General features: G+C 52.6%; 3 protein-coding genes and 1 long non-coding RNA gene across 8 annotated transcripts in view; 2 read left to right on the plus strand and 2 right to left on the minus strand.

The window, feature by feature from the left end:
* The first annotated feature begins 21,599 nt into the window (after positions 1 to 21,599).
* Psmg3 (proteasome assembly chaperone 3) lies at positions 21,600 to 25,927 on the plus strand. Of its 2 annotated transcripts, none has more exons than XM_028859733.2 (3): positions 21,600 to 21,767; positions 22,786 to 23,010; positions 25,446 to 25,927. In XM_028859733.2, exons 2-3 carry the CDS (start codon positions 22,795 to 22,797, stop codon positions 25,596 to 25,598), a joined length of 369 nt encoding a protein of 122 aa, XP_028715566.1. In that variant the 5' UTR covers positions 21,600 to 21,767; positions 22,786 to 22,794; the 3' UTR covers positions 25,599 to 25,927. The 2 variants fall into 2 exon arrangements, with proteins under 2 accessions (XP_028715566.1, XP_037054338.1); XM_037198443.1 differs by having other exon boundaries at positions 21,606 to 21,683.
* Positions 25,928 to 29,322: 3,395 nt separating this feature from the next.
* LOC119086536 lies at positions 29,323 to 32,497 on the minus strand. The gene is made up of 2 exons (XR_005089852.1): positions 32,321 to 32,497; positions 29,323 to 31,719 (listed from the first exon to the last, which is right to left on the minus strand). It is a non-coding gene; the product is annotated as an uncharacterized LOC119086536 (long non-coding RNA).
* Positions 29,967 to 47,482, plus strand: Tmem184a (transmembrane protein 184A). Of its 4 annotated transcripts, none has more exons than XM_037198446.1 (9): positions 29,967 to 30,195; positions 36,694 to 36,921; positions 43,888 to 44,053; positions 44,350 to 44,440; positions 44,549 to 44,624; positions 44,705 to 44,796; positions 45,347 to 45,516; positions 46,026 to 46,220; positions 46,722 to 47,482. In XM_037198446.1, exons 2-9 carry the CDS (start codon positions 36,694 to 36,696, stop codon positions 46,979 to 46,981), a joined length of 1,278 nt encoding a protein of 425 aa, XP_037054341.1. In that variant the 5' UTR covers positions 29,967 to 30,195; the 3' UTR covers positions 46,982 to 47,482. The 4 variants fall into 4 exon arrangements, with proteins under 4 accessions (XP_037054341.1, XP_028715558.1, XP_037054340.1 ...); XM_028859725.2 differs by lacking the exon at positions 29,967 to 30,195 and adding an exon at positions 35,741 to 35,896; XM_037198445.1 differs by lacking the exon at positions 29,967 to 30,195 and adding an exon at positions 35,905 to 36,023.
* A 2,658-nt stretch (positions 47,483 to 50,140) lies between these two features.
* Positions 50,141 to 58,168, minus strand: part of Mafk (MAF bZIP transcription factor K) — a 12,391-nt gene continuing 4,363 nt past the window's right edge. The window contains exons 2-3 of the mRNA XM_028859723.2: positions 53,443 to 53,522; positions 50,141 to 52,587 (exon numbers count right to left, since the gene is read on the minus strand). Coding sequence (XP_028715556.1) covers positions 52,153 to 52,587; positions 53,443 to 53,478 — 471 coding nt within the window. The 5' untranslated portion in view covers positions 53,479 to 53,522 and the 3' untranslated portion in view covers positions 50,141 to 52,152. The remainder of the gene's footprint in view (positions 52,588 to 53,442; positions 53,523 to 58,168) is intronic.

Genomic DNA, 58,168 nt, shown 5'->3' on the forward strand with positions numbered 1-58,168 from the left:
GAAAGGATATGTAAAGCAGAGAATGATTATATGACCTAACCTGTCAATCAAAACAGAATGCTACCCAACGATGGCCCTTAGTAACCCGGTCTCCCACAGTTTAGGTCCCATAAAGAGGCACAGGCTGCACCCTGGGCCCCTGAGCACTCTGACTCATGGACTTGTCATTGCTGACCGTGTGGCCCTCCATAGCCTGTGCTACCACTTCACTCTGAATAAAAGTGTTTTGCTTCTTCTACAAACCTAGCTGAATCCTTATTCTGAATTCTTTGGCCAAGAGGCCAAGGACCTAGAAACACTCAGCCCAGACCCCAACCATCGGTGACAGGAGAAGTTAAGGAGAAGGCAGAGCTGAGACTGAAGGATGAGAAAGCCACGAAAAACCAAAGACAAGAAAGCTTAAGGCCTGGTTGTGAGATGCTGTCGGGAAGCTGCTGAGCCTTAAGGGCTCGGGGTCTAGACACCCTAGATCTGGGAAGCTGGGACTCCTGTGCCTGTAAGTGGGCATCGCAGTACCCAAGCCCACCTGCGATGCTGGCAGACACTGCTGCTGCTGCTGCCGTCAGTGTCTACTCCACTGAGGAACACAAGGAGCCTCTACCACAAACGCCAGCAGCCGTTAGTCTCCGGCTGCGAGAGCCGTACGCCTCTAGCGCTCAGAGCTTGGCGCTATGAGTCTCTAGATCTGATCTGTTAGCTCAGCATATAAGCCTTTGGTACTCAAGGTCCTGGGACTGTCCTCTATCCTACGTAAGCTTACCCTGCTTAGTTGTGATTTCCGGTTGGATGGAGCAAGACGTCCCAACCATATTGGTAACGTGAAGCTGGTGGTGGGTAGAGTGCTGGCTTACCGTATGCAAAGCCCTTGGTTCCATTCCCAGCACTGCACAGCCCAGGTATAGTGGCTGTCTTAGGGTTCCCATTGCTGTGAAGAGGCTCCATGACCACGGCAACTCTTATAAAGGAAAGCACTTAATTGGACTGACTTACAGTTCAGAAGTTTAGTCCATTGTCGTCATGGAAGGAAGCATGGCGGCATGCAGGCAGACATCGTGCTAGAGAAGGAGCTGAGAGTTCTACATCCAGATTGACAGGCAGAAGGAAGAAAGAATGAACCACTGGGCTTTGCTTGAATATCTGAGACATCAAAGCCAGTTCCCAGTCACACACTTCTTCCAAAAAGACTGCATCTACTCCAACAAGGCCATACCTCCTAATAGTGCCTCTCCCTACAGACCTTTGGGAGCCATTTTTATTCCAACCACCACTGTGGTGCATGCCAATAATCTCAGCATCCAGGAAGTAGAGGAAAGAGGATCAGAAGTTCAAGATCGCCATTGGCACTGTAGCAACTTTAAGGCCAGCTTGAGTTATATGAGATTCTTCTTTTTAAAATAATAATTATTATTGTGGGATATTATTTTAAGATGTATTACATTTGTTTATGCTGTGGAACATTTGTTTTAATGATGCAAAAATGTGTCACATTCTTTTATGTTGCTTTTGATTAACTCTGTGAAGCTGTGTTACTTTGCCTATCTAAAACACCTGATTGGTCTAATAAAGAGCTGAATGACCAATAGCAAGGCAGGGGAAATGATAGATGGGGCTGACAGACAGAATAAATAGAAGGAGAAAAAGAGAGAAAGGAAATCAAGGAACGAGAAAAGGATGTGAGGAAGACTCCAGGGGCCAGCCAACCAGTCACACAGCGAGACATGGAATAAGAAGGAAAGAAAAGATATACAGAAATAGAGAAAGGTAAAATCCTAGAGGAAAAAAGATAGACAGGATATTTAAAGTTAAGAAAAGCTAGCAAGAAACAAGCCAAGCAAAGGTCAGGCATTTATAAGAGAGAATAAGCCTCCATGTGTGGTTTATTTGGGAGTTGGGTGGTGAGCCCCCCAAAAAAGCAAAGAATAAAGACAAACAACAACAACAACAACAAATTATTATTATTATTATTATTATTATTATTATTATTATTATTATTATAAGAGATCCATCCATCCCAAACTTCCTTCCTCCTGCTGGGGAGGTCCAGATGCCATTCCCAAGCATAAATCCACCCCGATTTCCCAACAACCTCTCATCCAAGCCACTGATCTTTGGAGGCCCAATCTTCAAAAAGATGGAGGGATGCATGCAGATGGAAGAGGGTAGCTGCCTCCCCTACAGTGGTGGTGTGGCCTCTGCCCCACTACTCAATGGCCAACAGTTCTGCCGAGTGATTGAGGAGCCTAGAAACCATCATGTTTCAAGTGTGATCAGGGATGGCCTCCAAGCCACCCATCCCTAGACACCTTCTCTTCCCTTCCACTTCCTACCTCTCAGAGCAGGAGCAGGCCAGGGAGGGAAAGGCTTTTGGCATTGAAGTTCTGTGGGTGCCAGAGAGTTAGCAGTGAGCTGCGGAAACCCCAGGTGCGGCCTAACCTACAAATGCAAAATTATGGTAATGAGGAAGAAGGATATTTGATGAGGCAGAATCTTGGGGGAATTGGATTTTGGCTGACGTGCAAGGAAAAGGCAGGCTGGGGGAAGGTGGAGAATGTGAAAAGCCTGCAGGGAGGGCAGGTGTGGGAAGTTCCATGAGCGGATGTGGAAGTGTGCTGGCAGGGGAGGAAGTGCCACCCACAGCCCCAGAAGGACACTCACTGCCAGGCAGCTGGCCCCAGGGAGAAACAAAAAGAGCAGCAGCCTGGTCCTCACTCACCCATCCTGCAATAAATATGCACCTGCTGAATGCTCCCTGTAGCCTATATAACTGGGAAACGGCTGAGTGGCAGTCATTTCTCAGCATACAAGGAAGGGTCCCTGGGTTCCACCCACAGCGCTGCACTTTGAGAGCAACTTCAGGTTGCTCTAGGCTTCTGCATGGATCTTCAGATGCCAGGAGGCTGGGCAAGCTCCTGCAGGCTGAGGCCACACCCATACCGTACTGGAAGCCAGCATCCTTGGTGTCTGTGTGTGGGCATGAGAGCAAGGGCCCTACGACAGCTGTGACCCAGATGTTCCACCTGGGCCCTTCCTTGCCTGGCCTTCCAAGTGATGTCCCCTCCTCCCCCACGGCCCATAGGAAATCAGATCTCTGTTCATCATCCTCTTACAGCCTGGACTGTGTGGCGGCAGAGCAGGTGACCAGAGGGCAGTGTCACAGCTACAGCCTCCCTTGCCCATCTACCCATCCCAAGCTGGGAAGACACAGTGCTCAGGAAGGGAGGGGCCCAGACAGCTGAGGGTCTGAACCCCCCTGAGAGGGGTGTTCACACCCCACCACCCTGCGTGGGCCACCACCTCACTCTTCCATTTGCAGCAGCCTGGGGGTGAGCCCAGTTGCTTGCCTGAGCCCTAGCAGCCGGTTGGCTGTGAGTCACCTTCTCCGAGACACCAGTACCCATCCACGTGCAACCACGGGAGCTTGCCCAGCCACACCCAAAGGAAGGGCAGCAGGGCTTCCCATGCGCAGATGCAAATATAGAAGCTGCAAGTAACCTTCAGGCCTGAGGCCTTGCAAGACTCCTTGGGGCCCCGGCAGACCCACAGGCTAATAGAAACAGAAGCAGTAAAAGGAGCTAGAACTACCCAGCCCCAGCCTCACAAAGCCTCCAGCACCCCCGACACCTTCATGACAGCCGTCACCCCCAGAATAATGACCTCATACACTTTCACGACACTTAGCAAATTTGGGCACCAGAAAACACCCCAAGTCCAATTGAATTAGCCCCCACCTGTTCAGCTCAGCTAAATAAATTACCCCCAGCCCCAATGAGATTAAAAGGCCTGACATTTTAATGGCCTCCTTCAGTGGGAGATTCAAGGGGTTTAATGAGCTTAAGTTCCAGCCCTGTGTCTTTCTCCCTGGCTTCAGGCCTCTTGGGAGCCACAGTCCCTGGAGGTCTGCAAAGGGGAGCCAGATCAACCGCTGGTATAGGGAGGAGAGAGTAAAGGGGAGAGAGAAGAGGCGGGAGAGGGTTTGGAGACACTCCTGACGTCCTGTGCCCATGCTGGCTTCAGGAATGCCAGCCTTACAGACCTACACCCTACAGACACACGCCACCTTCATGCACGCCAGCCCCAGGGTCAAGAAACCCCAAACAGAGTCCTGCAAGGTCTAACTCTAGAGCTACATGGTCCCAGACTTTACTTCAGCCACGTGGGCACATGGGGGACAGAGAAGCTCCCCTGTGTGGGCACCAGCAAACAGTACAGGATCCTGAGGAAGGATGGAGACTAGAAATGTCACTTTTTAGCTGGGCGGCGGTGGCGCACTCTTTTAATCCCAGAACTCGGGAGGCAGAGGCAGGCAGATCTCTGTGAGTTCAAGGCCAGCCCAGTCTACAGAGTGAGATCCAGGACAGGCACCAACGCTACACAGAGAAACCCTGTCTCAAAACACCAAAAGAAAAGAAAAAAAAAGAAATGTCACTTTTTTAGACAGGATCTCACTATGTAGCCCTGATTGACTTGGAACTCACTCTGTAGACCAAGCTGGCCTCAAACTCACAGAGATCCACCTGCCTCTGCCTCCTGAGGGCTGGGATTAAAGGCGTGCACCACCACCGCGCGGCGCCGCCGCCGCCGCCACCGCCGCCCTGCTTTCCAGGTGTATTTTAATAGATTTATTAAAGGTATCGATTGATCGTCCCAGTTAGGTTCCCTCTGCTATTCCATTCTCTCCAGTGTCCCCGTGCCTGGAGGGGTGTAGGTCTGTAATGACAATCTCCACCCTGGAGGGGTGGAGAAAGGAGATCCCAGCGGGGTCACCTCTAAGCAGCTGCCTAGGATAAGGGACAGAAGAAACACGATGGCCCTAAGGCAGGATGGTGGGTGGGATGTGACGAAGGCCACCGGATACAGAGACACTGGCCGGGGGAGAAACAGCAGAGTACCAACCAGGAACTGACAGATAGCAGACCCCACCCGGCGGCGGCGGCGGGGGAGGGGGGGTGCAGGAACAATCACAGCCTTGTCCTGACCACAAGAGGCCAGAGTGAAGTAAAACGCGATGCAGGTCCTCAGTGAACTAGCTGGCTGTCACAGGCCCTGTGTAATGACTGAGGGACTGGACACTCATGGGCACTGTCCCAGTTCATCTAATGATAGTCTAGGGCCGGGTGTGCAGCTCAGTCGGTAGGGGGCTTGCCGTGTCCTCCGGAGGCTCTGGCTCCCATCCCCAGCAGCTCATACACGGAGAGCAGTGGCTCATGTCTGTCAGTTCAGCACTCGGGAGGTGGAGGCAGGGGGATCAGGAGTTCAAGGTCATCCTTGCTACATAGGAAAGTTAAGAACAGTCTATGCTACAAGAGACCTCTCCTTAAAATAAATAAATAGTGCTGAGTGATCATGGCGCACACCTTTAATCCCAGCACTTGGGAGGCAGAGACAGGCGGATGTCTGTGAGTTCGAGGCCAGCCTGGGCTACAGAGTGAGATCCAGGACAGCCAGAGTTACACAGAGAAATCTTGTATTGGAAAACAAATACATAGATAAATAATATAAATAAGTACATTTGTTTAAGACAATATTCTGGCAAATGAGGCTAGAAAACACAAAAGAGGGTGCTGGAGAGGTGGTCCAGTGCTTAAGAGCATTTGCTATTCTCTTAGAAGACCTAAGGTTTGGTTCCCAGCATCCATATGGTGGCTCATAGCCATCAGAAATTCAGTTCTGGGAGATCTAACATCCTCTTCTGCCCTCCTCGGGTAGTAGGTATACATGTGGGTCACAGACATACATGCAGGCAAAACATGCACACATATAAAATAAAATAAATATTAAAAACAACAACAACAACAAAGTAAGCTCGTGGGCCTCAGGATTGGCTGACTGCCGAAGTGACTCATGGATTGGATTTGGGGAGACGGCAGTGCAGGCCCACACCTCAGCTGTGTCCTAAGGCTGTGTGTGTGTCAACACTCATAGAGCTGTACCCCAAAAGAAATGCCTTTGTTCTGTGTAAATAATACCTTTATTTCGTTTTTAAAAAAAATAAACAGGCATGGTAGTGATACCAGTGATTTCAGGACTCAAGAAGCTGAGGCAGAGGATGGAGAGGTTGAGTCTAGCCTGAGCTATGGGAAGCGTAAGTCCAGCTTGGGCTCTATATTGAGTCCTTGTCTCAAAAAGCAAGAGACATGCTGGGTGGTTTAGAGCACTTCCTGTTCTCGCAGATGCCCCAAGTTCAGTTCCCAGTGCTCATGTTGGATGGCTCATGACTGCCTGTAACTCCAGCTCCAGGAGCTCTGATGCCCTCTTCTGGGCTCCTCAGGTGCCTGTATCCACATGACGTGCATTTACACAGACACACATGTCTTCACAGAAATAGTAAAACAAACCATCTTTTAAAGGAAGAAAGACAACCCCAGGCAAGAAGACCCCTTGTTCTGTGAGCCCTGGTGACTCATCTTCCTGCCCACCCACTGGTGGTGCACTCCAGACAGCTGAGCATCTCAGAGGACCCCAGCACCGTCCTGACACCTCACTTCCTCGGGACTGAACTTGCGGGGTCATGAAGGCCTTCGAAAGCCTCCCTCGAGGGCTGGAGAGAGATGGCTCATCCATTAAGAGCACTTTCTCCACCTCGGGAGGACCAAAGTTCAGTTGCCGGTACCCACATCAGGAAGCTCACTGACTCCACTCGCTCCGAGAAGCCTCTAATCCCAGCTCCAGGAGATCTGACGCCCTCTCCAGGCTTCCATTGGCATTTGCACACATGTGCAAACACACACATACAATTTAAAAAAAAAAAAAAAAAAAAAACTTTTAAAGAGAAGAAAGAAAGCCAGGTATGAAGGTGCATGCTTTTAATCCTAGCACTCCAGAGGCAGAGGCACGTGTGTGTTTTGAGTTTGGGGCTAAAAGAAGAAGAAGAGGAGAGAGAGAGAGGAGGAGGAGGAGGAGGAGGAGGAGGAGGAGGAAGAGGAAAAGGAAGAGGGGGAGGATAAAGAAGAAGAGGAGGAGGAGGAGAGAAAGAAGATGGGGAGGAAGGGGGAAGAAGATGGGGAGGAGGAGGAGTTGGGGTGAGGACAAACCTTTGGCTTTCTTCTCGCTCTGCAGCTGGAGACAAGGAAGTAGGAACCTGTGTGCCGGGTCTTGCTTCCCTTTCTTCCAGGGCTACCAGAGAAGTGAAAGACACATCTGAGACCTAGCGCTAATAATCACGAGTAAGTCAGTGTCCAGCGTGCACAAACCTTGTGTTTCTATTATGTTCCTGTCCCCAACGTGTGGTCTATTCCAGTATATGCCCCTTGCTTTTGAACGTCCGAGCCATTCTGTGTCATCCTACCTCTGTGTGTACAGGGGATTCTTTCTGGATGGTGACAGGCTAAGCCTAGGTCTACAGTGCACAGAATCCCTTCTAGCCTACACCATGGGCTCAGCGGGTGTCTGCGGCATATAATTGCCCACACTTTTGAGGGACACAGGTGACTGAATGTAGAGACATTAGATAAGAGAGAGAAAGAGAGGGAGTGGAGAGGGGCATAGACGGAGGGACAGAATTGCTTCCCATCCTCCTGGAAGACATAAAATTTCCTGGTGCACCCAGAGGAAGGAGTGGGATTCACAGCTTTCCAGGAGCGAGGAAGGAAGCGAGGGAGGAAGCCGGTTCTCAACGCACAAGGCCTGGGCGTGCGTGCTTCATTATTCTATGGCCTCTGCTGCCCCCTAGAGTTGATGTCTGGTAGTACATGCTCTCTATGAGGCTGGCGACCCTGCTGTATATCCTGGTACCCAGTTCTTGCCCACACAACCGTAGGTTCACCCCAGGGATTGTGAGTGGATCCCCAGGCTCCCAGGCTGTAAGGACCGCAGTATTTTTTCTTCCTAATTAATATAAATTAGTACCTGCATGATTGTGTGTGCCTTCGACCACAGCACTTGGGAAGCAGAGATAGGCGAATCTCTGTGTGTTCAAGGCCAGCCTGGTCTCCATAGCAAGTTCCAGTCCATCAAGCACTACATAGTAAGATCCTGTCTACAAAGTAAATTGAAGTAGTAGCTATCCTACAAAGACCAGAGGTATGGGGTCCCAGTTCAAGGTTGCCACCGCCACCACAGAACTGCTACTGCCCATCCTGCACGGCAGTGGATTGTGTTCTTGCAAACTGTGAGCCAAGATAAACACTTCCTGCTTTAAATACATTTTTCTGCGCTTAGTTTTGTGCTTTGTATTTGTCTGATTGACTTTGTGGTTTGAGACACACAGTCTCATGTAGCTCAGGCTGGCCTCAAACTTCCTATGTAGCCAAGGATGACCTTGAACTCCAGATTCACCCTGCTTCACCTCCTACATGCTGGGATCACAGGCCCGAAACACCACATCTGGTGAAACAAACACATAACACACTCGTGCGTAAACATGGAAATGCAGATTCTGATTTCTGCCCCCAACCCCGTGAACCCCAAATATCCTAGTAGTATGTCATGACTAGCCTTGTCCCCCAGGTAGGAGCCCTAACCCTCCAGGGCTCCTGGGCATCTTAATGCCTCTCCTCCTAGGGTGTTTTTCCTCCATCCTTTTCACCCTTTTAAGTTATTGCCTGTTGGTCTTGCGGGAGGTGGGCTGTCCTTGTTTTCACCCCACCCTGACAGAACCTGTGGCTCCTGGCTCAGCATCTGTCTGTTTAAACCCTGTAGGGAAGTGGCTGCACAAGGAAGCCCTTGGGTCAGTCCTTCTCACAGAATGAAGAGCCAAGCAAGCGTTTCTCTTCTGGGTGGATAAGTGGATGGGTAGGTGAATGAGTGGGTAGATGGATGGAAGATGGGTAGATAGGTGAGAGGTTGGATGGATGGATGGATGGATGGATGGATGGATGGATGGATGATGGATGGATGGGTGGTGGGGGTGGATGGGTGGGTGGTGGGTGGGGGGTGGTAGATGGATGGATGGATGGATGATGGATGGATGGATGGATGGGTGGGTGGGTGGGTGGGTGGATGGATGGATGGGTGGGTGGGTGAGTGGATGGATGGATGATGGATGGATGGATGGATGGATGGGTGGTGGGTGGATGGATGGATGGGTGGATGGAAGGATGATGGATGGATGGATGGATGGATGGGTGGATGGATGGGTGGATGGATGGGTGGGTGGATGGATGGGTGGATGGATGGGTGGGTGGGTGGGTGGGTGGATGGATGGATGATGGATGGATGGATGAATGGATGGGTGGGTGGGTGGATGGATGGATGGGTGGATGGATGGATGGTGGATGGATGGGTGAGTGGATGGATGGGTGGGTGATGGAAGGATGATGGGGTGGGTAGGTTAGTGACTTGAGCACTTTGCAAGGAAGCTCCTAGCAGTGCAATGCAGGAACAGCCATAGCAAAGAGACCTGTGGGGACTGAGGCATTGAGGGTGAGGGAATGTGGGCAGGATGCTGGTAGCATGTACTATGAGAGAGGGGGGGGGGAGGGAGGGAGGGAGGGAGGGAGGGAGGGAGGGAGAGGAGGAGGGAGGGAGGAAGGAGTCACACAGGAGTCAGTTAAAGCCTGGTTTCCAGCCTGGTCCTATTTGGGGGTGATGGAACATTTTGGAGGTCTTTGGGTCACTAGGGACATGTCTTTAAAGACTCTGGGACCCCAGTACCCCCTGCCTCTCTCCCACCCTCTGGCTAATGAGGTGAATGGCTTAGCTCTACCATATGCTCAGTCACTGCTCTTGTGAATGATGCAGGTGTGAGCACAGGCGAGCCAATGCTTCTTTGAGATCCTGTTGCTAGTGTGTGTGTGTGTGTGTGTGTGTGTGTGTGTGTGTTCATCTGTGTGCAAGTACACATGTCTGCACATGCATGTGGAGACTAGAGGTCAATCCCAGGCGTCATTCTTTAAGTGCCATCCACCTAGTTTTTTGAGACAGGGTTTCTCCCTTGGCCCGGTATTCACCAGTTCAGCTAGGCTGGCTGGCCAGTGAGTCCCGGAGATCTTCCTATCTCTGATTGCCCAGCACTGGAATTATAGACACACGCCTCCATGCCCAGCTCTTTCGTGTGGTTTCTAGAGTTAAATCAGGTCCTCAGACTTGCAAGGCAAGTACTTTGCCATCTGAGTTACTTTTCTGTTGCTGTGAGAAAACACTCTGAGAAAAGCAACTTAAGAGAGTAGGGGTTTATTCTGGCTTGTACAGTCCATCGTGGCTGGGAAGTCAAGGAGTCTGAAGCAGCTGGTCACACCGACTCCATAAGCAGGAGCCAGAAAGCCGTGAATGAGTGCATGATGCCGCTCAGCTCCCTTTCTCTACCTATACGGCCGAGAATGCCAGCCAGGGAACGGTGCCAACCAACGCTAGAAAAGCCTTCCCATCTCGATTAACACATCCAAGATAATCCTGCACAGGCATGCCCAGAGGCGCTGCTCCAAGATCATTCTGGAAGGCTGGAGACGGAGTGAGTTGGTAGAATGCTTATCTTTACCAGCGTTAGTTGTCTGAAGTGTATGCGTGAGACCCTAAGTTCTATCACCAGTACTGAAAAAAGAAAATGCCAAAGCGGGGTAGTGTAGCTAAGTGGTGGTGCGCTCGCCTTACGTCATGTGTGAGGCTCTGGGTTTCATTCCCAGCACTGAAAACAAAACCAAGCTGGCTATCGAACTGCTTTCCAGCTCGTCCGCCCTGCTCTGCATGGCCGCCAACAACAGCAGGCGCTCCGCACCCTGACTTGTCAGCACTTGGCGCTGTCGGCTTGGCTTTAGCATGGCGTTTGTTTTGCACAGGCAGGATTTAGCGGCAGCTGTGTCGCGGCGACTGCTGGGCTCTACTCAAGCTTGCGGGGCTGGCGACATTCGAATGTGGGAAAGCCTCCCCGACTCTTCGCAGAGCTGTAGACGTTCCGATGTGGGAAAGGCTTCCAAACATACAAAATGCAGGCATCGCTGTGGCCGGGTCCTTCTTCCACACAACCCCTGGGGTTCCGTTTGCTGGCTTCCCGGAAGTTTCGTGACCTGTGTGGAGCCTCCACTGCCGTCCTATGAACCTCTGCACCCGTCCAGTGGCACAGACGAGACGTCTCAGAGTCACACCCGACCATCCCACTTCACAACACCACTTTGCTCCTGAAGGCAAAAAAATAAAAAAATAAAAAAAATCAGCCCTGCAGTTGGAGCTGGTGTCCCAGCTCCTCAGCAAGCTGAGGCAGGAGGATGGCAAGCTCAAGACATACTTGAGCTATGCAGTGGATTCAGGGCCAGCCTGGGCAACTCACCCTGTCTCAAAACAGTAAAGAGGGGGCTGAAAATGTAGATCAGTGGTAGAGCTCCTGCCTAGAATTTCTCCAGTGAGGGGCTGGGTGCATGGTTCCACAATAGGTCACCTGCCTAGACTCCCCCAGCGAGGGTCTGGAGGGATGGATCAGTAATAATAGAGCGTTTACCCAGCTGGCCAAGTGTCTTGGTTCAGTCCCCGTTATGGTGTGTGGAGCTGCTGAGTAAACAAACATATAACTCCAAGGCTATGGCCTGGGGCAAGGAAGCGGGGGGGGGGGGGGGGTTGATGGTGGATACGCCACTCTTCTTTGCCCTGGAAGTTGCTTTCTGAGGCTCTAGAATAATTCTGTTCTCCTCTGAGGGCCTCTATTTCCTTATCTGTGAAATGAATCAAAGGCAAGATGGCTCAAGGTTTCTGCTACTATGATTGCCACAATTCTAAGCAAATGCTGAGCCTTTGAACCGTGACCCCAGCCCCACTTTGGGGGATCCTAGGCAGGTGATCTACCACTGAGCCGCACCCCAGCCCCTCACTGGGGGATTCTAGGCAGGTGCTCTACCACTGAGCCACACCCCAGCCCCTCACTGGGGGATTCTAGGCAGGTGCTCTACCACTGAGCCACACCCCAGCCCCTCACTGGGGGACTCTAGGCAGGTGTCCTACCACTGAGCCACACCCCAGCCCCTCCATATCTCCTGGAGGGAAAAAGCACATGCAGCAAGGCACTTAAATTTAGACTGACCATCTTGACAGAGGCAAAGAAGAGAGCAGGCTTCTTTGCCAGGGGAAATAACTAACTTCTTAATATATTGAAATAAAGACTTCCCGCAATTGCACGTGGGTCAAGCTTTCTTTCCTTAGAGGGCTAAACAAATAGTTCAAGATGTGAGGGGGTAATCTCCAATGTCCATGCTGAGGGTGGAGAGTCTCGGTCCAGGAGGGGAAAGATTGTCACATTTGAGCTTGTCTAGTTTAGGCACAAGCGAGGAGACATGCTAACTCAGTTCTGTGTCACTGTGGGATCTGGACTGACACCAGGGATGTCCGTTGTGGGATTTCCCTTCCTTGTAGATTTCGTTTGTTTGGTCTTAAACTGGACTGAGCTCCTGATCCTCCTGCCTCTGTCTCCTGAGTACTCGGATTACTATTTCATTCATGCTGGGGATAAACCCCAGAGCTTTGTGCATGCTAGACAAGCACTCAACTAACTTCTACCAGTACACACACACACACACACACACACACACACACACACACACACACCAGACTCACACATCATACACACCAGATAAATGAACCCCCAATGAAGCCCTGAGAGTCAGCCATCAGGAGACAGGCAAGGGCACTGATGAGGCAGAGTGTCAACTGCAGAGCTTAGGATGGGACTGTGGAGGGAGCGAGACATCCACCTACCCATCCACTTACCCATCCACCCATCTACCTACCCCATCCACCTACCCATTCACCTACCCATCCACCCATCCATCCATCCACCCATCCATCTACCCACTCATCCACCCATCCATCCATCAGCCCTCAGCTGCAGAGTGGCCGGAATAGGGAAGGCTCCAAAGGCAGGCAGTCACTCCCCCTGGCCTGACTCCTTTGTTACCTGTCTCCAATCCATCATCCCAGAACTTCTGGAGAATGGAGCTGTGTCTCTGAGGCTGCTTGAAGGCTTTCAAGCATGGGGCAGGATCTACAGAGGCAGGTTCATTACCCACACTGCCAAAACTTGTCTTTTAACGCCAGGCGGTGGTGGCGCATACCTTTAATCCCAGCACTTGGGAGGCAGAGGCAAGCAGATCTCTGTGAGTTCGAGGCCAGCCTGGTCTACAGCACAAGATCCAGGAAAGATACAAAGCTACACAGAGAAACCCTGTCTCGAGAAAAAAAAAAAAAAAAAAAAAAAGCCTTGTCTTTTTAATTATTTTTATTAATATGTTTGGTTTTTTTTTTTAGTGGTGTGTAAGTCTGGGTTCTCTAGAGGAACAGAATGACTTCTTAGTTTTATGTTAAAAAGAAACTTACCAGATTGGCTTATATGATACGGTCTAGGTGGTCTGCAATGGCAGTCTCACGCTGCAGAAGCTGAAAACTTGGTAACCACCTAGTCCATGCCCAGGCTGGATGTCTCAGGAGTCCCAGTCAGTGCTGAAGGCAGAGGATTCCTACAGAGGCGCTGGTCTTTGGTCCAAGCTGGAAGGCTAAAGAAGCTGGATTCTTAAGGCAGTAGCCTCAAGGTGCCAACAGAGCAGATGCACCTGCCAGCAGACATGAAGGTGAGCAGGCAAAAGACCAAAAGCTTTTTCTTCTCAGACTTCTTTATCTGAGCTGCCAATGGGAAGGTACCACCTGCAGGTCTGATGGGGTTTTCCATCTCAATTAAACGGATTGGTCCCTCACAAGTATGCTCAGTGGCTTGCATTTTGGCTGAGTCTGGATCCTCTCACAATGGATATGTAAATGTCCATTGCACAGAGTCTCACTAAGTAGCCCAGGCTATGTAGAATTCATGTTTCTCATATTTTGGCCTCTCAAGTTCCAGGAATCCAGGCATGCCTGCCTGTCAGACCCACCCTGCTTCTGCTTGCAAATGCTCATGAGTAGAAAGAGCAGAGAGCAAGCTGCTGACTCACCACGTGCATCCACATGTCCATGGCTTCTATCGACCTGAGAAGAGACAAAAACTCTAGCAAGTCTCTTGGGTGTGCCAGGTCCCCCAGAACAAAGCCTTTTGACAAATGGGCTGCCATTTGACAAAATCCTGCAAGGATTCACAAGAAGGAAGTGCAGACACAGGCCATGCTGCGAGAGACCTTTAGAGGTGTGGCCCTCAGTAAAGAAGGCAGATGAGAACCAACACAGGCTGTAGGAAGTCTTTGTGTGAACTGTCTAAAAAAGGTGAATGGCCGACTCTAAAGCGTGGAGGTCAGCTACCCTAACCTACGTGGTGAATTCCAGGCCAACTGTCTCAGAATAAAAGGTGAAAGGGGCCCAAGGAAGGACCCCTGAAGTTGTCCCCTGACCTCTCCATGCACGGTGCAAACATGGGCCAGCCCTGAGAAGAGTGGCCAGGATGCCGATGATGACACTCCAATAGGAAGGTAGTTGAGGGGCTGGCGAGATGGCTCAGGGGTTAAGAGCACTGGCTGCTCTTCCAGAGGACCTGGGTTCAATTCCTGGCACCCACGTGGTGGCTCACAACCATCTGTTATGGCATCTGATTCCCTCTTCTGGTGTGCATGAAAACATATACATACTCATATACATAAAATAAATATATATTGTTTTAAAAAAGAAGCTATTTGATTTGAATATTCAATGAGGAAATAGCACCCTTGAAAAATAAGTAAATAAATACAAAACCACCACGTTTCTCTTTACTGCAGAACTGAAAAATCCCCCACATCAGGAGGATCATGGTTGAACCACCATCCAGCTGGTTAGAAAGAAATTGTGACCCTTCAAATATGCAGATCAACTCTGGAATCTCTGTCAGTTAACACTGACTACATTCACAGGCCAAAATGTATTGAGTATTAGACAAGTTTGTGTATCTGGAGTTATGATTTTCAAGACAACTTTAATTTTTTAAATAATATTTTTAAGATTGATTTTAGCTGGGCGGTGGTGGCGCACTTTCTTTAATCCCAGTACTCGGGAGGCAGAGGCAGGTGGATCTCTGAGTTTGAGGCCAGCCTGGTCTACAGAGTAAGTTCCAGGACAGCCAAGGCTACACAGAGAAACCTTGTCTCAAAAAAACAAAAAACAAAAGGATTTATTTTTATTTATTTATGTGTATGTGTCTATGTGAGGGTGTGCACTGTGTATGTGTCTGTGTGAGGATGTGCACTGTGTGTGGGTCTGTGTGAGGGTGTGCACTGTGTATGTGTCTGTGTGAGGATGTGCACTGTGTGTGTGTCTGTGTGAGGGTGTGCACTGTGTATGTGTCTGTGTGAGGGTGTGCACTGTGTATGTGTCTATGTGAGGGTGTGCACTGTGTGTGTGTCTGTGTGAGGGTGTGCACTGTGTATGTGTCTATGTGAGGGTGTGCACTGTGTATGTGTCTATGTGAGGGTGTGCACTGTGTATGTGTCTGTGTGAGGGTGTGCACTGTGTATGTATCTGTGTGAGGATGTGCACTGTGTGTGTGTCTGTGTGAGGGTATGCACTGTGTATGTGTCTATGCGAGGGTGTGCACTGTGTGTGTGTCTGTGTGAGGGTGTGCACTGTGTATGTGTCTGTGTGAGGGTGTGCACTGTGTATGTGTCTGTGTGAGGGTGTGCACTGTGTATGTGTCTGTGTGAGGGTGTGCACTGTGTATGTGTCTGTGTGAGGGTGTGCACTGTGTGTGTGTCTGTGTGAGGGTGTGCACTGTGTATGTGTCTGTGTGAGGGTACACACTGTGTATCATGTCTATGTGAGGGTGTGCACTGTGTATGTGTCTGTGTGAGGGTGTGCACTGTGTATGTGTCTGTGTGAGGGTGTGCACTGTGTATGTGTCTGTGTGAGGGTGTGCACTGTGTGTGTGTCTGTGTGAGGGTGTGCACTGTGTATGTGTCTGTGTGAGGGTACACACTGTGTATCATGTCTATGTGAGGGTGTGCACTGTGTATGTGTCTGTGTGAGGGTATGCACTGTGTATGTGTCTGTGTGAGGGTACACACACTATGTATCATGTCTATGTGAGGGTGTGCACTGTGTATGTGTCTGTGTGAGGGTATGCACTGTGTGTGTGTCTGTGTGAGGGTATGCACTGTGTATGTGTCTCTGTGAGGGTACACACACTATGTGTCATGTCTATGTGAGGGTACACACTGTGTATCATGTCTGTGTGAGGGTACACACTGTGTATCATGTCTGTGTGAGGGTACACCCTGTGTATCATGTCTGTGTGAGGGTACACACTGTGTATGTGGGTGACTTGAGGGGCCAGGATGAGGCATGGGATGCCCTGGAGCTGGAATGGCAGGAGGTTGTAAGTCATGGGGTGTGGGTGCTGGAACACAGCCTGGTTTCCTGGAAGAGCAACAAGCTCTCCAGCGGCTGAGGTGTCTCTCCAGACCTCACAACAAGCTCTCAATCCATTTATTTCATTCTTGCTATTTTTGTACTTTTGATTTTTATGCATATGAGTGCTTTGCCCGCACGTGCATCTGTGCACCACATGCCGGCCTAGTGAAGGAAGGCACCAGAAGAGGACACTGGACCTCCTGGAACTGGACATGCAGGTGGTTGTTAGTGGCCTTGCAAGCTCTGCAATTCCAAGTCAGTTCCTCGGGAAGAGCAGGCAATGCTCTTTATGGTCGAGCCATCTCTCCAGCCACCTCAATTTTTTTTTGAGACGTGATCTAATGTATTCAAGGCTAGCCTTGAACTCACTATGTGGCCCAGGCTGTCTTTGAACTCCTTCCTGATCCTCCTGCTTTGACGCCCGCCCCAGCACTAGCATGACAGGCATGCACCACGGCACTCCATTTTACGAGGTGCTGGGGATCAAGCCTGGCCTATATGCATGCTAGGCAAGTGCTCCGTCAATAGAACCTCATCCCCAGCCTCTCAAATCAATGTTCTTGTCAGTCAGGGTCTCATTACATAGCCCAGGCTAACCTCAAAAATGCCATCTTCCTGCCTCAGCCTCCCAGGTGCTGAGTACAGGTATGCACTTCCACACTTGGCCTCGGTAACACTCTTACCCTCGCATTGGCACTGTTAATTCCATTGGTTCTTATTTGGCTTCTCTGTTGCTGTCATAAAGCAAGTGGAGGAAGGAAGAGGAATTCCCGCTCACAGTTCCAGAGGGATAGAGCCCACTGTAGGGAGGGGGCGTGGTCACAGGCAGGCAGGCAGGCGTGGTGGCAGAAGCAGGGGGCTGGCTGCTCACATTGCATGCAATACTCAGGAAGCAGAGCAGGGGAATTGGAGTCTGTCTATAAAGCCTCAAGGCCACCCTCGGTGACCCACTTCCTCCAGCCAGGCTCTGCCTCCTTAAGGCTCCACAACACCTCCTGAGCATAAAGGAGATAGTTCAGACTCAAACTACAATTGTCGTGTGTGTGTGTGTGTGTGTGTGTGTGTGTGTGTGTGTGTGTGTGTGTGTGTGTGTGAATGCCATAGGTGGGCATCAGACTCCCTGGAGCTGGAGTTACAGGTGGTTGCGAGCCACCCTCCGTTGGTGCTGGGACCCAAACTCACGAGAACAAGAGCATCAAATGCTCATAGTCGCCGAACCGTCTCTCCAGACTCAAAGACTGCTATTTTAAATGAATCTACTTAAGGGTCTTTCTTTCTAGTCCATCACCAGGGAGGCAGAGGCAGGTGGATCTCTGTGATGATTTCGAGGCCACCCTAGTCTACAAATCGAGAACCAGGACAGCCAGGGTTACACAGTAAGACGCTGTCTCGAAAATAAAATAAAAGGTGGGGAGCGTCTTTCTTTCCAGTGCAATAACCCCTCTAACACACACTGAAGAACAGCCAAACAAGAAATGAGATAACTCCATTTTATAAAATTATCTTTGTGTATGATGTGTGTCTCATGTGTATGATGGGGAGGGTCTCATGCTACAGCCCACATAGAAGTCAGAGGACAGCCTCGGGCATTGATCCTCACCTTCCATCTTGTTTGAGGCAGGGTCTCTCATTTGCTGCTACATACACCACACTAGCTGGCTCTTGAGCTTCCAGGGGTTTCCCTGTCTGCCCATCTCTCTCTAAACGCACTGGGATCACAAACACACATTACCACAGCGGGCTTTTACATGGGTTCCGAGGATTTGAACTCAGGTTCTCACGCTGGCACAGAGAGTGCTTTTCCCACTGAGCCCTGGTTGTGGGAGCCCCGCCCAGGCATCCATTTAAGCCATGGGGAGGTCCCCTCCCTGAAACAACAGCACGTCAGCCTAGCACAACCTTTCCCTGTTTTCCTGCTGACTTGATCAACAGATCAAGATCCAAACCAGCCCTAAGTCAACCCCTCACCGAGCTGCTTATGTGGCCAGAACGCTGTCCACCTTGCAAAGGTGATCACTGTGTTCCCGGGGTTTCCACGTGCTGGGGAGGCTGGGTTCCTGGACCTCGGTCTCTGAGAGAGAATGCATAACAAGGTGGATCAAAAGCTTTTGAAGATTTCTCTAGGCAGCAATTTTTGACGCCAGCAATTTGCTTTTGCGGTGTGTGGGCGGATGCATGTTTAAATTTAGAACCGACAAAAAGACTTTGCTGAGAAATCTATACGCTCCTTGCTTCTTGAGTATTAGTGCCATGAAACCCTAATCTTCCCCCTTCACGTGCCAACTGTGAGAATGCTCAGAAACGAGTTTCCTCTCGATCTGTGTCTATTCCCATCATGCTTTGTATGCATGCCTTTTCTTTTACACCACCAAGAAATCATTTTGGAAGCAAGCTTCATACGACTCGATGGAGCTTGGATAAGAAGTCATTAACTCAAGGAAGGAAGGAGTGAATTTATTGAGAAGAATGCCTGAGCTGTCTAAGGACTTTAGTGTGTAAGCAGAAGCGAGGCTTTTTTGGGGCCGTCAGCAGAGTGCCCAGAAAGGCTTCCGAAAGGGGTTTTGGGGGCTATCAGCATCTGGGAAAGGGTCTTGAGGCTGCAGTTTCTCCCAATATCTGCCCATGACTTTCCCAGTCAGTGAAACCTCCAGCAGGGAGACGGTGGAGCTTTCTGGTTTGGATGCAAAACTCACCCTGCAGTACACAGGCTTCCTCCTGTTTTCCCCTGAGCCTCAGGAGGGTCAGGGGTTTGAGGCATTAGCTGGGACCTGGTGAGGGTCAGTGGCCCAGGCTCACGTATCCTCTGAGTCTCAGCAAGGGTCAGGGAACAGGGTCAGGCATCAAGTTGAACATCAGGGAAGGTCGAGGTGGGGTCAGACCACGAATTTGCACGTTCTGTTCTCCAAGAGGGCTCCTGGTGTTTCAAAGATGAAATGATCTAGGTATACAACAACAAAGGAATACAACAACAAAGGCATGTAGCATACAAACAGAATGAGGTGGGCGAGGGAGATGACTGTCAGTGAAGTTCTTACCTTGCAAGCACAAAATCCAAAGTTCCATCCCCAGAGGCCATGTTTAAAAGCCTGGAGATCTGGTACAGCCTGCAACCCCAGCACTGGGGAGGTGGAGACAGGCATATCCCCAGGCCTGCTGGCAGCCAGTCTAGCCTAACTAGTGAGCTCTAGACCAGGGGAAACGAAAGCCTACCTACCTCAAGAAATAAGGTGTAGCGCCGGGCGGTGGTGGCGCACGCCTTTAATCCCAGCACTTGGGAGGCAGAGGCAGGTGGATCTCTGTGAGTTCGAGGCCAGCCTGGGCTACCAAGTGAGTTCCAGGAAAGGCGCAAAGCTACACAGAGCAACACTGTCTTGAAAAAAAAAAAAGGTAAGAAATAAGGTGTAGCCAGATGTGGTGGCACACACCTTTAACCTCAGCAGAGGCAGGTGAATCTCTGAGTTTGACACTAGCCCTGTTCTACATAATGAGTTCCAGGCCAGCCAAGGCTACACAGTGAGAACCTGTCTCAGAAGAAGAGGGAGAAGGAGGAGGAGGAGGAGGAGGAGGAGGAGGAGGAGGAGGAGGAGAAAAGGAAGAAAGGAAGGAAGGAAGGAAGGAAGGAAGGAAGGAAGAGGGAGGAAGAAAGGAAGGACAGAAACAAAAAGCCCCAGGAGTCTGTGCAAACTAAGCAATCATTCACCAATTTAACTAAATCCCAGCCCCCATTTAATCTTTTTCCTCCTTCTCCTTTTTCCTCTGGAAGAGCAGCCAGTACTCTTAACCACTGAGCCATCTCTCCAGCTCCCTGAAATCCATAGTTTTAAGAAAAAATTGTTTTAATTTAATGGCCCAATGTGAAGAGCACTTGCCGCTCTTGCAAAGGACCAGGTTTGATTCCCAGCACCTACATGGTCTGTAACTCCAGTTCCATGGAATCGGCGCCCTCTTCTGGCCTATAAGGGCACTGCATGCACATAGTGCACATACATTCAGGCAGGCAAAAATACTCATACAGATAAAAAATAAATAAACAAATAAATACCATTTAATTTTTAAAGTATTCTGTAAGATGAGCAATACCTAATGCAAATGAGTAGACTTGTTCCCCAATGCCCGGAAGGAAGGAAGGAAGGAAGGAAGGAAGGAAGGAAGGAAGGAAATGGAAAACAGAGAGAAGGAGGAAAAAGATTAAATGGGGGCTGAGACTTAGCTCAGTTGGTGAGTGCTTGCTTAGTTTGCACAGACTCCTGAGGCTTTTTGTTTTGGTTTAGTTTGGTTTTTGGTTTTTCGAGACAAGGTTTCTCTTTGCAGCCCTGGCTGTCCTCAAACTCATTCTGTAGACCAGACCATCCTCAAACTTACGAAGATCTGCCTGCCTCTGCCTCCCAAGTGCTGGGATTAAAGGTGCGTGCCACCAACATCCAGCCAAACTCCTGGATTTCATCCCCACACCACATAAACCACATATGGTGGTGCGTGCCTGTCATCCCAGAACTTGGAAGGTGGACGCAGGAGAATCAGGAGTTCAGGGTCATCCTTGGCCAACCTAGGCTACTTGAGACCCTGTCTCAAAAAAGAAGAAAAATATAAATAATCCCAGAACTTCAAAGGCAGAAGCAGGGAGTGCGAGGCCAGCCTGGTCTACATAGTAAGTTCACACCAACCAGGGCTATCCTGGTAACCAGAGATACCCTGTCTCTAAAAAACAAACAAATAAATAAATAAAACAAGTTAGATAGATAGATAGATAGATAGATACACACACACACACACACACACACACACACACACACACACACATATATAATGGTATTATGGTGCCTTAGCCAAAGCCAGGTACACACCAAATGAAAATAAATATCGGGGCTGGAGAGATGGATTTAGAGGTTAAGAGCACTGGCTGCTCTTCCAGTAGTCCTGAGTTCAATTCCCTGCAACTACATGGTGGCTCACAACATTCTGTAATGAGATCTGGTGCCCTCTATTGGCCGGCAGGGATACATGCAGACAGAACACTATACATAACAAATAAATAAATCTTAAAAAAATAAATAAATAAATATAAACCGGGCGGTGGTGGCACACACCTTTAATCTCAGCATTTGGGAGGCAGAAACAGGAGAATCTCTGAGTTCGAGACCAGCCTGGCTACACAGAAATAAACCCTGTCTCGAAAAACCAAAAATGAACAGAAAAGAAATATTAACTATTATGGCCATCCCACTCCACAGCTGGGACACAAAGGCCCCTACACTGGGGTTCAAGCACCGCCCCCGGGGTCCTGAAGCTCCTAGACCTAGGGGCACAGTGTCGTCTCCTTTGCAACGCGGAACCTAAGGCTCTGGGACTGCGGCGACCCACGGACAGGACCAAGGACCGGAACCGGAAGTTCTCGACCGGCGCTTCTGCTAAGTGTGAGCCGGGTCCGATGTTTACCCATATTCCTTTTTGGCGCGGTTGATGTGGTGAGCTCTGGTTGCTGCGGGTTTTGGACCGGCTGCAGTCGGTAGTGCCCCAACCGTCCCCGTCTGCGCGGTCGGGGTTCCCCGGTGAGCTCGGCCGTTTCCCTTCTCCCTGGTATCTACAAGTAGGAGATTGCGGGGCGGGAGATGGGCTGTAATCGCAGGCAGTGTGGCTGGACAAAGACACTAACAAAAGCCTGTCTGAGCATGTGCACACTTGGTTTTGAGTTGGGGCGGGGGGCATTAAGACAGTGTCTCCCCAGAATCTTACTCTGTAGTCCTGGCTGGCCTAGAACTCACTATGTAGACCAGGCTGGCTTCAAACTCACAGAGAACTGGATGCCTTTGTCTCCTAAATGCTGGGATTATATGGGATTATTACCCACAGCCCTGTATAATTTGTCTTAATATGTTAGTGATTATTTATTCTTATCTTCACTCAGTCTAGTTTGTAAGATTTATCCAAGTGAAAAATATTTTATTCACATTCATTAATTCACTCATTGTATATTGGTCTGTGTTGGAATATCACAATTTATCCATTCTCTAGCAGAATGCCTGTCCTGGATAGTTTTATGTCAACTTGGTACAAACTAGACTCATCAAGGAGGAGGGAACCTTAATTGAGAAAATGCCTCCAGGGAATTTTCTTAATTAGTCATTGAGAGGGAAGCACCCAACCCACTGGAGCCACTTCTGGGCTGGTGGTCCTGGGTTCTCTAAGAAAGCAGGCTGAGCAAGCTATAGGGAGCAAGCTAGTAAGCATCCATGATCTCTGCATCAGCTCTTGCCTCTAGGTTCCTACCCACTGTAAGTTCCTATCCTGACTTTAATGATGAACAGTGATGTGGAATTGTAAGCCAAATAAAGCCTTTCCTCCCTAAAAAAAAAAAAAAAAAAGATAGAAGATAGCGTCTCCCCCAGGTAACCCAGGCTGGCCTCGAACTCGGGATTCTCCAGCCCCGGCCTCCCTTGTGCTGGGATGACAGGCATGTGCCACCCCTTGCAGCTTGGAATGGGCTGCTTGACATTTCTGCTGTGGCGCTCCAGGTTGTATCTGACTCTGACTGCTCCCTCCTTTCTTTTCTTGTCTTTAAAACTGAAGGACGGGACCATGGAAGACAAACCAGTGGTAGTCTCCAAACAGAAGACAGAAGTGGTATGTGGCGTGCCCACCCAGGTGATCTGCACGGCCTTCAGCAGCCACATCCTGGTTGTGGTGACCCAATTCGGGAAGATGGGTACACTAGTCTCCTTGGAGCCCAGCAATGTGGCCAATGACATCAGCAAGCCAGTGCTGACCACAAAAGTCCTCCTCGGACAGGACGAGGTAAAGGGATGGGAGAAGAATCTTTCCAGGTGTCATTTGTCCGTGGGGTGTCTGATAGGCGCCCCTCCATACACACCCAAGGGCACAGTCAGCATTCTCCAGGACCTTTCAGATCCGAGGTGCCCTGGCGGCCCCTAGTGATGCTTCTCCAGCGTGTCAGCATTTTTACTCAGCGCTCAGTGGAGGTATTGATTTTGTGACACAGCCGTCTGCTCAGTGTGACCCCGTCTTGATGGCTTTATGTTAATGAAGGCTTATGTTTATGTCTGCCTCTTGAGTCCTCACCACATTCCCCTTTGCAGGCATGTCTGTCTGGATTAGGGGTAACAGGAGAGATGGTATGCAGAGGCACCGAGGGAAAAGCTTAATGATGCCTCATCAGCGGTTTGTTATGCCTGCTGGGCGCAGTCCACTCAGCACTCTGAATCACTGTTGCCTTAGCTTCCCTGGAGGTGATTTAGGGAAGATGTGGGAAGCTGGTCTGGATCCCTGGTGGGTGCTTAAGGAGAGCATCAGGAAAATACTGTTTGAGCCCATATGATTGTGAATGCCTGGAGTCCCCTCACCTGGGAGACTGGGGCAGAAGGGTTGCTACAAGTGTGTGATCAGACTGAGCTATGTGGTGAGTTCGAGGCCAGCTAGGTGTAGACCCTCCTCTCCCCACTTAGAAAACCAAAACCAGGGCTAGAGAGGTGGCTCAGCAGATAAGAGCACTGACTGTTCTTCTAAAGAACCTGGTTTCAATTCCCAGCACCCACACAGTGGCTCACAACCGTCCATAACTCCAGTCTTAGAGGATCCAGCACCCTCCTCTGTGGACACTACACAAACATGGAACACAGTCATATAGGCAGGCAAATCATCCATATACACAAAAATAAATATTTAAAAAAAAAAAAAAAACAGCTGGGCAGTGGTGCACGTGCCTTTAATTCCAGCACTAGAGAGGCAGAGGCAGGCAGAGCTCTTCGAGTTCAAGGCCAGCCTGGTCTACAGAGCAAGTTCCAGAACAGCCAGGGCTACACAGAGAACCCCTGTCTCAAAAAAAACAACAAACAAAAAACCAAAAGCCACTTGGTATGGTGGCACATTAGTGTGGTCCCAGCACTTGGAAGGGAGCAAGAGGTTCAGGGGTTCAGTTTCTACACTTCTTTTTCTTTTTTGGCTTTTAAAGACAGGGTTTTTCTGTGTGGTCCTGGCTGTCCTGGAACTCACTCTGTAGACCAGACTGGCCTCGAACTCACAGAGATCCACCTGCCTCTGCCTCCCAAGGGCTGGGATTAAATGTGTGTGCCACCACCGCCTGGCCAGGAGTTCAGTTTCATTCCCAGCTACATAAGGCCAGCGTGGGCTACATGAGACTCTCTATTAAAAAGGCCCCCCCCCCCCCCCCCCCCCGCCGGGCACACACCTTTAATCCCAGCACTTGAGAGGTGGATCTCTGTGAGTTCAAGGCCAGCCTGGGCTACAGAGTGAGTTCCAGGAAAGGTGCCAAAACTGCACAGAGAAACCCTGTCTCAGGAAAAAAGAAAAGAGAAAAAAAAAAAAAAGGCGGGGAGCATTGAGATAGCTGGGGGGGTGGTAAGGCACTTGGCATACAAGCTTATGTTCAGTTCCCTGAACCCACAGCCGAAGGAGAGAGCAAACTGCCACGAGTTGTTCTCTCTCTCTCTCTCTCTCTCTCTCTCTCTCTCTCTCTCTCTCTCGTACACACAATATGTTTGTTTGTTTGTTTTAAGTGGAGACTAAATAGCCCTATGTGTCAGGGCACATCTTTGACACTTAGGAGATGAAAGTAGCAAGGTCCAGATCAACCAGGGCTACATAATAAGCTCTTGTTTCTTTCTTTCTTTTTTTTTTTTTTTTTGGTTTTCCGGGACAGGGTTTCTCGGTGTAGTGCCTGTCCTGGATCTCGCCCTATAGACCAGGCTGGCCTCGAACTCACAGAGATCCGCCTGCCTCTGCCTCCCGAGTGCTGGGAGTGCTCATCTACATAGCAAGTTCCAGCCAGGGCTACACAGAGAGGCCTTGTTTTAATATTAAAGAAAATAAAAGTGGGTATGGTTGCACACATTCCCGGTGCTGGGACGGCAGAGGCAGAAGGATCCTGGGGTTTACTGGTCATGCAGTCTGGAGAATTCCAGGTCACTAAGAAACCCTGTCTCAAAGCAGATGAATGGTGGTGTATGGCTGATACCCGGTTGTCTTCAGGCCTCCTCATACCCCACACATGCACACACTCTTTAAAACAAACAAACAAAAGAACTGGGTATGATAGCACGTTCCTGGAATCCCAGCACTCAGGAGGCTGAGGCAGGAAGATCGCCATGAGTTCCAAGCTAGCCTGAGCTACAGAAATTAACAACCTGTCTTTAAAAAAAAAAAAAAAAAGTAAGGTTTCCTGCACTCATGGCCCTGTCTCCCCACTTCCCCAGCCTCTCATCCATGTCTTTGCGAAGAATCTGGTAGCGTTTGTATCTCAAGAAGCAGGAAACAGAGCCGTCCTCCTGGCCCTGGCTGTGAAGGACAAGAGCATGGAGGGCCTGAAGGCCTTGAAGGAGGTGATCCGGATGTGCCAGGTGTGGTGACCTGCAGTCAGCAGGACATGACAGTCGACATGACAGGTGGACGCTCAGCAGGGTCTGTGAGACCCATCTTTCCAGCGCCAGGACAGTCAGGCGGAGGCTCATTCTCTGGCTTTAGCCCTTGAAGCCGGAAACAACATTCAGATCTCAGGGGACTCTCCCCGTGTGGCTGCTGTGTTCCATCTGCGACCCTGGAAACGAGTCTGGGCCGCAGCAGAGGCACCTGCGGCGTGGAAATCCGCAGCCAGTTCTGGGGACTGGCGGCCGTCAGTGTGTGTGCAGCAGCACTTGTGGGGAGCCTTTTCCATTAAAAGTAAATCTAAACTGCCTGACTAGTCTTGTCAATAGTGCTGAGACCTTATGGTCATGTATCGAGGTTCACTTCAGGCCACCTGAGGTGGGAGGAAAACCTGTTTGTCAAAACCACAGCACATGGTTGCTGGTGTGTGAGGTAGGTCCCAGGCATGAGTTCAGCCAGCATTGGGTACTGGACATGTGGCAAGCGGAGCCAGGGGTGGCCATGCAGATGGATTCCCTAAGGATGGGGTGGATGGGAAATCCATGGGTCAGTGCAGGGTGCAGGAGGCCAAAGATCGAACCTGGGCTCAGAGAAGAGGAAGGGTTCTGAATCAAGCTGGGGTCCCCCCCTTTAGAAATACTTGCAAAGCTCACTGCAAGGGTTGGGGGACCAGTCCTAGGCCTTGACATTAGGCTGGCATTTGTGCCAGAGTTGACCTGTCGGTGCCCATTCCTCTGTAGGGTGGTATCCTGGGACTCCTGGGGTCTCCTGCCGCGGGAGGAGATGGGAGGGGGGTCCTGATCACAGCTGTGTGGGAATTTCTGAAGCCTCATAGTGAATCTGCTGATAGTCTGATAGTCCCCAGTGGAGAAGAGGCCAGAGAGAAGCCAAGTAGAAATCCAGAGTGGAGTGTAAACTGGTGCCTTTGCAGGGAATGGGGATGCAGTTGCCCACTTGGCCTCTGAATCAAAGGTTCAGGAGCGCCCTCTAGGTCCAGTGGTGGGCAGTGAGCATGAGAGGCCACTGTTCACTTAGAGTGAGTCGGGACTGGCTAGCCTCAAATCTTGATGCATGTGGAGGTCCAGAGATGGCTGGAGAGGGCCGTAGGCTGAAACCAGCTCAGCTGGGATGGGAGTGGCGAGTTCTGCCCGACCTCTGGAAGGAGATATCACTGCCTACAACAGGAGTGTCCCAAAGCCTCTGATGGCCCTGTGCCTGCAGCTTCCAACCACCACCCTGTCTGCACCCCCATCCCCGGCAGGCAGCTCTCCCACACAGCTTTGCTCTGTCCATCCTTTCCCAGACCCTAGTTCCGCCTCTCCTTTATGTCCCCAGGGTGGACTGGTGTTGGGTCTGGCAGCTCCCACCCAGGTGCCCCCTCCATAACCTCTTACCCATCATCCCAGTTGCCACCAGCCTCTGCAGAGCATGGGCCATCAGGAATCTCAGAGGCCACAAAGAGGAAGGACCAGTGTGGTGTACAAACAGCTGGCAGATCCAGCCAGGGCAGGGCATGCTCAGGAGAGCCCTGTGGGGTGGTGTGTACAAAGGTCTCTGTTTGGTATCAGCCTGTGATTATTCAGATAAATGACCAACCAGCAAGTCCCAGCGTCCCTGCCTTAGCAGATAGAGATCACCCTGGGTGGAGCTCGAGGCCAGGTCCAAGTTCAGGTTTGTGGCTTTGGTTTTCTGATTTGGTTCCTTAGCAGACAACGGAGCCAGTTCAAATGGCCCATCGGGTGACCCATTGCATCCCTTTCAACAACCTGTTCCAGACACCTGTGCCCCCAGAGAGGCCACGCCGCAGCAGCTGCTCCCAGGTGGAAGAGATGGGATTTGAGCGCAGATGGAGCATCCGGCCACCAGGCCCCTGAACAGCTCAGTCATCAGTGTCACCCCATCAGCCAATAAGGTTCAGGGATGCTGGTTTTTTCTCCAGGCTTCTGGTCCTGGTTCAAGCGGTTTCCTTTCCAGCCATCTCCTTGGGTCCTCCACTGCCCCCAAAAAGCAAGTGATGGGGACACTTGATCCTCAGGAGGGTCTGAGTGTATTCCATATAAGTGACAGCTGGGACTGGACCTGCCTGGACTGAGTCTACCAGGTTGATCGCAGTCCTCGGGGGAGGATTTGCCCTGGAGGAGGTGGGAATGGGGGGTGGGCTGGGGTAAGGGGAGGGGGTGGGAAGGGGGAGAATAGGGGAACCCGTGGCTGATATGTAGAACTGAATGGAATTGTAAAATTTAAAAAAAAAAAAAAAAGTGACAGCTGGGAACATAAAAGCAGCTTCATTCACTCTGTCTGCAGGGCTAGAGGCTGCCTGCAGCCTTGGGAAGGGGCTCTGAAACTGACCTGTAATTGAACCGGCTCCCTCTCCAAGCTGGGCAGTATTTACAGCTGCCTTGGAGCTGTCTGGAGCTGTCTGGTAGCCATAAAACACAGACCCATACCAAATGCCTTAATCGTCTAAGCCGGTGCCCCTTGCCCAGATCTGCTGTGTATATCAAGCAAGGCTCTGCCGGAGAAGGGACCTGGCCAGGGCTTCCTCTGTCCTCTGCTGCCACCATAACTCAGGAGAGAACTGTCACCCCGAAGAGATCCACAGCCTCAGCGATTTCTGGGTGAAAGGTATTTCTGTGGAGAGAGGGGCTGCATGTGGTGTACACCTGAGTTAGGTCTGTAATCAACTCCTAGCACATGTAAAGCATGGACACAGATGACTTTGCCTGTTACATGCTACAGGGCAGGCTGCCTCCCAGAGGGCATGCCTTCGCCATCCTGAGGTCTTTTTGCAGTTTTCTGCTGAGATCAAGCAGCCTCCCCAGTGCCTAGGACAATGTGCTCTTGCTCAGCTGTTTACTTGGCACTAGTGATCAAGGGAAGCCTGAGGTAGCCATCCTCAGGGGTCCCTGCAGGTGCCTTTCTGGGAGCTCGATCAAGCCCCAGCCTGCTCCCTATAACCAAGTAAGCAGCACACAGGGCACACTAGTGAGCTGTACTGGCTTGAGGTCGAGGACTGGGAAGTCAAGAGTCCCAGAGCTGGGATGAAGGTTTACCAAGCTTGAGTACTGGAGTTCAGATCTTCAGAACCCATGTAAAAAGCCAGGAAGACGAAGCTGTTGCCCGTGATGCACACACACACCACATACCAAAAAAGGAAAAGACAAGCCCTGAGTGAGCAGCTGGAGCGGGGGCCAATGGTGAGTGATGGATGTCAGGAGCCCACGTGATGCACAGGGTGGCTGCAGGGGCAGTACCAGTGTGGCTTACAGTTTGCCGTCACACATCAGGGCTCTTCTGTAGGGTCAAGAGTGCTAAGATCAGCTGGAGGTGAGAATAAACAGAATCTACAAGGATGGAAGGCCCCAGAGCCCTACTCAAGTGGAAGAAATCTTTAAATACAAGCCCAGGTAGGAGAGCTTGAAGAGAACTATGCCCCAGGCCTCAGAGCCCACCGCAGAGTGGACACGGCATGTAAGGCCACATGGATCCCTGAGCCCATCCCCACCACACAGACACAAGGGCCTGGAGGGTGAGGACAGGCGCCTCCATCATGATGGACGACTGAACACAAACCAAGGCATGGGGAGAAAGGGTGATTGGAAGGAGCAGGTAGGTGGGGAGAGACCTCCAAGAGAAAGAGCCAGCAGGACCATCCAGAGCATGAGAAGCGTTGGGCATACCTCACAAATAGGACCCGTCTACAACTCCTCAAGGTCATACAAAGATTTTTTATTACTTTATTTTTACATTTATTTGTATGTGTGGGCATGCATGTCCCATTGTATACATATGGAAGACAGTTAGAAAGGATATTTTCTCCTACCATGTGGGTCCCAAGGACTAAACGGTCATCAATGAGCCTTCTCGCTGGTCCCAGTACACAAGATTCTGATAGCACCCTGACCCGCCCACTTTCAAAGCTCTTCCGTGTGCCTGGACAACCATGGTAGACACTTAGCCCGTGTCTCCTGTTGCCAGCATCGTGTGACAGATATAAGTGACCTTGATCAGTGGTTAGAAGTGAGGTGTTCCTTCAGGTGCTTCAGAGATGAAGAGAGAGAGAGCTGTGTGGATAGAGGGGAAAGCTGAAAGTCATCCCCGCCCCTCAGTACATACATGTCACTGGCATTGTGACGCCCAACCCAAGTTGGACGTGGAGACCAGCTCCCACTGGTCTCATGGGTTCATGGTCACAAACCTGTCTAGACATCAGCAGCTCCAAGGACTAGGCCTGTGGACACCCTTGACCAGGTCGGGGAAAGAAAGGCCGGTCCCAGAACCCAGCATGGCAGAGGGTGTGGCCTGGTGAAGGGTGTGTTCCAACAAGGCTGTTGGGCAGGCAAGGCAGGCCGGGCAGGACTGGGAGGAGTTTCAGGGCCTCCGTGAAGCCATGCTCAGGTAGCAGTGATAGTGTCCACGGGGCCCGGGCTGCCCCAGCTGCTGAGGAGGAGGACAGAGGAGGGCTGGAGACCTCCCTGAGGCGGGACCTCCTCGGGCCGGAAACTGCAGAGTGTGTACTGAGAAACCAAAGCAACGAACCAGCCCAGTGGCCCCTGCCAGCTGCCCAGAGCCACCAAGGAGGTGAGCTGTGTGGGTGTGAGTGTGTGTGCATGTGGGGCCGGCTCAGGGATGGAATGGTGTCCAGACTGCAGCCCCACGACACCAACAGGGTGGGGAAACACTTGCCGCCAAGAATCAGAGCGTCACGTCCCCCATCCAGCCGTCTCCACCTGTGTCCCTACTTCCTACAAAGGGTCTCGGGCCCAGGGCAAGGCTTTGCCCATCTCAAAGTGGAAGGGCCCCCAGGTCCACACCCAAGCCTGGCATCTGGCTGTGGGGCAAAGTCAAGCATGGACAGGCCCCGACAGATTCCCCGAAGACTGAAGAGGTGGGTCTAGAGAGGGGGGTGGGTACAGGAGCTGGGGGGGGCACAGTTGGCCGAAGGTGTGAGGTACAGTGTCCACACATCGTTAGGACGGTCCAACATGGGATCTAGGGCCACTGGGCACGAACAGACTCTGGTCATCCCCATGAACGGAAGCCAGGGATCCACCTGTACTTCATCTGACACCAGGGCAGCTGAGCTGACTGGGCTTTGATTTCCAGGTCCCCATTGGCCTGGTTAGAGGGCCTGTAGCCACCTGAGATTAGCAACCCACCCCCCACGCACACCCCGGGTGTCCAGACCCTCTGTGGAACCATAAACAGAGAGATAAAACAGCCTGGGGAAACTGAGGCAAGGCTTGGCCGTGTTGACTTGTCTGGGCCCACCTCCCTTCCTCGAGGCCGTGTCCATCCGAGTGAGGGGCCGCATTGGCCACCAGGAGGCACTACATACGCATTGTAGACTCCCAGGCAAGCATACTGAAAGTCTCAGCTGGAGGAGGCATAGGCAGAGGGAAGGAGGGGCTGTGGGGTCCCCAGCATGGAAAGCCAACCACCTGGACTCATCACCCAGCCTTCCTGGAACCTGTAAAGAGGGACACTCATGGCCTCCCCACCTACCTGAGCACCTTGACCCACAGGGAGCTCCACCCTGCCACGCTTCGGGTGTGGGTGTTAGTTGGATCAGGGCCAGAGCACTGGCAGAAACAAACCTCATTGGCCAGGGCTGCCTGTCACCCAGTGGACACTAGCAAGGGATCCGGATGATCTGGAGGCCAGCCTGGGGCGACTGGATGCCAAGATTGTACTCTGCAGGGCCGGACCTGGACTGGTCAGCTCAGCCAACTCGTTCTACTAGCAGGAGGCTCCTTCGGAACTGGCCTTGGAGCCCTGGGGCAAACAAAACCTGACCCCTACTCCAGAGAGACTAGATAGCCATCTAGAGACTTGTCTCAGAGCAGCCTGAAGCCAAGCGTGGGAGCTTCAGCGGTGCAAAATAGGTGGAGGCCGTGGGACAGGCTGAGTGGCTCTCCTACCTCCCCAGCTCCCTCAATACAGCTTTCTGGATTGGCCAGGATTCTGGTGTCCTGGTCACAGGGAACAGTGATCAAAGGTCCCGCTGCCCCATTTGGGGCTATCCTGATATGGGTGCGGCCAGGGTCCAGCCCTCTGTGAGTGTGGCCTGTGATACTGGCCTCTGGTGAGGCCTCACTCCACAGCCTGTAAAAGAGCAGGGACAAGAGGCCAGCCTCTCCTGAGGACACACACACACACACACACACACACACACACACACACACACACTTCTCCAGCTACAGCACCCGGGAGGTATCTGAACCCGGCACACAGCACAGCCCCTCCCCCTCCTTTTTCAGCTCCTGGAATGTGGTCCTCTGGGGAGAGTGTGGACCCCCTCTCCAGGCCAGTCATTTGGCAAGCCCTCTCCTTGTCCCAGAGCCAGGCAACAAAGATGGTCCCAGCCTTAGCCGTGACAAGGACATGTGTGCCAAAGCCTCACGGTGCACCCAGCAGAGACCTATCTCCACCCCACTCCACCTGCTCCAGTTGGGAGCCAGAAAGGGGGCTCCACCACCCAGAAGGGTGCCATCGCCTCTATTAAAGCCCGTTATTGAGATGGCTACCTGACCCCTCCCACCTTGAGAGAACCCTCCCATATAGGATCCCATGGGAAAGATGCTGCAGTGACCATAGGTGTCCAGCAGGGGGCAGAGCCTGCCGAGATGGGGGGCATGATCTGGAGGCTCAGGAATGGGTGGGGCTTCTGTGTTTCTCCCAGAAGGTGGGTCAGATTGTATCTCACCTTTTCTTCCTAGCAGCCCAGAGGCAGTCACTGCTGTCCCACCTTGCAGATGGAAACACTGAGGCTCAGACACACCCAGACGGTCATGGTGGGGCACACCCAGAATTCCAGAATGTTTGCCAGGCCTGATAATCAGAAATGTCTCCACATTGCCCTGGCTGGATGGAGAAGACAAGAAAGAAGCCTGTGTTAACAGGATAGCCCAGTTCCTGACTAAACCCACTTTACATGTGGGCAAACTGAGGCCTAGAGAGGCAAAAGGGTCCATGGTCACAGGCAAGATACAGGGCTGGGGGCTGAGGCCACTTCTGGAAATGACCTCATGAAGTGGAGTAGAGATGGTGGGCGGCCTCACAACTCTTCCTGGGTTTCTGAGGAGCCTTCAAGGCCTGGGATGAGCTGAGGTGGACCTTCCGAGGCCTTTCTGAGATGGTAGCTAAGCATGACCACACAGGGGCAGGACTGCCATGAAGACAGCAGGCATACGACTAGGCCTGGCCTCTGTTCTCAGAGAGGAGGGCCGCCATGACTGAAGGAGCTTCCCAAGGGTCAAGGATGCCACTGGCCCCTGCTCCCAGCAGGCCGACCTCCCTACCTACCAGGCCTCCGGCCCAGTACCCTCTTCCTAGAAGGCTGGCCCTTTGATGCTACGCAGGGAAAGTCTCCCTGATGTCAAGACATAGTACTTCCTGCTGTCTGCTCAGTCCTTTCCTCCACTTGGCCTGAGGGAGACCCTGGGGTTCATCTCTGGTGCTGGGTTCCAGAAACACAAAAGCAGTCAAGAGTCAGAGACCCCACTTTCTCTCCTGCAGCAGAAGTGGGTGGAGTGAGGAGGATCCCAGGCCCTGCAAAGCCTGCCAGCCCTTGAGGCCATGGACAGAGCTGACTCTGGCCTTCAGCCTTGTTAGCAAGGATAACAGTCTGTCCTCATACACTGAGTAGTGTCTCTGGTGTGGGGGACCAGCCCCCACACTTATTTACCCCAGGACTCTGGAAGAATGAGGGATAAGAGACTTAGTTAGAAATAGAGAGGGGAGAGAAACAGAGAGAAAACACAGGATAGACCCGGGTGGGCCTGGGTCCTTATCCACTGGCCCAGAACTGTATTCCAAAGGTCTATTTATAACAATGCCAGGGGGTGGAGCAAAGACCTCCCCCTTGCTAGTTACACTCAAGTGTAGACCCTCACAAACACCTGATACTCAGGCCCACGGTCCAATCAACCTCTTATGCATTCCTTCTAGGTACAGCCACTAGGAAACCCGGTGGGCTACAACACTCTGGGGGAGAGGACAGGACTCAGGTGGGCGCCTTTGGCACGGTAGCAACTCCCCTGGGAGTAGCCACTCCAGCCAAGAGGAGACGCACAACCCAAGGCCATCCACAACTCTGGCAGAGTTACTAAGGACCCAGGCACAGTGCCAGGTTCCAGAAACTCCTCCCAAGGACAACAGATAGACACACAAACAGATCCAGGTGAACGTTTCCAGAAATGGGATGTGGAAACATTGCTGGAAATGACAGTGTTATCAGTATCTGAGAGGCAAGGGTGCAGCAGCCATGATCCCGGGCCTGTGTGTCATTCCTAAGCAGGCGGGAACGGCCTCCATGGCGTGTGCAGCCTTGGGAAGTCCCGGGTGGGAAAACATGGATGGGGCAGTAGGGGAGCACGAGGCTCACCAGATCTCAGCCTCGGACAGCTGTGTACTTCTGGAGTATCCCAGACACATGATCAGCCCCCAGTGTCCACGGCTCAACTCCAAAAAGAAAGCAGCCTGAAGCCATGTCTGCTAAGTCATCAGGAGGGTCAGATGGCACACAGAACTAGAAGAAGATGCGTGACATCTGTCTTTAGTGTTTTCTTTGACTGACAAATCTATTTTCTCTATTGTATCTTCAGTGTCAGAGATTCTCTGCTCCATCTCTTTCAATTGGTTGGTTATGCTTGTTTCTGTAGTTCCTGTTTGTTTAGTCAGGATTCCTATTTCCAGCATTCCCTCAGCATGGATGCATGACATCTTAACAGTACCCACAGTGGGATAGCCCATACAGACCCAGAACAGGCCTGAGATAGGTCCAGAGCCCCCAACCCAGGAGCCAGGGCAGGTGAGCCTCTTTCCACAGGACTGTCACGTGCTAGGCCCTTCCAGACACTTTCTGAAGTGCTAGAGATGGAACCCAGAGCCTGAATGCCAGGCAATCACTCTATCACTGAGCCATACCCCAGCCCCTCACTGGGGGATTCCAGGCAGGTGCTCTACCACTGAGCCACACCCCAGCCCCTCACTGGGGGATTCCAGGCAGGTGCTCTACCACTGAGCCACACCCCAGCCCCTCACTGGGGGATTCTAGGCAGAGGCTCTACCACTGAGCCACACCCCAGCCCCTCACTGGAGGATTCTAGGCAGGGGCTCTACCACTGAGCCACACCCCAGCCCCTCACTGGGGGATTCTAGGCAGGTGCTCTACCACTGAACCACACCCCAGCCCCTCACTGGGGGATTCTAGGCAGACAGTTTAAGGACAAACTACATTCCCAGCACACATTTTACATTTTGTTTTTAGATAGGGTCTCACTAAGTGGCCCAAGCTGGTCTTGAATTTGCTCTGTATCCTAGGCCGGTCTTGAATTACCTGTCCTGCCTCAGATTGCCAAGTAGCTGGGATGACAGGCCTGTGCCAATGAGGTTTGGTTAAATTTACCCACTTTTATTTCTATTGTTTCATTCATTTGTATATGCATTAATGAATATGTGTATTAATTCTCTCAGTGAGACAGGCTCTCATAGAACCCAGTTTGGTCTAAAGCAGAATGTAGCGAGGACAACCTCGAACTTCTGATCCTCCTGCCTTCGCCTCGGAAGCGCTGGGAAAACAGGCACACACCACCACCATGCCTGGTTTATGTCACACAGGCAGGGAATGGCTCCCTGGAGCCTCACGGGTGCTGGGCCAGCTCTCCACCAACTGAGCCGCATCCTCGGCCCTGCCCAGGTGGAAGTGCACAATTCTGGAGCAGTAGGGATGCCCACAATAGGCAACCACCACTTCGTCTAGTTCTAGAACTTTCTCACCATCCAAAACATCCGTGAATACCCATGGCCTTCTCCCTCGAGCTGGCACAGCTCACGCACACCCTTCCCTCTTGGCTGCTCAGCTGCCTGCCAGCCTGGTGCCAGCAGGTGAAGGCACCTGCCGGCCAGGCAGTTCCTGGAAGCCTGCTGCTGCTGCTGCTGCTGCTGCTGCTGCTGCTGCCGCTGCCGCCGCTGCTGCCGGTGCTGCTGCTGCTGGGCAAACAGCCCCGGAGGGATAGAGTGTCGGTCCACAGGGGCGGGGACAAGCCGTAGCTTCTCCTCCCTTTGCCCCTCCCTCAGCCCGAAGCCCAGGTGGGCCATTGGCCAGGTGAGGCCCTGTGTCCCTTTCCTGGCCTAGTGCAACCCTCCGGAGACCAGCCTTGCCCCAACCCGAAGCCTGGCCTTCAGTGGGGGCCATGTGGCCACGCGAATGACCAGCCAGGCTTCCCCGGAGGAGGCTAGGCCTCCCAGGCCTGGGCCAAAGAGCTTCCTGCTCACAGAGGTAGGCTCCCGCCCCCGTGGCAGACAGCAGAGGCTAGGAAGGAGGCCCAAAGTCGCTGCCTGGGGGAGGCAGGCACATGCTCTGCTGGTTGCTGCTGCCGCTTAATGGAGACACTAAGGAGTATTCGGTCAGGTCAAAGGCAGGCAGGGGTGGGGTGGGGGTGGGGGTGGAGTGGCACCGGGGTTGTGGGTGGAGCAACTTCTCCTGCTGGGAGGTATAATTACTGGCCTTCCCTCCCAAACGACCCAGGCAGGTGGATCCCTCTTTCCCAGACCATGGTAGAAACAAATTCCAGTTTGGGTTTGTTTGGAGATATTTTTCCCTTTTTTGAAACAAATTAACTAGGTAGCTAGCCTAGGCTGGCTTTATATTTACAGATTCACAGTCCTCCTGCCTCAGTGCCATGGCCAACTGGTTAGACTCCTAGGAAGAGAGCCCAGGGCACAAAGATACCTGAAGGGGCTTCCCAGGGCATCCATCTAGGATCTGAGCCCCAGGCGGGAAAGCAGCCAGGTCCCTGTCCCTCAAGGGTTAGCCCACAGCTGCCCAGAGTCAGGGGAGGGGGTGAGAAAGTCAGGGCAGACTCCCACAAAGGGAACAGGTGGCCACGGTGGGCCCCCAGGGAACCCTCTGTGGATGGTGGGTGGGGTGCTAGGGAGAGTGGCCAGGCAAGCAGAAACTGCAGTGGGCAGAGCCGGCCCCTGGGTGACACCCACATGGCCTTGCCCACCTCCTGCCCCTCACACTCCCACGAGCCTGCCCCGGGTCCTCCCTCACTCCTCTGCTGGCTTCTGCAGATGAGCAATGCATCAGGGTTTCTGAGAACAGCCGGAGCTCCCCTGGTGTCAGCGACCTGGCTTCCGCCCAGCCCCCCTCCGGCAATGCCCGCAGTGGCAGCCGGGCCGCAGATGGAGCGCGTGGACAATGGCTCGCAAGGACCCCCCCAGCTCTTCCTCACCAGCGCATTGGCCCGAGGCGTTTCAGGCGTATTTGTATGGACTGCTCTGCTCCTAACCTGCCACCAGGTAAGCACCCCCAAAACCCTGCTGGGCCTCAAGCTCTTTACGGGACCTGGCACAGCTCCGATGGCCCCCATGGACAGACGCTGGGATCATGGGACCTCCAGGGACAGCCCCCAGTACTGGACACCCTAGGTGTGGTATCCGTCTAGGGCCCTTCTCCAGGGCTTACATGCAGGGGCCAAACCTAAGGTGGGAGAGGTCTCTGCCAGGCAGAGGGCAGTTTGCTGGGTGGGCACCCCCACTCATGTCTGAGGCCTCTCGCTCTGCTCCCTGAGGTCAGTGATTGATCCCAGGTCACAGACAAGACCACGAAGGCTCGGACATGACTAGGGGCATCCCCAGGGGCATCCCCAGGCTCACACAGCTGGAAGAGAAAGGGCCTTTTCCCTCCAAGGCCTGGACTTTGCTTTACAGAGAACCTCAAGCCAGACCCAGGGAATTCAGGGAGGAGGGGCCGGAAGATGGAGGAAGGAGCGAGGGGAATGGAGACTGAGAGGAATGGGAAGCAGGACTATGGGGAACTGGAGGGATGCTGGGGGCAGTGAGCTGAGAGGTGGGGAGCTGGAGAGTGGCGGAAAGTGGCGGGAGGAAGGGCTGGGGGTGGGGGTGGTCAGGCAGAGTGGAAAACTGGGGAAGGAAGATGGACAGCTGGAATATGGGGGTAACTGGGGAGATAGAACCAGAAAGCTGAGGAACTGGAGCTTGGTACAAGGAGCTGAAAGCCCCAGGCAGGACCTCTGGAACACCCGTTTGGCACTCAGGGGAGGGCCTGAGCGGGGGCAGGAAGTAAAGAGCAAACACTTCTGCCTGTGACAGCCACCTGCTTGCTGGCTGGTACCTGGCCAGGTGTGCCTCAGTAACCAGGATACGAGGGAGATAGACCCGTGCCTGAGGGCAGGCCAGGCAGGTGTCAGCCACATGCTAGGGTCAGTGGAGTGACCTCTGGGAGGGGTAGGGGCTAGACAGAGAGGGGATCAACATCTCCATTTACAAATGGAGAAACTGAGGCAAGAGAGGGCAGCACCTTGCCAAGGTCACCAGCCAGGCAGTGCTAGCCTGGGAAAGGTCTCCTGCTGGCTGGTCACAGTATGTCCTCCCTCAGAGGCTGGGGAGGGAGGAAAGGACTGATAAGGAGCTGGTCTCTGACGCCAGCAGCCTTCGCACCCCACGCGGCCCCTGCACACACACAGCTCCTTCTAACAACGTGACCTCCACGCCGCACAGGGCATCTCTCCAAAAGAGCCTTCCCCACAGTGGCCAGGAAGGGGAGGAGGCTGCCAGCTCCCAGCCCACTGAGGCCAGCCTGGTCTACAGAGCTAGTTTCAGGACAGCTAGGGCTGTTAAACAGAGAAAGCCTGTCTCGAAAACCAAAAAAAAAAAAAAAAAAAGTAGGAAGACTCTGTACAGAGGGGCTTAGGGCACAGGCTGATTCAAGAGTGTCATAAGTGAAGGCTTCCCTGGGGTCCACAGTGTGTTCAAGACCAGCCTGAACAAGCTAGTGAGACACCCCACTCCCGAAAAAATAAAACAAAGGTAATAGAATGGCTCAGTAGTAGAATGCTGAGTGAGCACTCAGGAGGTCCTGGGTTCTAGTCCTACAACTGGGTGGGGGGTGGGGTATGTTCCTGTTCTGTAGAAAAATACAGAAAATTCAGAAAACTTGAAGATGAACAGTATAATCACCTTCCTGGATTGGTCTTTGGTTTTTTTGTTTTGTTTTGTTTTGTTTGTGACAGCGTCTTATAGCCCAGGATGGCCTCAAACTCTCTGCGTAGCAGAGGATAACCCTGAACTCCAGATCTTCCTTCTTCCATTTCCCAAGTACTGAGATGACAGTGTTGATCACACCTCCCTGTTTATATGGAGCTGAGGGTGAAGCCCAGGGCTTCCTCCATGCTAGGCAGGCACTCTACCAACTGAACCACATCCCCAGCTCTTTCCTTCTGTTTTTGTTAGACATGGATGATACTTGAAACCCTGCTTGGTTTCCTGTTCTGCTCTCCGGTGCCTCATCCTATCAGAGGACTTCCCATAGAGCTGTGCGTCTGAGCATCATTTTTACTGACTGTATAGTATTCCTTTGCACACAGGCCCTATGGTGTGAGCCAGGCCTCGCATGCTGAGTGTAGCTCCAGCATTTCTTCCTGTATTTCACTGTGATGAACCTCTTTGCACAGTTTCTTTCCTCTTTATTTCTGTATAGGGACAGATTCCTAGAAGGGGCCAAAGAGCAAGAGGCCTTCCACGATCCCCCAAAGTTGAGAGCCTACCTGTGCTACAGGGGACATTTAAGTCTCTTTACTGAGTTCTAACACTTAACAGGACCCAAGAACCTCTTGTTGGATGAGTGAATGAGTGTCCTGACTTCTGGAATGTTCTTCAAGATGACCCCACAGGGTATCAAAATACGTTACAGGCTTGAAAATGCCTAAGGAATGAATTTTAGGCTTGATATGATGGACAGGCCTGTCACCTCACCACTAGGGGGGCTGAGGTAGAAGGATCAAGGTCAACTTGGGCTACATAGTGAGACTCTGTCTCAAAAGCAACAACAGTGATTTTTTTTTTTTTTTTTTTTTTTTTTTTTGGTTTTTAGAGACAGGGTTTCTCTATGTAGCTTTGATGTCTGTCCTGGACTAGCTCTGGCCCAGGCTTGCCTCAAACTCACAGAGATCTGCCTGGCTCTACCTCCCGAGTGCTGGGATTACAGGTGTGTACCACTACTGCCCGACTTTTTTTTTTCTTTTTAAGATCTTACACCACGTCACAGAAGCAAGGCGTGAGGTTGGCTGGTCTCAGCCTTTTATGTGTCTATCAGAACAAGAGGTGGCTCAGCTGGTGAATGCACCTGCCATGCAAGCCTGGGCACGCACCAGAGCTCTATCTCTAGGACCCACCAAAAAGTGCCAGGCACGGCGGGACACATCTATAACCCCAAGGAGGGGTGACCGATCAGATCCTGAAACTCACTAGCCAGCTGTAAGTTTAGCCAAGTCAATGAGCTCCAGGTTCAGTGAGAGATCTCATCCCATAATATGAGAGTGGTGTCTGAGGGATGATGCTGGACCCGGACCTCTGCCCCTTCTGCTAAGAGTAAAAAGAGGACTAGGGTGTGACTCAGTGGTGGAGCACGTGCTTGCCAATTCCCTAAGGAGGGGCTGGAGAGATGGCTCAGCAGTTAGGAGCACTTGATGATCTTGCAGAGGACCTAGCACCCAATTTGGGTGTCTCTCAACTGACTCTAACCCCAGCTGCAGGGGATCTGATGCCCTCTTCTGGCCTCCACAGGCACCCACACATATGGCATATACTCAGTGCACCTTTGCAATTTGTCAATTGCAAATACTTTTTTCCTTTGTGGTACTGGGGATTGAACCTGGGGCTTCAGACATGCTGTACAAATGCCTCCCACTAAGCCACACTCTCTGCCCACTGATACCATTTTAAAGAGCTGAAGATATAGTTCAATGGGAAACCACTTGCTTAGCCTGTGGGAGACTTTGGGCTAAATTCAATAACACCTTGGCTTGTAGTAGAATATTATTTTAAGGTGTGTTACTTTTGTTTATGTTGCATCTGTTTAACTCTGTGAAGCTGTTACTGTGCCTGTGTAAAACACCTGATGGTCTAATAAAGAACTGACCAATAGCAAGGCAAGAGAAAGGACAGGCAGGGCTGGACAGCAGAGAGACTATATAGAAGGAGAAATCTGGAAAGAAAAGGAGAAATCTAGCAGCCAGAGAAGAAGGAGGACTCCAGGAGCTAACCACCCAGCTACACAAGAGCAATAGAGTAAGAAACAAAGAAAGGCCAGGCAGTGGTGGCACATGCCTTTAATCCCAGCATTCGGGAGGCAGAGCCAGGCAGATCTCTGTGAGTCCAAGGCTAACCTGGTCTACAGAGCGAGATCCAGGACAGGCTCCAAAGCTACACAGAAACCCTGTCTCAAACAAACAAACAAACAAAAAGCAAACAAACAAAAAAAGAAACAAAAGTATACAAGAATAGAAAGATAAAAGCCCAGAGACAAAAAGTAGATGGGATAATCTAAGATAAGGAAAGCTGCCTAGAAACTAAGCCAAGCTAAGGCCGGGTATTCATAAGTAAGACTAAGACTCCGTGTGTGATTTATTTGGGAGCTGGGTGGCGCTCCCCTCCCCCCCCCCCCAAAAGAAAAACAACAAAACAACAATTTGTTGTCCAACCTGGGGCTCATATTTCCATGGGGCCTGAGAAAGTTGAAAAAAAAAAAAAGATACAGCTCCTTTAAGAGGTGCTGCTAGCCGGGCGGTGGTGGCACACGCCTTTAATCCCAGCACTCGGGAGGCAGAGCCAGGCGGATCTCTGTGAGTTCAAGGTCAGCCTGGTCAACAAAGCTACACAGAGAAACCCTGTCTCAAAGAAAAAAAAAAAAAAAAAAGCCATATAGGATAATCAGGAAACATAGGTCAGTAGTTAGTCATTTATAACAATCAAATTTGTAGATATGTTAGGTATGTTTTCTAGGTTAAAACATTTATATTTTAGATAGATGGTCTTCAAATACTTCAAATACCTATAGAATATAGCATTTAAAATGTTTTGTTAACTTAAAGTTTTCCATGACAATGAGACACATCTGCTCCTGGCAGCACCAAATGTGCTTCAGAGAAGATGGTGGACATTGAAGAAACTCCTTATGGAGTTTGCTTTCACTGTGGCAAGGTTAGCCACTGGGCAAAGAAACTGCTCTTGTCTTTGACTGCTGACAATGTGCTGTACAGACTGGACATGCAGAATACACAGGAAAAAGACTGTTGAACTTTGCCACAACAAGGCAGGACAGTCCTTCAAAATTCCTGCTTCATAGAAAAGTCTGCCAGATACTCTAGGCCTGTAGACTGAAGATGGATGCCCTAACGTTGCAGAGGAACTTTGGGTAATTGTCCAGACAGCCAAATGTCTCTGTTGTTAGATAATATTACATCCTTCTTGGCCTATGATGGAGTTGAAGTCTAGATAGTTATAGTTTCAGTTTTCCTTAGTTATGATAGAAAGTAAATTAGGTGTAAAATTTTGGATTCACTAAGCTAGGATAAATAATGCATTATTTTCTCTGAATATGTTTTTTTTTGTTGTTGTTGTTGTTATTTTTTTTGTTTTTCGAGACAGGGTTTCCCTGTGTAACTTTGCGCCTTTCCTGGAACTCACTTGGTAGCCCAGGCTGGCCTCGAACTCACAGAGATCCACCTGGCTCTGCCTCCCGAGTGCTGGGATTAAAGGCGTGCGCCACCACCTCCCGGCTCTCTGAATATGTTAACTACAAATTTACAGAATATTGTGAATATAATCTTTACTTGATAATTGTTATTGTATATAGTCTTACTATGTTTAAGTTAAAACCCCTTCATTTTTATTTAGACAAAAAGGGGGAAATGTAGTAGAATAATATTTTAAGGTGTGTTACTTTTGTTTATGATGCATTTGTTTAATTCTGTGAAGCTGTGTTACTGTGCTTGTGTAAAACACCTGATGGTCTAATAAAGAACTGGCCAATAGCAAGGCAGGAGAAAGGATAGGCAGGGCTGGCAGGCAGAGAGACTATATAGAAGGAGAAATCTGGTAGAAAAGGAGAAATCTAGCAGCCAGAGGAAGAGGGGATTCCAGGGGCTAACCACTGAGCTATACAGCCAGCCACGGAATAAGAAACAAAGAAATGTATACAGGAATAGAAAAGGAAAAGCCCAGAGGTAAAGGTAGATGGAATCATCTAAGATAAGGAAAGTCGGCTAGAAACTAAGCCAAGCTAAGGCTGGGCATTCTTAAGTAAGACTAAGCCTCCATGTGTGATTCATTTAGGAGCTAGGTGGCAGGTCCCCCAAAAAAGAGTAAAACCGGCTGTGGTGTCTTCTCACACCTTTAATCCTAGCACTCGGGAAGCAGAGGCAGGCAAATCTCAATTAGTTCAAGGATAGCCTGGTCTACATAGTGAATTCCTAGTCAGCCAAGAGTACATAGTGAGTCAGACTATACCTGTCTCAAAAGCAAAAACAAATTTAATAGATATTTATATATAATAAGCATGTATTCAATTTAGAGGGGGCATGTCCTAGAGATTGCATTCAGAGACTTCTTCTTATTAGGCAAGGACTCTCTCTACCTTAGCCATGCACCTGCCCTTCACTAGGTATGTGCTCTAACACTGAGGCATACTTCAGTCTTCTTTGTGTGGTGTGTGCGTATATGTGTGTGTAGGACAGAGTCAACCTCCAATGTCATTCCTCAGGCACCGTCTACCTTGCTTTTTGTTTTTTTTTTGTTGTTGTTGTTGTTGTTGTTTTTCGAGACAGAGTTTCTCCGTGTAGTTTTGGTGCCTGTCCTGGATCTCACACTGTAGACCAGGCTGGCCTCGAACTCACAGAGCTCTGCCTGGCTCTGCCTCCCGAGTGCTGGGATTAAAGGCGTGCGCCACTGCCACCCATCATCTACCTTGCTTTTAAGGGACAGTCTCTCCATGAGACCTGGAGTTCCCTGATACGGCTGTATGGCTGGCCAGTGTCTCTGCCTCCCCAGAACTGGGATTCCAGGCATGCATTATTAATTCTAGTTTTTGTCCGTGAGTGCTGGGGATTTGAACTCAGGTCCTTATGCTTATACAAAGCAAGCATTTTACCAACCGAGCCACCTCCCCAGCCCCACTCTCTAGTTGGAGACAGGGATGCTAACTTGGTCTTGCACCCACCCAGGATGCTCCCGTCATAAGCAGGGCTGACTCTTCATCTAAAACATGTGCTACAGCATACCTCTGATGACCTCCACTCTCTGTGTGCTCTTCCCATGCTCAGTAGAACGTTAGGCAGTGTGGGAGAGGGAGGGCAGCCTGGAGCTCTGTCTGGCTACAGTTCCTCTGGCATTCGGGCTGGCACCCACGTCATGGACAGCAGGGCCAGGAGCCGGGACAGAGGTGCCACCGAATCTCTCCTGCCGCAGATCTACTCCCACCTACGTTCCTACACCGTCCCCCGAGAGCAGCGGTTCGTCATCCGCCTCCTCTTCATTGTGCCCATCTACGCCTTCGACTCATGGCTCAGCCTCCTCCTCCTCGGGGGCCATCCATACTACGTATACTTCGACTCTGTGAGAGACTGCTACGAAGGTGACATTCCAGGCTGGGCCTGGGGGACCTCAGCGGGGACCCTCAGCCTCACACACATGCACCTACCTACACGCACTTCCCCCACCGTCCCCAAAGGTGATTGTCTCATCTGGGACCTGCTTTGGGGTTGCACAGTTTGCAACCTCGATCCCTGTGATTCACAGTCCGAGTAAGCTTGCCCCTGCACCACCACCTCCCCGTCCCCGTCCCCCGGGTATGCAGAGTGGATCTGGTGGTGCCTGCATGCAGAGGAGTTCCATGGCCGACCCTCACTGTCACCCCTTGTCCCCTGGCAGCATTTGTCATCTACAGTTTCCTGACCTTGTGCTTCCAATATCTGGGGGGAGAGAGCGCCATCATGGCTGAGATTCGTGGCAAACCTATCAGGTGAGTCCACCCCAGGCCCTGCCCTGGCTGGGGCCCAGCCAGGCCACGCTGAAGAACCCCCAGGTGTCTTCCTAGTGGCCTTAATGACCTCCTCTTCCTCATATGCAGGTCCAGCTGCTTCTATGGGACCTGCTGCCTCAAAGGCATGTCCTACTCCATCACTTTCTTACGTTTCTGCAAACAGGTAAGGGGGCCTGCCCTCCCCACCTGGATGCCCTTGCCCCACTCCATCCCAGCCCGACTCCCTTCCTCCACCCCTCCCAGGCCACGCTACAGTTCTGCATCGTGAAACCAGTCATGGCTTTGATCACCATCATCCTCCAGGCTTTCGACAAATACCATGACGGGGACTTCAAGTAAGAGGGGGCTATGAGCAGGCGCCCCACTAGGGCCACGGGAGGCAGGGCTCCCCACAGGGCCTTCCTCAAGCGGCCTTATCCCCCTCTCTGTGGGCTGTCGCTCAGCTGGCAAAGTGTTTACCTAGCATGGATGTCTGGGTTCCATCCCCAACTTCATATAAACTAGATGTAGGGGTACACATATGTCATCCCAACAGGTGGGAGGTTGATGTAGGAGTATTAAAAAGCTGGAGGTCATCCTTGGCTATATAATGAGTTTGAGGCCAGCCTGGGCTACATGAGATCCTGCCTTAAAAAAAAATAAGACATTGCTAAGGTTGTGGGAGTGCCCAGGAGGACAGGCAACAACTCAGGGAGGGGCCTGAACCATGCCCTGCTCCTGATGGGGAGCTGTCGGCCCCAACTGCTGCTCCTTTTGGCCCTGTCTGGGGCCTTGGAGGGAGGATCCAGGTGGCGCTGTCTGCGTTGTGGTGCCCAGCCAGGGGACAGGCTAAAGGAACGTTGTGAGGGCCAGGGACTCTTCTAACCAGCACCTCCTCTGGCCCAGCATCCACAGTGGCTACCTGTACGTGAGTCTCGTGTACAACGCCTCGGTTAGCCTGGCTCTCTACGCTCTGTTCCTTTTCTACTTCGCAACCAGGGACCTCCTGAGGCCCTTCGAGCCGGTGCTCAAGTTCCTCACCATCAAAGCCATCATCTTCCTCTCCTTCTGGCAGGGTAGGTGAGCTGAGTGGGCGAGGGTGTGGGGCCAGGACCAGCATCCCTGGACCCTGGGTTCAGATATCACTTCCCTCCCAGCCCTGTGCGCCTCAGCTTCCCTAACCTTACCAAAAGTCAGCAGCTCGGCGGCTCAGTTTGGAGCTGGCAGAGCCTGCAGTTGGGGACCCATGAGATCTGTCGGCAGAAGGAGGCTCTGCCTGGGCTTCCTGAGCCCTGGTCCCCACCAAGACCCCAGCAGGCCATGAGAACTCAGTCCCCATGGCCATTAGCATAAGAGCAGGGGTCCCCAGGCCCAAGCTGGATATGTCTGGGAGAGCAACAGGAACCCTGACTTTGAGGTAACCAGCCCTTCTCAACCATAATCTCCCCACCAATGTGGTCAGTATTAAAGAAACCCTGGGATGAGGCTAGCCCTTTTCCCTGCATACCCTGGGCTTCAGTAAGAACTTGGGCAGGGCTCAGCTTCCATCCAAGGATGGGGCCTGGATGGTTGTCTCTGTCTCCAGGAATGCTGCTGGCCATCTTGGAGAGGTGTGGGGTCATCCCCGAGGTCCAGGCCGTGGACGGCACCAGGGTGGGGGCTGGTACCCTCGCCGCTGGCTACCAGAATTTCCTCATCTGTATCGAGATGCTGTTTGCCTCACTTGCGCTGCGCTATGCCTTCCCCAGCCAGGTGTACTCAGAGAAGAAGAACTCACCAGGTGAGCTGGGCCCCACCAACCGGGGCTACCTGCAAAGGCTCAGCCATGATGTCCAGCACTGATCAGAAGGACATCCCTGTAGGTGTGTGGGCCAGGCAGGCAAAGGGGGATTGTGAGCTCTGAAAGATGTGGATAGAGGGAGCCGCTCTCTTAGGTCTCCTTGGTGCTTGGGGAGGGTGTCAAGAGGGGCTGGGTTGACTGCTCTAGTGAGTGTGCTGTATTAGCTGTATGGCTGGTGGCTGCCTGGCTCCCAGCTGCTCAAGGTGAAAGGCGGCCTCCTCTGGGCAGGAGATAGGCCAATGCTGAGATGCAGGAACTAAGCTGGGTCTTGGGTCTGAGGTCACCTGCTAGCCAATGGCAAGGCCTGGGCATGCAGGATCCCCCAAACCCAGATAGCCCAAGGTGGCCTGTGAGAGGCAGGGCTGAGGGACCGCGTAGATGGAGTGGGGTGCCGTGGACCCAGGGGACCTGCGACTCAGGCCCGCGTGTTCTACCTTCCAGCCCTACCGGCACCTCTGCAAAGCATATCCAGCGGCTTGAAGGAGACCATCAGCCCGCAGGACATCGTCCAGGACGCCATTCATAACTTCTCGCCGGCATACCAGCAGTATACACAGCAGTCCACCCACGAAGCCTCTGGGCCTGGCCAGGGTGGGCACCCGTCGCCCAGCACCCACCCTGGCCCGGCCAGTGGCTCCGGAGGGGGTAAGAAGAGTCGCAACATAGAGAAACGCATGCTGATTCCCTCAGAGGACCTGTAGGGGGTGTGGGGTGTGCGGAGCCTAGCTGAGGACCCACCCATCAGCATCTCTTAACGGAGGCCCAGCCTCTCCTGAGAGCTCACGGTGGGGCGCATGGGGGCCTCTCTATTCCATGTATAGCCCAGAGTAAAGTTACCTGGGCGAACCGGACAAACCCAAGGACCCAGTGAGATGCCTTAGTTACAGCCTGCAGGTGGAACTGTGAGTTGGCCCTTCCTTCCCGGGGCAGAAGAAACGGATGGTTAGATCCCAGGCTGTGTCGCTGCAGAGAGAAATGGCCAGGGAGAATGGGCCCAGTCACTCAGGGCTGGGGAGCCACATAGTCTGGGCCTGGCAGTGGCTATCTTGGGTGCAAGAAAAAGGCCCCTTGCCCCACATTCTAGCACAGATCCTTGGCGAGGCGCTCCCAGGGCAGGCAAGCTAGCACAACAGTGTTGCCAGTGCGCCAGCCTGCCAGCTACTAACTGCTTATTTATAGATAAACGCCTTGCATTTTCTAGAGTCTGTTGGGCTTTCTTTTCTTGCAGGGCTTGTCCCTGAGTGATGCATCACTAAGTAGTGGGTGCGCTGGGCCCACAGAGGGAGGCTAGGTGTCAGAAACAGCCAAGGCGGACGTGATGATGTGGCTCAAGCAGTACAGGGCAAAGAGTGTGGACTTTGCCCTTAGATGACCAGCTCGGTACCACAATAGGAGCAGTCACCTCCCCCTGAACCGCAGGTTGGCCACACCCTGAAGCGGTTTATGAGGCCTGTGGGCAGCCTCGCATGCCCTGGTACAGGGACTCAGGCCTGGGAGCCCCCCTTCTCTCTTTCCTCTTCCTGTGTACCTGGTCCAGTGCTCAGGGTGTCCGAGATAGGCTAGACTGTCCTTGGAAACAGGGAGGGAGTCAGCGATCCGCTGCCCAGGCGGGCACCCAGCAATCATCACTTGCCCGGTGGCCGGCTCCCACAGCCCACAGTATCAGATCAGAGGGGTGCACTTCCCTGCCTTCTTGTTCTCTGGGCCCAGAGACAGGAGGAGCCAGGCCAGCGGCTTCTCGCTTCTCGCTAACCCTTCTGGGCTGATAAGATAGACGCTCTTCCTCCCTGCACCTGGCTGTAAAAAGCCACCCACGCCTACTTATCTGCCTTCTGGGACTGGCAGGCCCGCAGGGTGGCCCTGCAGCCCACACAGTCAGCAGGGCCGGGAGGGGCTCTGTACTCCCCAGAGACGTACACTCGAGAGCCTGTGACAGGCTCAGTGCTGGCCTTCAAATATGAGAGGAGGAGGAGGAGGAGGGCTCAGGGCTCGGCCAGCAGGGGGCTGCCTTCCTCTGCCCTGGAGAGGCCATGTGCAGCCACGAGCTAGGAAGGGTCCCCTCCCACCAGCCCAGGTACGAAGGAAGTTCCTGGGCCTGGGACAGTAGCTGGGGTCTGTGCTTTAGAGAGAAGGCAAAAATTAACATCGCGAAACCCCGACACACGCACCAGGAACCTCTGTACCCTGGTACTGGCGGAAGGTGTGCCAACCAAAGAAATGAAACAAGTTAAGAAATTAAGCCAGTAGGGGATGATGCCAGTAGGGGTCACTAAGCCTTGTTTCCCTCTTCCCACCACCTACATTCTAACACAAAGCAAAGCCAGGCCAGGGATAACACGGCACCCTGGGCTCTGGTGGAATGCAGCTACGGACTGAGTCAGAAGAATCCGGCCAGGCCGAGGTGCTCAAAAAATGATGGGGAGCAATTGGAGTACCAGGGGAAGAGGAAGGCTTCGGTCTCATCGCCACTGACTTAAGGACCAATTGCAAGTCCAGCCCACGGGGCCCAAGAGGGGGCCGCTTGCCAAGCAGTCACTGGGCTCACCCTGGCACAACCTTCTGCTATTTTGTGTGCAGGCATATATATGTGTGTGTGTATACATTAGTAAGTAGGTCAGACGTCAGTTCTGGATGTCTTCCTTAGTAATTTTTCACATTAATTTTTGGGACAGGATCTCTCACTGAACGTAGAACTTCATCAGTTTGGCTAGGTTTGCTAGCCAGTGAGCCCCAAAGATCTGCCTGTCTTCACCCCTACAATTGCTGGGACTACACACGTGACAGTTTTCTGTGTTGGTATTGGGGATCTGAATTCGGGTCCTCACATTTACATGGTAGGCACTTTACTAATCCATCACATTGCCCCCACTCCTTGAGACAGGGTCTTACTTTGTAGCCTAGGCTGGCCTGGAACTCACTATGTAGCCAAGGCTAACCTCAAACTCTTACGTAGCCAAGGCTACCCTCGGACTTGGGAGTGATCCCGCCACCTCCTCCTCCTAACTACTGGGATTTACAGACATGAGCCATGATGAAGGGCTTCTGCCGTTTTGAACCTGTCCTGACCTCTGGTCCCTGTGTGTGAGGCGACCCAAGTAAAACCTGAAGTGGTCTACACTGTGCTGAGGGCCCCAGAGTGGACCTTCTATAGTCCGTCTACCCACAGAGGCTGGTTGCCACTCAGGGACAGTAGGCTACATAGGCTGGAGCCAGATTCTGGGGTCAGCTGGCGAGAAATCTGGCCTAGCCAGAGACTTTGTCTTGAAACTTACCAAGTAGCCTAAGGCCAGCTGGCCCGTGAGCCCCCGAGGTCTACTTGTCTCTGCCTCCCTAACACTGAGAGCACAAATGTGCACCTGGCTATCGTGTGTGGTTTCTAGGGATTGAACCCAGGTCCTCACACTTGCAAGGCAAGCGCTTTACCGAATCATGTCCTCAGCTCTCAGACTCAGAAGAGCATTCTGTGTTAGCTTCAATGGACATTGCACTGCCCTGTGCCCTTACCCCCTGCCCCTCTTGCAATGTCCTACATGTTCAACAGTGTTCAGGGGCCAAGCAGGTGACATGGCCCACCCTGAGGAAGGGGTGGCTCAGGTCCCCGAGGTTCCCAACTATGAAGCACAGGCTGCATTGGTCATCAGAGGCCTCTTGCTAGGGTAGCCTGGACATTCAGACATATCTGCAGGCGAGTCACAGGGCAGGTGGAAGGTGTCACCTTGTGGTAGTCCCTGCATCCCAGGAGACTCCCAGGGAGGATCAGGTGCAGAGAGAAGGCTGAGCCTCATCAGGGAAGGGCCAGCCCAGGCTGTAGGGCAGGATGCGGGGTTCCCACCCACGTCACCATCCACACACCGGAAGCATCTCAAACAGGAAATTCTTTATTGCAAAGATACAAAAGCAGTCACAGCGACATGTACAGCAATAAATTAGGTGGTGGCCATGAGGCGGGGCACAGACAGGGGGTCAACAGTCTGTGATCTCTTCTCAATAATTTATAACATGGGGGAGGAAGCACAAAAAATAAATATTGAAATGAAACTGCCAAGTAGCAGGTGGCTGGGGACACTAGGCCCCTGCGTGGTCAGCATGTGTCCCTGTCACCCTCTGAAAAAGTAAAGCTTGCTTTGAGAAGCTGGAGGAACAAGACAGAAAACTCACTTTTATCTTAAATAAAAACATCCATATATTAAATTGTGACGATGACGTTTCAGGGACATAGAGCCACGGGGCATGCTCATACCCTTCCCAGTCCCCTCCAGGCAAGTACGATGCGTGGGTGCTCCAGGTAGCAATGAAAGTCCCGTCCACCCTGAAGGCCGACAGTATGGAGCCTCCAAGGCTCAGGAGGGCACCACGGGCCAGGAGTGGGCAACAACCCACAGCCAGTGGCCACCTGCCTAGCACTGTAGCCCACCCTGGAGACCACTCATCCAGTGTGACACCTGCTGGAGCAGGTTTCACCAGTGACCCAGCATGTCCAGCGCCGCCACAGAAAGACTGAGGAAAGCTGTTGGCACCCTGGGCCTCCATCCATGGCCAGTTCCCCACCCCACTGTCCAACCTACTCTGCATTAATAAAGATCTACAGTATCAAACTGGGAAAGAAAATTGTTATGAAAAATCTGTACGATAAAATGTGTATATAATTATATATATATATATATATCTTCTCTCTCTTTAAATATCCCATGGTCCTTATTGATATCCAATATGGATTACCTACCAAGGCTATGGTTCCAACAGTGCTTTCTAAGTGCCTGGCTTTGGCTCAGCCTGCCCCCCACTCCCTGTCCACCACACTCCTCAGGGCCTGGAGCCTTAATCCCTTCAGTAAGAAAGCACAAGATGGCCAATGACCCGGAACTCTATGAAGGAGGAATAGGCAGGTAACAACTGGGCACCAAAGCTGCAGAGTATCTGCACCTACAGTCTGCCCTGGGCCCCTGCTGACACCCACAGGGGGTGTGTCCACAGGCCCTCCAGATGCACCCTTTGTCCCTCCATACTATGTCTCTTAGGCCTCTTCCACATCCCCGGCGCCAGGACTTCACCTCCTTCCTAGTTCTTCCTAGCAACAAGACACATCTTAACTGCCATTCCCATATCCCTCAACCTCTCTCAGGCTTCACGGGCTCCCTCCACCTCTCCTCTGCTAAGCCCCAGAGAACCCAAGCCCTGCTGTCGGCTGGCTCTGTGGACAGGTGGCCTGCTCCATGACGGGCAGCCTCCTTAGCTACCAGACCCTCAGGGACATTCCAGGACATCCATGCAACCCTCAGCACACATACTGGACAGGCTCTGTGTGGCCACCTGGCCCCGCGGCTTCCTGACGTCACAGGCTGTGGTGGCAGCCTGTGTACACACAGGAGCACATGTACTAGCCCCTGCAGGTGACTGTATTGGGGACTGTTTCCCAGGACACGGACCTGGCTCTAAGAGCTAAAGCAGGTGGTAGCGCCCTTTGATAAGGACGAGAAGGCCAGCGCCCAGAAAGCGACAGTATGGTGTCCACCCCAGCTGGAGGCCCTCAGGGGATGGCACTGATGGTGCTGACGGACAGGCACTGGAGAAGTGGAAGACGAATCCTCCCTCCCTGCCACAGGGGCCTGATTGATCATCGTGGTGGCCCGTGCAGTGCCTGTCAGCAACTACAAACACACCCCGGGGGAGGAGAGACGTGAGTGGGGGTTGCTTGCGGCACTGGCTCGCGAGAGCCTCCCTTTTCTCCTGCATCTGCCTGTCCCCGCTGTCCTTGCCCTCAGCCCCACAGGGTCCACAGTGGGCAAGTGGACACGAGGAATCTGTGCCAGGGAGCCCGGGGTAGGCGTGAGGGCTGTGCCACTGCCCGCGCCCTGCCCGGCCCCGGCGGGCACTAGGAGGCGGCTGAGAAGGGCACAGAGGTGGAGGAGAGCTCGGCGGATTTGACGATGGTGATGACGCTGGTGGTGGCCACCTTGGTGGGTGTGACAGGCCCCCGGGCCACGGTGCGTGCGAAGGTCTGCAGGGCCTCGTACTTGGAGCGCAGGGCATCCAGCTCCAGCCGCATGCTGCTGTTCTCGCGGGCCAGCTTCTCCACTTCCTGCTGCAACTCGACACGCTGCCGCTCCAGCTCCTCCTTCTGCGTCACACGCTTGATGCGGCAGCTCGCCGCGTAGCCTCGGTTCTTGAGTGTGCGCCGCCGCTGCTTCAGCCGAGTCACCTCCTCCTTGGTGAGGCCCCGCAGGTGCTGGTTCAGCTCCCGCACCGACATGGACACCAGCTCATCGTCACTGAGCACAGGGGCGTTCTCGCCCACCTCCTTCTTAACCTAAGGAGCCAGATGAGCAAGCGTTAGCACAGGGGGACCCAGGGGCACAGGCCTGGCAGGCACCGAAGGCTGGGATCCGGTACAACAAAGGCCCAGCAGTGCGTCTCACCTGCCCCGCGTTCCCATTCCACAGCAAGGTGGCAGCACGGAACTCCCAGACTATGCCCATGGCCTGGCGCCACAAACTACCCACTGCTGTTGCTATGAACCTTCTTTGAACAGGGAAGTAAGGTCTTGGTCAACTTCTTAAGCTTTCTAGACACACAAGGAACAGGGGAATATTTCCCCTCAGATGCTCTGGCCAAGCGTTTCTAGGCAAGGGACAGGACGATACAGTAGCCTTACCCTTCCCTCACATCTACCCACTGGTGCAAAGCCTGAATCTGGCCGGCCAAGGCTCACTCAAGGGAGCCCAGCACACAGCACACAGGAGCCTGTGAGGTAAGGAAGCTGACTCAGGTGATAGAGGCTGAGAAGGCCCAGAAGGTAGGAAGGGCCTGGGCGGGCAGAAGGAACACCAGCTCACCTGAGGATACCGCTCTGCCAACCTGGCACTAGGGGAAGAGCTTGGCCAGAGGAAGGGCCTGTGCATGCAGCCCCAAGCGCCTAGGATCTACTCAGCACCTGCCTTACCACCGCTCCGCCTGTGAGCTACCTCCCTGGTCATCAAGGCCAGGTTCTTCCGGGCCACTGTCCCACCTCTCCTGCGATCCTTCCCCACTTCCTGAGGACAAAGCTGACGCCATTTTCAAGGGGCAGTGCTGTGAAAGCGGGGCTGCCAGGACAGGATGAGCCTTCCCTGTGCCATGCCAGGACAGTGCCAGTCACAGCCCATGCTAGCCCAGCCCGCCTCACCTTCAATGCCTTATTCGGCTTGGGATTAGTCGTCATAACCCGGGCCCTGTCACCAGGACGGAACCACCAGGAAACTGTAGCTGGAAAGACACAGAAACAGCGTGGGTTAGGACCTAGCAAGCTAAGGACATGGCCTCTGAATAACAATACTTGGAAACAGTTGTGCTCTCAACAACCCAAGACGGTAACGATAAAACCTTAGTTCCAAAACAAAGTGGATGCACAGGTAAGCTGATGTGCTCCCGTCCTAGTATGGCTGGCCAGAACAAGTCCAATTCAGTTACACAGTAACATGTCCCCCACCCAGTTCACAAGAGCTTAGGACAACGGTTCTCAGCCTTCCTAAATCTTTCTACGGTGGCCACCCTTTAATACAGTTCCTCCTGTTGTGGTTACCCCCAACCATAAAATTATTGTCATTGTTACTTCATAACTAATTTTGCTACTGTTGTGAATCATAATGTAAATATTTGTGTTTTCTGGTGGCCTTAGGCAGTCCCTGTGAAAGGTCATTCAACCCCAGAGGGGTCATGACCCACAGGTTGAGAACCACTGTCTTAAGCAATCTGGCATGGGCATCCTGGCCAAGCTGTATCTGCCTAGCAGGCAGAAGTGAAACCCAACCACACTTCACACTCCAGCGTCAGGCTCCAGGGCAGACAGGTCCCCTAGGTCAATGGGGGCTGCCGTCCAGTTCCCCGTCCCAGCTCATCCCAGCACTGTGGAGTAACTGCGGGCCATGAAAAATTGTCGCTTCCTGCTCTGGGTTTCCCCGCTCCCCCCAAATTCAGACAAGATCTTTACAGCTGTGGGGTACCAGGTGCTGCATCCTCAGGACCAGAGGGATCCGCCGGCAACAGAGCCCGCTCTACAAGCCGCAGCGCTCAGCTCTGAAAGAGGGTCTTGGGACAGTGTCCCTTAGCAAGAGCTCCTGATGGATCACCAGGGAGAGGCATGGCCCTCCCCCAAAACCTCATTCACCCCCAAAGACAGATGGGTACAGAACACCTGCCACTCCTCCCCAGCCCCGCCCTCCCGCAACCCACGGGACACCTACCGCTGTGAAGGACACTGCAGCTGTGACATCACCACTCCCCCCAGGCCGCCCCAGCCCTCAGAGTGACCCCCAAGGCCCCTGTGGGTGGGGTGGGGGCTACTAGTGGACAGCAGTTCAGAGGATCCAGCCAGAGACACAGACAGGAGACTGCGGCCACCTGGCAGACCCACTGGGCTGTCTGGCAGGACCTGTGCCTGTGGCCAGCCCGCCAGCCCCCTCGCCCGCCCGCCCGCCCGCCCTTCTCATTCTCCAGTCTGCATTGTGTCACACACCCTCATCATTCATGAAAAAGCCAGCCAAAGCATCCCAAGCATGATTCCCCTCTGATAGTTGCCATGGCGACCTTGGGATGTAGCCAACCCCCCCCCATGGTCTCCATGGCAACGGAGAAGCCCAAAAGCATTCGGGACTTGTGGGTCAAGCCTGTGCAGAAAGACAACACGAGGTTCTCAGGCAGTAAACAAACCCATTCATTCCCTGACAACTGGGGAAGGGATAAGAGAGACGGGGCGGCCTTTGGTGGGATGCACCCCCATCTCTTGTATTTCAAACCCTGACAAAGATAGGCACAGAACAAGGGACGTCAGGGAAATCACACAAAGGAGAGTGTAGAGGACAGGCATGAACAAGACAGTGGGTGACCTCCACTGTCCCCTCCCCCACAAACCTGGGGCACTGAGTCCCGATCTCTCTACCCTGTGATCCCACCTCTGATGGGGTCCTGTCTCCATTGCCCACCACCCTCACTGCCAAAAAGCCATCAGCGAGAGACAAGGTATTGACTCTGTCAATAGACACCCAGCACCCTGGTGACATCACTGGTCACTCTCAGAGGCAACGGCAACAAGCAGAGCAGGACAGGGGCAGAGCCAGCCTAGAGGAGGCTCAGGTAGACCAGCATGCATCCTGACACTACCCATCTGGGACCTGAGATGGGACTAGAGCAGGTGGGGTGATCTAATGGAGGGAGATAAGAGGCCACATGGGGATGTGGGCAAAGTCTGTATCCACAGATCCCCTCCAGCTCCAGCTGGGTTACAGTAGTCCTGGGGAGTCACAGGCTTCCGCCACTCCATTAGGAACGCTCAGGAGCCAGGCGCCTGGGAGCCCCGGGAGCCCTGAGAAAGTTTTCCGTCAAGAGGGAGGAGGGGTTGGGCATCTCTTCCAACTTGCAACCCCAGCGTCAGTGACATAGCTATGTGGTGAGTCACAGGCTGTTTACAGAGCCGGCTCACATTCCCACACAAGGACACCCCTCCCACCCGCACGCTCACGGGCCCCAGGGGCCACTGCCAGCGGAAAAGGAAGGTGCTGGGGAAGAAAGGGGACTCAGCACAGATCCACGGGTGCTGAAATACGCAGGCCAGGGCTCGGCTTGGGGCAGGAATCTTTCCACTCCCGTGATGATGGTGCTGTGACACCCAGGTGGCCAGGATGTGCACAAGGCAGGGGCCTGACACTGGATGGCGGCCACCTGGTCAGCAGAAAGGGCCCCTCCCTGGCTCTCTCCATGTACACCCACCTCATGGGCTCCTGCTGGGTCTGGGTTAAGGGACTCTCTTTAGTCCTCAGCTGGCTTACAGAGGACACATGAAGCCAAGAGGCCACGGACAAATGCCAACCCCTGCCAATGCTCGGGTCACTTCCTCAGAAAAAGGGGAGGGGAGAAAAAGGCACCAGAGGCGGCAGGTGGTCCCGGCTGAGAAGCCCCCATTCAGGAGTCCTGGGGGCACACTTACGCTGAGCTACCGCGTTTACCCCGGCTTACCCTGCCCCAGCGAGGCTTCTGCCTCTGGAACCCTGCTCAGCAGGGACACTTGGACACCCATCAAGATAATTCAGACTTCATCCTGTATGGCCAACAATATAGAAGTCTGTCCAGGTGAAAGGTGAGGCCCACGTTGGCCCTGGGTCAGAGGTGTGCCCTTCTGCCTGCTGCCAATCATGGGGAACAGACTGGGGGACAGAGATCTTCAGCAACTTAGTGTGTGGCCAGGACGGTGCCCCTGCCTCAAACACACCAAGCCCATGGGCACAGTCCCAACCTATCCATCAAAGGTCAAGGCAGGTCTGTCATCCCAGCACCTGGGAGGCTGAGGTAAGAGGATCACAAGTTGAAGGCTGGCCTGAGCTACAGTGTGTGTTCAAGGCCACGCTAGACAACTTAGAGAGACCCTGTCTTAAAGTAAAAGGAATGTAAAGGGGTCCTGAGAAGAATGTGTTGTTTGGAGGTTTCCTGTGGTGCTGAGGATAAACCCCAGGACTTGGAGTGCCACTGAGAGCCTTGCCCCAGCACCAAAGAGCCCTGTATTTGTGACAGACGTTTGTAAGACAAATGTGACATCAAAACACTGAGCCACATGGTGGTGGCTCACTCAGGTCATCACAGCACTTGGAGCTCAGAGGCAAGAGGCTGTTCTCAATTTCAAAGCCAGCCTGGACTACATGGGGAGATCCTGTTTCAATAACAAATAAATAAAGGAGCCACACTGCCATCACAGCACTGGGGAGGTAGAGGCAGGATGATTAGGAGTTCAAGGTCATCTTTGGTCTGACTGGGCAACTGGAGACCCCGTCTCTAAACAAAAACAAATCAGCTTGTTGTTTTTCGAGACAGGGTTTCTTGTGTAGCCATGGCTGTATTGGGATTTGCTCTGTAGACCAGGTTGGCCTTGAACTCAGAAATCTGTCTGCCTCTGCCTCCTGAGCTGAGATTAAAGACGTGCTACCACCACCCAGCAAAAAACAAACAAGGTCGCCTTGCTGAGCCTGGGGTTAGAGGTTCAGTGGCCACAGTCAAACCACACAGGATACCAGGCTGAGCCATGGGAACCCCCAGAGAAGCAGCTTACCGGCTCCCGTCATTTCTGTTGCCTTTTGTGATTTGAAAAGGCCATCAAGAGATTTAACAGTGGGAGTCAAAACAGGGGTCCTGGGCAGTAGTTCTAAGTCACCAATCCAAGCAGGGCACATCTGGCCAGGAAGATCTGCCTAGATCCTCTGATAAACGCAGCCAGCCAGCAGGGGACAGGGTGGCCAGCCCTTCTATTCCAAGATGGACTGAGGTAGAAGGCCCTATGCATAAAGAACAGGGAGGCATATGGCGGAGCATGAGAATCCAGCCTGGGCACCCAGGGACAGCAGGCAGTGCAGGCAGCCTGTCGTCCAGTAGACTGTCCTTCTCAGAGAGGGACAGCAGGCAGTGCAGACAGCCTGTAGTCCAGTAGACTGTCCTCAGATATGAGCGAGTCAGGCATAGCATCTCCTACCTTACCCCCCACCACCCCCCACCCCCTGTTAGCTGTCCCAGCCCTGTGCTGCCCGACTACACGACCGGGGGCATGTACAGCCTTGGCCCTCCCTCCCTGCGTGCCATCCTGGCAGTCCTAGCACACAGCAAGAAGGACCATGTCCAGGTCCAAAGGAGAAACAGACAGGGAGCCATGGGGACCTTGCTACCAGGCCTCTGGTGGATCAGAAAAGAGGCCCGCAGTCTCACAGGGTCTCCATGTTCTCCAAGGTACTGAGCCGGGATCAGTCACCTCACTCCCTGCTGCAACTGTAACCTGAGGGTTCTGGATGATGCCCCCTGGACCCTGGCTCCTACAACCCGCTCCAGCTGACAAAGATGTGTGCTCTTCAGGTTCCTGGTCTCCCAAAATAGAGAAA

This window comes from Peromyscus leucopus, chromosome 23 (assembly GCF_004664715.2).
Source record: "Peromyscus leucopus breed LL Stock chromosome 23, UCI_PerLeu_2.1, whole genome shotgun sequence".
NCBI lineage: Eukaryota > Metazoa > Chordata > Mammalia > Rodentia > Cricetidae > Peromyscus > Peromyscus leucopus.

Excerpts from the sequence above, each read along its gene's own strand:
- Psmg3 (XM_028859733.2), top strand. The coding sequence starts at position 22,795 with ATGGAAGACAAACCAGTGGTAGTCTCCAAACAGAAGACAGAAGTGGTA. Across the intron at positions 23,011-25,445 it reads TCCTCCTCGGACAGGACGAG|CCTCTCATCCATGTCTTTGC; the intron begins GTAAAGGGATGG and ends CCACTTCCCCAG.
- Tmem184a (XM_037198444.1), top strand. The coding sequence starts at position 36,613 with ATGGCCTTGCCCACCTCCTGCCCCTCACACTCCCACGAGCCTGCCCCG. Across the intron at positions 44,797-45,346 it reads TACCATGACGGGGACTTCAA|CATCCACAGTGGCTACCTGT; the intron begins GTAAGAGGGGGC and ends CCTCTGGCCCAG. Across the intron at positions 45,517-46,025 it reads CTTCCTCTCCTTCTGGCAGG|GAATGCTGCTGGCCATCTTG; the intron begins GTAGGTGAGCTG and ends CTCTGTCTCCAG.